Genomic DNA, 72,089 nt, shown 5'->3' with positions numbered 1-72,089 from the left:
TCTTTGGATACACCAGCGCACTCACACTGGGGAAAGGCCATTCCCCTGCTCAGTGTGTGAAAAGGGATTCACCACTTCAACTCACCTGCTGCGACACCAGCGAGTTGACACTGATGAGAGGCCGTTCTCCTGCTCAGAGTGCGGGAAAGGATTCACACGTTCCGACTCTCTGCGGGATCACCAGCTGGTTCACACTGACGAGAGGCTGTTTAAATGTTCCGACTGCGACAAGAGTTTCAAATGCTCCAAGATCCTGGAGATGCATCGACGCAACCACACCGGGGAGAGGCCGTTCAGCTGCTCTCACTGCGGGAAGAAGTTTACGCGCTCATCTGATCTTCTGAAACACCAGCGCACCCACACCGGGAAGAAGCCGTTTCCCTGCTCAGTCTGTGAAAAGGGATTCACCAGTTCATCTCACCTGCTGAGACACCAGCGAGTTCACACCTGAGCGCACTGGTCCCATTCTGCTGTCAATCACATGAAGGACTGTTCTGTGTTAATAATGGCAATTACGGGGGGGGTGGGGGCGGGGAGCGGTTTGAAGATGCTGATAACCCCAGTAACTAGGCTGGAGTTTAAGAGGGGTCAGCCTCGGCTCAGTGGGCGACACTCTCACCTCTAGAGTCAGAAGGTCGTGGGTTTAAGTCGCACTCTGGAGACTTGAGCACGTAATCTAGGCTGACACTCCAGGGCAGTACTGAGGGAGAGCTGCTCTGTCAGAGGTGCCATCTTTCAGATGTGACGTTAAACCGCTGCCCCGTCTGCCCTCTCAGGTGGGTGTAAAAGATCCCGTGGCCGCTATTTTGAAAAACGGAAGGGAGAAAGGATCTCGACTTGGAAGATCAGGAAGTAGATGTGAAACTGTAATGTCGCTTGAAATGATTGTGAGACTGAATTTAACTGTGACTGTAATACAGGTAGACTATCCTTTTTCCGAAAACCTCGGGATGAGCCGTGTTTTGGTTTTCGGAAAATTTCGGATTTCAGAAGGTATTTTATAAGACTGGGAAATTTGTCGGGGGTGGGTCGGCGGGGGTCGGGGTCGGCGGGGGGGGTCAGGTGGGGGTCCGCGGGGGGGGTCGGGTGGGGGTTGGCGGGGGTGTCGGGGGTGGGGGTCGGCGGGGGGGTTGGGGGTGGGGGTCGGCGGGGGGGTCGGCGGAGGTCGGCGGCGGGGGTCGGGGTCGTGCGCCACTCTGGTCATGTCGTGCGCACGACTTACGCTGAACGAAAAAACCTTCGGTTTTTAGAGGGTTTCGGTTTTCGGAAGTTCGGATAAAAGGTAGTCTACCTGTAATTGTGTTTTGTAGGTAACAGAGCGTGGGAAAAACCAGTACGAATCCAGTATGAGGTGATTTTGGTGGTGCCTCCTGTGGCACTACCACCACAACTACCATGCTTTACGGGTCTAACAGGACCTGTCCCATCAACCAACACGTTTTTAAGTACGAGCTGCACAGTTATGTGGCACAATTCAGACCCGACATTCCCCTATTGTTTGAGGGTTTCAGTGAGCTCATGATACGACTGAACTCTTCCCTAAAGCATTTTTTATGTTTTAGAGCAAGACAACTGGAGAATAGATATTGAAATTGAAAGCAGAAGGGACAACACACACTGGTGGGATATTGGGCTTAATACATCAGCATGCCCTTAGGCTCCTATTATTTCACACGGTCTGGTTGTTCTCCAACTTGTAATCATTTTGTATTTGAGATATGTAACCCATGTAGTAAAACTTTGAACTATGTAAGTTCAGAAGTTTGTTTAAGATCTACCCAGTTAAACACAAATGTCACAAGGTAGGGAGTCAAAAACTGTTAGGACTAATAAGACAACATAGGGACAAACATGGAAATTCCTCATTGGATTAGGATAATTTCCCATGTACTGGTCATATCCCAACTTGTAGTAATGATGTGCTTACTATTCTACATCTGCTACCTGAAATACCTAAAGTCCAATGCCCAATCACATTTAAATATGATCACAGCCCAGAACATGTTAGAGTTACATAAATGGAAGAAAAATAATCCATATGTAAGATTTTAGTTTTGAGGGGTCGGCAAATGCCTCACCCTCAAGGCAGGGATATGTAGGATAGGGTGTACCTGTAGGATTTAGTAAACATTATTAAGATTCGATAACCATTCTAATATAACTATAATATGTGAAATTGTATGTTAAGATGCTAAAAGCCTGGAAAAATGGAGAATGGCTGAGAGCAAAGCAGGATGGGATTATGCCAACCTGACTAAAAACCTGTTTAAAATTACTGAAGTAATGGAATGTTGTGCTAAGTTTATGGAGACGAGGAATTCAGCAATATTATGCTTAGAGATAAAAACTACAGAGATAGATAAGAGTTGGAGACGTTCTTCATTGGTCCAGCTATCGGATGGACAGACTGTTTTGTCAACATTCTAGGAAGTGTTCTGTGAAAAGTGAAGATCTGAGATAAGGGTACTTTGTAATGCAGAGAGAAAAAGTCAGAAGGATCAAACAAGGTCATAAGCTGGCTAACGATGGAGCAAGACTTTTTACCAGGTGTTAGAGGGTTAATTACTGCCACGTAGGCAAAACGAGAGGGAAAAGGGGTATAAAGATACAGGTTTTGAACATCGAAAGCAGTGCACCGTGTAACCAGAGATTGATAGGAGCTTCGGTCAACAGAACACAGCAAGATTCCAAGAAAGCGCGCATGGGTCAACGGAACACAGCAAGATACATCAGGAGACTTGCGCTGCAGACACTCGGAAGGAACGCCGGGGTTTGAACGAACAGACTGTGACTATCTTCTTAAGTACTACTTCTTTGTACCGGATGTTTAATGTTTAATAAACCTGTTTTACTGATACACAATATACCTGTACCCAGAGAGGTTTGTGTAGTCATGGACACATTATTATAACAGCTTTTGAAAGCTACATCAGTCATCGGGAAAATGCTGGAATCCTTTGTTAAGGAAGTAGTATCAAGTCACTTAGAAAATCATAACATGATTAGGCAGAGTCAACATGGTTTTATGAAAAGGAAATCGTGTTTGACATTAAGAGTTTTTTGAGGATGTAACTAGCAGGGTAGATAGAGGGGAACCAGTGGATGTAGTACATTTGGATTTCCAAAAGGCATTCGATAAGGTGCCACATAAAAGGTTATTACACAAGATTAGGGCTCACGGGGTTGGGGGTAATATAGTAGCATGGATAGAGGATTGGTTAATGGACTGAAAACAGAGCAGGGATAAACAGATCTTTTTCAGGTTGGCAGGCTATATCTAGTGGGGTGCCGTGTGGATCAGTGTTGGGGCCTCAGCTATTTACAATCTATATTAATGACCGAGATGAAGGGACCGCGTGTAATGTAACCAAGTTTGCTGATGATACAAAGCCAGGTGGGACAGTAAGCTGTGAGGAGCCTTTGGACCTTCTGACAATCACCTTAAATCTGTGCCCTCTGGTTCTCGAGCCTTCCGCCAATGGGAACAGTTTCCCTCATTCTACTCTGTCCAGACCACCCTCACGATTTTGAACACCTCCATCAAATCTCCTCTCAACCTTCAGTGCTCTATGGAGAACAACCCCAGCTTCTCCAGCCTCTCCACATAACTGAAGTCCCTCATCCCTGGTACTATTCTGGTCAATCTCCCCTTAACCTTCTCTGCTCTAAGCAGAACAATCCCAGCTTCTCCAGTGTTCTCACTCAGGCCAACATCCCCAGCATCGAAGCTTTGACCACGCTTGATCAGCTCCGGTGGACGGGTCACATTGTCCACATGCCCGATACAAGACTCCCAAAACAAGTGCTCTACTCGGAGCTCCAGCACGGCAAGAGAGCCCCAGGTGGGCCGAGGAAACGCTTCAAGGACACCCTCAAAGCCTCCTTGAAAAGGTGCAACATCCCCACCGACACCTGGGAACCCCTGGCCCAAGACCACACAAAGAGGAGGAGAAGCATCCGGGAAGGCACCGAACACCTCGAGTCTCTTCACCGGGAGTAAGCGGAAGCCAAGCGCAAAGAGTGTACGTCAACCCAAGCACCCCACCCACCCGCCCCTTCAACCACCATCTGCCCCACCTGTGTGGACTCATCAGTCACCTGAGAACTCGTTTTTAACATGTAAGCAAGTCATCCTCTGTTCCGAGGGACTGCCTAAGAAGATATAATTGGAGTAAGACTTCTTTACTCCTGTACTCAAATCCTCTTGTAATGAAGGCCAGCATACCATTTGCCGCCTTAACCGCCTTTCATGACCACCAGATGTCCCAAAGCGCTTTACAGCCAATTAAGTACTTTTGAAGTGTAGTCACTGTTGTAATGTGGGAAACAAACAGCAATGTGATAATGACCAGATAATCTGTTTTTTCATCATGTTGATTGAGGGATAAATATTGGGCTCAAAACACCGGGGATAACTTCTTCGAAGTTACATTTGTCCACCCCAGTCCAACACCAGCATCTCCACATCATGGCTACTATCGACACCACAAACTGCCAGCTCAAAGTGGATCATCGGGTAAGCATTCTCCAAGGCAGCCTTAGAGACACACAACAACGCAAAATCGTCGAGCAGAAACTGATGGCCAAGTTCCGCACTCATGAGGACGGCCTCAACCGGGATCTTGGGTTCATGTCACGCTTCATGTAACCCCACCTGACGTAAAGTCATCCAGACTCGAGTCGTCATTGGCTTGATGCTCTACACAGATGCGGCCGGACCTTCTGTGATTTCCAGCAAAAAAATAGATTTTTGTTTGTTTTTTGTTTTTCATACAGGCCCCAGCATCTGCAACATTTGACCCCTTGTGACCCCACCTCATTGTGCATTGATGTAATGTTTTTCGACTGACCTGTTTGGACACCATTCACACCTGTGATTGCTGTGATTATCTCTCTGCCGAGGTGTGATAAAGGGCAGTTAGAAAGATTACCTGTAAACATCTGACATTATTCTCTGACTATATATGCTGTGCTTATATGCAACTCTTCACTTCACCTGATGAAGGAGCGGCGCTCCGAAAGCTTGTGGTTTCAAATAAAGCCGTTGGACTATAACCTGGTGTTGTGTGACTTCTTACATTTGTCCACACCAGTCCAACATCGGCATCTCCACATCATAGAATTTCTAAATTTGCCGATGACACCAAACTTGGGAGTGTGGCAAACAGTGAGGGTGATACCAATCGACTGCAACAGGACATGGAAAGGCGAGCAGAATGGGCAGACAGGTGGCAGAGGGAATTTAATACAGAGAAACATAGAAAAATGGAGCAGGAGTCGGCCATTCGGCCCCTCGAGCCTGCTCCGCCATTCATTGAGATCATGGCTGATCATCCAAACTCAGTACCCTGTCCCTACTTTCTCCCCATATCCCTTGATCCCTTTAGCCTTGAGAAATATATTCAACTCTTTCCTGAATATATTTAATGAACTGGCCTCAACTGCCTTCTGTGGTAGAGAATTCCACAGGCTCACCACTCTCTGGGTGAAGAAATTCCTCCTCATCTCTGTCCTAAATGGCTTACCACTTATCCTTAGACTGTGACCCCTGGTTTTGGACACCCCGACCATCGGGAACATCCTTCCTGCATCTAGTCTGTCTAGTCCTGTTAGAATTTTATAAGTTTCAATGAGATCCCCTCTCATTCTTCTAAACTCCAGCGAGTATAAGCCCAATTGACCCAATCGAAGTGTGTGGTGATGCATTTTGGCAGAAGGAACAGGGAGAGGCAATATACACTTAATGGCACAGTTTTAAACAGTGTGCAGGAACAAAGGGATCACATACAAATTAGCAGCAGGAGTAGGCCACTCGGCCACAGTCGGAGGGGCAGTACTGAGGGAGCTCCGCACTGTCAGAGGGGCAGTACTGAGGAAGCACTGCACTGTCGGTGGGGCTGTACTGAGGGAGCGCTGCACTGCCAGAGGGGCAGTGCTCAGAGTGCTGCTCCATCGCAGGGGGCAGTACTGCGGGAGCGCCGCACTGTCGGGGAAGCAATGCTGTGGGAGTACCGCATTGTCGGAGGGGCAGTAATGAAGGAGCTCCGCACTGTTGGAGGGGCTGTACTTAGGGAGCGCCGCACTGTCGGAGGGGCTGTACTGTGCGAGTGCCGCACTGTCGGAGGGGCAGTACTGAGGGAGCGCTGCACGGTCGGAGGGGCAGTACTGAGGGAGCTCCGCACTGTCAGAGGGGCAGTACTGAGGGAGCACCGCACTGTCGGAGAGACAGTACTGAGGGAGCGCCGCACTGTCGGAGGAGCAGTACTGAGGGAGCGCTGCACTGTTGGGGGGCAGTACTGAGGGAGCACCGCACTGTCAGGGGGCAGTACTGAGGGAGTGCCACACTGTCGGAGGGGCAGTGCTGAGGGAGCGCCGCACTGTCGGAGGGCCAGTACTGAGGGAACGCTGTACTGTCGGAGGGGCAGTACTGAGGGAGCGTCGCACTGTCGGAGGGGCAGTACTGAGGGAGCGTCACACTGTTGGAGGGGCAGTACTGAGGGGGCGCCGCACTGTCGGAGGTGCAGTACTGAGGGAGTGCCGCACTGTCGGCGGGACAGCACTGAGGGAGCGCCGCACTATCGGAGGGGCAGTACGGAGGGAGCGCTGCACTGTGGGAGGGGCAGTACTGAGGGAGCGCTGCACTGTGGGAGGGGCAGTACTGAGGGAGCGCTGCACTGTCGGAGGGGCAGTACTGAGGGAGCTCCGCACTGTCGGAGGGGCAGTACTGAGGGAGCTCCACACTGTCGGAGGGGCAGTACTGAGGGAGCTCCGCACAGTCGGAGGGGCAGTACTGAGGGAGCGCTGCACTGTCGGAGGGGCAGTACTGAGGGAGCTCCGCACTGTCGGAGGGGCAGTATTGAGGGAGTGCTGCACTGTCGGAGGGGCTGTACTGAGGGAGCGCTGCACTGCCAGAGGGGCAGTGCTCGGAGTGCTGCTCCATCAGAAGGGGCAGTACTGCGGGAGTGCCGCACTGTCGGGGAAGCAATGCTGTGGGATTGCCGCATTGTCGGAGGGGCAGTAATAAAGGAGCTCCGCACAGTCAGAGGGGCAGTACTGAGGAAGCGCTGCACTGTCGTAGGGGCTGTACTGAGGGAGCACTGCACTGACAGAGGGGCAGTGCTCGGACTGCTGCTCCATCGGAGGGGCAGTACTGAGGGAGTGCTGCACTGTCGGAGGGGCAGTGCTGCAGGAGAGCCGCATTGTCGGAGGGGCAGTAATGAAGGAGCGCTGCAGTGTCGGAGGTGCTGTCTTATGGATGAGATGTTAAACCGAGGCCCCCGTCTGCCCCCTCAGGTGGACGTAAAAGATCCCGTGGTACTATTTTGAAGAAGTAATCCCCAGTGTTTTGAGCCCAATATTTATCCCTCAATCAACAGGATGAAAAAACAGATTATCTGGCCATTATCACATTGCTGTTTGTGGGAGCTTGCTGTGCGCAATTTGGCTGCAGCGTTTCCCACATTACAACAGTGATTGCACTTCAAAAGTACTTCATTGGCTGTAAAGTGCTTTGGGATGTCCGGTGGTCATGAAAGGCGGTTAAGAAGGCAAATGCTATGCTGGCCTTCATTACAAGAGGATTTGAGTACAGGAGTAAAGAAGTCTTACTCCAATTATATCTTCTTCTTAGGCAGTCCCTCGGAACCGAGGATGACTTGCTTACACATTAAAAATGAGTTCTCAGGTGACTGATGAGTCCAATGCGGGACCTACAGTCTCTGTCACATGTGGGCAGACGGTGGTTAAAGGGGTGGGTGGTTGAGGTGCTTGGGTTGATGTGCGCTCCTTGCGCTTGGCTTCCGCTTGCTCCCGGCGAAGAGACTCGAGATGTTCGGCGCCTTCCCGGATGCTTCTTCAGTATATTCAAAACAGTGATCGATAGATTTCTGACGAGTAAGGGCATCAAGGGAAATGACGATAGGGCCAGTGAATGGAGTTGAGGCAGAAGATCAGCCATGATCTCATTGAATGACGGGGCCGGCTCGATGGGCCGAATGGCCGACTCCTGCTCCTATGTTCTTATGTTCTTATAAATACAAGTCTTTCTTTCTTTCTTATTGTGTCCAATTCTGGGCACCGCACTTTAGGAAGGATGTGAAGGCCTTAGAGAGGCTGCAGAAAAGATTTACCAGAATGGTACCAGGGATGAGGGACTTCAGTTATGTGGAGAGACTGGAGAAGCTGGGGTTGTTCTCCTTAGAGCAGAGCAGGTTAAGGGGACATTAACTAGAATGGTACCAGGGATGAGGGACTTCAGTTATGTGGAGAGACTGGAGAAGCTGGGGTTGTTCTCCTTAGAGCAGAGAAGGTTAAGGGGAGATTGACCAGAATGGTTTCAGGAATGAGGGACTTCAGTTACATGGAGAGACTGGAGAAGCTGGGGTTGTTCTCCTTAGAGCAGAGAAGGTTGAGAGGAGATTTGATGGAGCTGTTCAAAATCGTGAGGGGGTCTGGACAGAGTAGGTAGAGAGAAACTGTTCCCATTGGCGGGAGGCTCGAGAACCAGAGGACACAGATTTAAGGTCATTGTCAGAAGGTCCAAAGGCTCCTCACAGCTTACTGTCCCACCTAGCTTTGTATCATCAGCAAACTTGGATACATTACACTCGGTCCCTTCATCTAGGTCATTAATATAGATTGTAAATAGCTGAGGCCCCAACACTGATCCATGCGGCACCCCACTAGATACAGCCTGCCAACCTGAAAAAGATCTGTTTATCCCTGCTCTGTTTTCAGTCCATTAATCAATCCTCTATCCATGCTACTATATTACCCCCAACCGCATGAGCCCTAATCTTGTATAATAACCTTTTATGTGGCACCTTATCGAATGCCTTTTGGAAATCCAAATATACCACATCCACTGGTTCCCCTCTATCTGCCCTGCTAGTTATATCCTCAAAAAACTCTAATAAATTTGTCAAACACAATTTCCTTTTCATAAAACCATGTTGACTCTGTCTAATCATGTTATGATTTTCTAAGTGACTTGATACCACTTCCTTAACAATGGATTCCAGCATTTTCCCGATGACTGATGTAGCTTTCAAAAGCTCTTATAATAATGTGTCTGTGACTACACAAACCACTCTGGGTCCAGGTATATTGTGTATCAGTAAAATAGTCCGTGACTACACAAACCACTCTCAGTCCAGGTATATTGTGTATCAGTAAAACAGTCCATGACTACACAAACCACTCTGGGTACAGGTATATTGTGTATCAGTAAAACAGTCCGTGACTACACAAACCACTCTGGGTACAGGTATATTGTGTATCAGTAAAACAGTCCGTGACTACACAAACCGCTCTGGGTACAGGTATATTGTGTATCAGTAAAATAGTCCGTGACTACACAAACCACACTGGGTACAGGTATATTGTGTATCAGTAAAACAGTCCGTGACTACACAAACCACTCTGGGTCCAGGTATATTGTGTATCAGTAAAACAGTCCATGATGACCCAAACCACTCTGGGTACAGGTATATTGTGTATCAGTAAAACAGTCCGTGACTACACAAACCACTCTGGGTCCAGGTATATTGTGTATCAGTAAAACAGTCCATGATGACCCAAACCACTCTGGGTACAGGTATATTCTGTATCAGTAAAACAGTCCATGACGACACAAACCACTCTGGGTACAGGTATGTTGTGTATCAGTAAAACAGTCCGTGACTACACAAACCGCTCTGGGTACAGGTATATTGTGTATCAGTAAAACAGTCCGTGACTACACAAACCGCTCTGTGTACAGGTATATTGTGTATCAGTAAAAAAGTCCGTGACTACACAAACCACTCTGAGTCCAGGTATATTGTGTATCAGTAAAACAGTCCGTGACTACACAAACCGCTCCGGGTCCAGGTATATTGTGCATCAGTAAAACAGTCCATGACTACACAAACCACTCTGGGTCCAGGTATATTGTGTATCAGTAAAACAGTCCGTGACTACACAAATTGCTCCGGGTCCAGGTATATTGTGTATCAGTAAAATAGTCCGTGACTACAAAAACCACTCTGGGTACAGGTATATTGTGTATCAGTAAAACAGCCCGTGACTACACAAACCACTCTGGGTCCAGGTATATTGTGTATCAGTAAAACAGTCCGTGATGACACAAACCACTCTGGGTACAGGTATGTTGTGTATCTGTAAAACAGTCCGTGACGACACAAACAACTCTGGGTACAGGTATATTGTGTATCAGTAAAACAGTCCGTGACTACACAAACCGCTCTGTGTACAGGTATATTTTGTATCAGTAAAACAGTCCATGACTACACAAACCACTCTGGGTCCAGGTATATTGTGTATCAGTAAAACAGTCCGTGATGACACAAACCACACTGGGTCCAGGTATATTGTGTATCAGTAAAACAGTCCGTGACTACACAAACCACTCTGTGTACAGGTATATTGTGTATCAGTAAAACAGTCCGTGATGACACAAACCACTCCGTGTACAGGTATATTGTGTATCAGTAAAACTGTCCATGATGACACAAACCACTCTGGGTCCAGGTATATTGTGTATCAGTAAAACAGTCCGTGATGAGACAAACCAATCTGAGTCCAGGTATATTGTGTATCAGTAAAACAGTTCATGACTACACAAATCGCTTCGGGTCCAGGTATATTGTGTATCAGTAAAACAGTCCGTGACTACACAAATCGCTCCGGGTCCAGGTATATTGTGTATCAGTAAAATAGTCCGTGACTACACAAACCACTCTGGGTACAGGTATATTGTGTATCAGTAAAACAGTCCATGACTACACAAACCGCTCTGGGTACAGGTATGTTGTGTATCAGTAAAACAGTCCGTGACTACACAAACCGCTCTGTGTACAGGTACATTGTGTATCAGTAAAACAGTCCGTGACTACACAAACCACTCTGTGTCCAGGTATATTGTGTATCAGTAAAACAGTCCGTGATGACACAAACCACTCTGGGTCCAGGTATATTGTGTATCAGTAAAACAGTCCGTGAGGACACAAACCACACTGGGTCCACGTATATTGTGTATCAGTAAAACAGTCCATGACTACACAAACCACTCTGTGTACAGGTATATTGTGTATCAGCAAAACAGTCCATGATGACACAAACCACTCTGTGTACAGTTATATTGTGTATCAGTGAAACAGTCCGTGACGACACAAACCACTCTGGGTCCAGGTATATTGTGTATCAGTAAAACAGTCCGTGACGAGACAAACCACTCTGAGTCCAGGTATATTGTGTATCAGTAAAACAGTCCGTGACTACACAAACCACTCTGGGTCCAGGTATATTGTGTATCAGTAAAACAGTCCGTGACTACACAAACCACTCTGAGTCCAGGTATATTGTGTATCAGTAAAACAGTCCGTGACTACACAAACCACTCTGGGTCCAGGTATATTGTGTATCAGTAAAACAGTCCGTGACTACACAAACCACTCTGAGTCCAGATATATTGTGTATCAGTAAAACAGTCCGTGATGACACAAACCACTCTGGGTACAGGTATATTGTGTATCAGTAAAACTGTCCGTGACTACACAAACCGCTCTGGGTACAGGTATACTGTGTATCAGTAAAACAGTCCGTGACTACACAAACCACTCTGGGTCCAGGTATATTGTGTATCAGTAAAACAGTCCGTGACTACACAAACCACTCTGGGTCCAGGTATATTGTGTATCAGTAAAACAGTCCGTGACTACACAAACCGCTCTGGGTACAGGTATATTGTGTATCAGTAAAACAGTCCGTGACTACACAAACCACTCTGGGTCCAGGTATATTGTGTATCAGTAAAACAGTCCGTGACTACACAAATTGCTCCGGGTCCAGGTATATTGTGTATCAGTAAAATAGTCCGTGACTACAAAAACCACTCTGGGTACAGGTATATTGTGTATCAGTAAAACAGCCCGTGACTACACAAACCACTCTGGGTCCAGGTATATTGTGTATCAGTAAAACAGTCCGTGATGACACAAACCACTCTGGGTACAGGTATGTTGTGTATCTGTAAAACAGTCCGTGACGACACAAACAACTCTGGGTACAGGTATATTGTGTATCAGTAAAACAGTCCGTGACTACACAAACCGCTCTGTGTACAGGTATATTTTGTATCAGTAAAACAGTCCATGACTACACAAACCACTCTGGGTCCAGGTATATTGTGTATCAGTAAAACAGTCCGTGATGACACAAACCACACTGGGTCCAGGTATATTGTGTATCAGTAAAACAGTCCGTGACTACACAAACCACTCTGTGTACAGGTATATTGTGTATCAGTAAAACAGTCCGTGATGACACAAACCACTCCGTGTACAGGTATATTGTGTATCAGTAAAACTGTCCATGATGACACAAACCACTCTGGGTCCAGGTATATTGTGTATCAGTAAAACAGTCCGTGATGAGACAAACCAATCTGAGTCCAGGTATATTGTGTATCAGTAAAACAGTTCATGACTACACAAATCGCTTCGGGTCCAGGTATATTGTGTATCAGTAAAACAGTCCGTGACTACACAAATCGCTCCGGGTCCAGGTATATTGTGTATCAGTAAAATAGTCCGTGACTACACAAACCACTCTGGGTACAGGTATATTGTGTATCAGTAAAACAGTCCATGACTACACAAACCGCTCTGGGTACAGGTATGTTGTGTATCAGTAAAACAGTCCGTGACTACACAAACCGCTCTGTGTACAGGTACATTGTGTATCAGTAAAACAGTCCGTGACTACACAAACCACTCTGTGTCCAGGTATATTGTGTATCAGTAAAACAGTCCGTGATGACACAAACCACTCTGGGTCCAGGTATATTGTGTATCAGTAAAACAGTCCGTGAGGACACAAACCACACTGGGTCCACGTATATTGTGTATCAGTAAAACAGTCCATGACTACACAAACCACTCTGTGTACAGGTATATTGTGTATCAGCAAAACAGTCCATGATGACACAAACCACTCTGTGTACAGTTATATTGTGTATCAGTGAAACAGTCCGTGACGACACAAACCACTCTGGGTCCAGGTATATTGTGTATCAGTAAAACAGTCCGTGACGAGACAAACCACTCTGAGTCCAGGTATATTGTGTATCAGTAAAACAGTCCGTGACTACACAAACCACTCTGGGTCCAGGTATATTGTGTATCAGTAAAACAGTCCGTGACTACACAAACCACTCTGAGTCCAGGTATATTGTGTATCAGTAAAACAGTCCGTGACTACACAAACCACTCTGGGTCCAGGTATATTGTGTATCAGTAAAACAGTCCGTGACTACACAAACCACTCTGAGTCCAGATATATTGTGTATCAGTAAAACAGTCCGTGATGACACAAACCACTCTGGGTACAGGTATATTGTGTATCAGTAAAACTGTCCGTGACTACACAAACCGCTCTGGGTACAGGTATACTGTGTATCAGTAAAACAGTCCGTGACTACACAAACCACTCTGGGTCCAGGTATATTGTGTATCAGTAAAACAGTCCGTGACTACACAAACCACTCTGGGTCCAGGTATATTGTGTATCAGTAAAACAGTCCGTGACTACACAAACCGCTCTGGGTACAGGTATATTGTGTATCAGTAAAACAGTCCGTGACTACACAAACCACTCTGGGTCCAGGTATATTGTGTATCAGTAAAACAGTCCGTGACTACACAAACCACTCTGGGTCCAGGTATATTGTGTATCAGTAAAACAGTCCATGACTGCACAAACCGCTCTGGGTACAGGTATATTGTGTATCAGTAAAACAGTCCGTGACTACACAAACCACTCTGGGTACAGGTATATTGTGTATCAGTAAAACAGTCCGTGACTACACAAACCACTCTGGGTACAGGTATATTGTGTATCAGTAAAACAGTCCGTGACTGCAGGTATATTGTGTATCAGTAAAACAGTCCGTGACTACACAAACCGCCAGGACAGGGCCAAGACCTGTTCCCAAACAGGGGGCCGGCTGGATGTCCGGCTGGCTGGAAGCGGAAGTTGCTGTGTGCTTGCTGGCCTCAGTGTGCCAGTGCCCGAGGTGAGGGCCGGCGCCCGAGGAGAAGGCCGGCGCCCGAGGAGAAGGCCGGTGCCCGAGAAGAGGGCCGGCGCCCGAGGAGAAGGCCGGCGCCCGAGGAGAGAGCCGGCACCCGAGGAGAAGGCTGGCACCCGAGGAGATGGCCAGCGTCCGAGGAGAGGGCCGGCACCCGAGGAGAAGGCCGGCGCCCGAGGAGAAGGCCGGCGCCCGAGGAGTGGGCCGGCGCCCGAGGAGAGGGCCGGCGCCCAAGGAGAAGGCCGGCGCCCGAGGAGAAGGCCGGCGCCCGAGGAGAAGGCCGGCGCCCGAGGAGAGGGCCGGCGCCCGAGGAGAAGGCCGGCGCCCGAGGAGAAGGCCGGCGCCCGAGGAGAAAGATCCAGTGGTAAAGTAACCCTGGCTTATTGTTTTTGGAGAAAGTGGACTTATTCTATTTGAAAGTCAAATGTTTTCAGATTTTGCCAGACGTGAACCTTTTTTCCCCGTTTGCTAAAATAAAACAGAGCTAAGTGCTGTTTTCATAGACCAATCTTGTGATTGTGCTTGTGTTCTCCTGTTCCCGCATCAACACACCCTTCGGTCTAGGGGGTGGTTGATCGCACTACACAAACCACTCTGGGGCCAGGTATATTGTGTATCAGTAAAACAGTCAGTGACTACACAAACCACTCTGGGTGCAGGTATATTGTGTATCAGTAAAACAGTCCGTGACTACACAAACCACTCTGAGTCCAGGTATATTGTGTATCAGTAAAACAGTCCGTGACTACACAAAGCACTCTATGTACAGATATATTGTGTGTCAGTAAAACAGTCCGTGACTACACAAACCACTCTGGGTCCAGGTATATTGTGTATCAGTAAAACAGTCCGTGACTACACAAACCACTCTGTGTACAGATATATTGTGTGTCAGTCAAACAGTCCGTGACTACACAAACCGCTCTGGGTACAGGTATACTGTGTATCAGTAAAACAGTCCGTGACTACACAAACCACTCTGGGTCCAGGTATATTGTGTATCAGTAAAACAGGTTTATTAAGCATTAAACATCCGGTACAAAGAAGTAGTACTTAACAAGAAGATAGTCACAGTCTGTTCTTTCAAACCCCGGCGTTGCTTCCGAGTGTCCGTGGCGCAAGTCTCCTGATGTATCTTGCTGTGTTCCGTTGACCCATGCACGCTTCTTTGGGATCTTGCTGTGTTCTGTTGACCGAAGCTCCTATCAATCTCTGGTTACACAGTGCGCTGCTTTCGATGTTCAAAACCTGTATCTTTATACCCTTTTCCCTCTCGTTTTGCCTACGTGGCAGTAATTAACCCTCTAACACCTGGTAAAAAGTCTTGCTCCCTCGTTACCCATCTTATGACCTTGTTTGATCCTTCTGACTTTTTCTCTCTGCATAACAAAGTACCCTTATCTCAGATCTTCACTTTTCACAGAACACTTCCTAGAATGTTGACAAAACAGTCGGTCCATCCTATAGCTGGACCAATGAAGGACGTCTCCAACTCTTATCTATCTCTCTAGTTTTTATCTCTTTAAGCATAATATTGCTGAATTCCTCGTCTCCATAAACTTAGCACAACATTCCATTACGTCAGTAATTTTAAACAGAGGTTTTTAGTCAGGTTGGCATAATCCCATCCTGCTTTGCTCTCAGCCATTCTCCATTTTATACAGGCTTTTAGGATCTTAACATACAATTTCACATATTATAGTTATATTAGAATGGTTATCGAATCTTAATAATGTTTACTAAATCCTACAGGTACACGCTATCCTACACTGATGTCACACTAACTGGCCTGTAGTTCCCTGTTTTTCCTCTCCCACCTTCTTTGAATAACGGTGTTACATTTGCGACCTTCCAAACCGCTGGGACCATTCTACAATCTAGGGAATTTTGGAAGATCAAAACCAATGCATCCACTATCTCTTCAGCCACATCTTTTACAACCCTAGGATGTAGGCCGTCAGGTCCAGGGGATTTGTTGGCTTTTAGTCCCATTAGTTTTCCTCGTACCTTTTCTCTACTTATATTAATTACGTTAAGTTCCTCACCCTCATTATACCCTTGGTACCCCACCATTGTTGCTGTGCTTTTTGTGTCTTCTACTGTGAAGACATATTTTTTTAACTTTTCTGCTATTTTCTTATTCCCCATAATAATTTCTCCTGCCTCAGCCTCTACGGGACCAATGTTTACTTTTGCTACTCTTTTCCTTTTTACATACTTGTAGAAACTCTTACAATCTGCTTTTATATTTCTTGCTATTTTTCTCTCATTCTATTTTTTCTCTTATCATCAATTTTTGGTCAACCTTTACTGTTTTCTGAAACTCTCCCAATCCTCAGCCTTACTATTATTCTTTGCAACATTATAAGCTTCTTCTTTCAATCTAATGCTATCCTTAACTTCTTTAGTTAGCCACGGTTGGATCACTTTTCCCGTGGAGTTTTTGTTTCTCAATGGAATGTATTTTTGTTGAGAATTATGAAATATTTCTTTAAATGCTAGCCACTGCTTATCTACCGCTATACCTTTTAATCTATTTTTCCAATCTACCTTAGCCAACTCGCCCCTCATACCTATGCAATAGGCTTTATTTAAATTTAAGACTCTAGTTTTGGACTGAGGCAAGTCACTCTCAAAATTAACATAAAATTCTATCATATTATGATCACTCTGCCCCAGAGGATCCTTTACTATGAGATTGCTAATTAACCCTGTCTCATTACACAACACATGATCTAAAATAGCCTGTTCCCTGGTTGGTTCCATAACATATTGTTCTAGGAAACTGTCCCAAATGCATCCCATGAACTCATCCTCCAGACTACCTTTGCCAATTTGATTTGTCCAGTCTATATGAAGATTAATGTCCCCCAAGATTATTGCATTACCTTTGTTGCAAGCTCCAACTATTTCTTGATTAATATTCTGTCTAACAGTTTAGCTACGGTTAGGGGGCCTTTATACTACTCCAACCAGTGTTTTCTGCCCCTTGTTATTCCTTCACTCCTTATTCTACTTCCTGATCTTCCGAGTTGAGATCCTTTCTCGATTCCATTTTTTGAAATAGCGGCCACAGGATCTTTTACACCCACCTGAGAGGGCAGACGGGGCCTTGGTTTAACGTTGCATCTGAAAGGTGGCACCTCTGACAGAGCAGCTCTCCCTCAGTACTGCCATGGAGTGTCAGCCTAGATTATGTGCTCAAGTCTCCAGAGTGGGACTCAAACCCACGACCTTCTGACTCTAGAGGTGAGAGTGTCACCCACTGAGCCGAGGCTGACCCCTCTTAAACTCCAGCCTAGTTACTGGGGTTATTATCAGCATCTTCAAACAGCCCGCCACCCCCGCCCCCCAGCCCGACCCGGTAGTTGCCATTATTAACACAGAATAGTCCTTCATGTGATTGAAAGCAGAATGGGACCAATGCGCTCAGGTGTGAACTCGCTGGTGTCTCAGCAGGTGAGATGGACTGGTGAATCCCTTGTCACACACTGAGCATGGGAACGGCCTCTTCCCGGCGTGGGTGAACTGGTGTTTCCGAAGATTGGATGAGTGCGTAAACCTCTTCCCGCAGTGAGAGCAGCTGAATGGCCTCTCCCCGGTGTGGTTGCGTCGATGCTTCTTCAGGCCCTTGGAGCATTTGAAACTCTTGTCACATTCGGAACATTTAAACGGCCTCTCGTCAGTATGAACCAGCTGGTGTTCCCGCAGATAGGTGAGACGAGTGAATCCTTTCCCGCACTCGGAGCAGGAGAACGGCCTCTCGTCAGTGTGAAGCAGCTGGTGTTCCCGCAGAGTGGAGGGACAATTGAATCCTTTCCTGCACTCGGAGCAGGTGAACGGCCTCTCGTCAGTGTGAACCAGCTGGTGCATCAGCAGGGCGGAGGAGAAAGTGAACCCCTTCCCACACACGGAGCAGGTGAATGCCCACTCCCCGGTGTGAACTTGCTGGTGCCGTATCAGATTGCTGGATCTTCTGAAGCCCTTCTCACAGTCGGAGCACTGAAAAGGGCTCTCATCAGCGTGAACACGCTCGTGTATCAACAGGTTGCAAGACTGGTTAAACCTCTTCTCACAGTGAGAGCAGGCGAACGGCTTCTCCCCGGTGTGAACTCGCCGGTGTCTCAGCAGGGCGAATTGTTGAGTGAATCCCTTCCCACACACTGAGCAGGTGAACGGCCTCTCCCCGGTGTGAACTCGCTGGTGTGTCAGCATGTTGGATTGTTGAGTGAATCCCTTCCCGCAGTCGGAGCAGGTAAACGGCCTCTCCCCAGTGTGAACTCGCTGGTGTGCCCGCAGGGTGCTTGAATGAGTGAATCCCTTCCCACACACAATGCAGGTGAATGGCCATTTCACAGAGTGACTGCGTTGATGAGTCTCCAGCTCAGAAAGGCAACTGAATTCCTTCCCGCATTCCCGACATTTGCACAGACTCTCCTTGCTTTGGTTACACTTGTGCCTCCCCAGGCTGCACCTTTGGTTGAATCCACGTCCACACACAAGACACGTGTGCAGTTTGCCCGCATTCTGATTGCTGCTTTCTGCTTCCATATGTCGATGATATTCAGGTCCTGATGAATCGAGTAATTCTGTCAGATCTTCGTGTGAAGTTTGCGTTAAGCTGCCCGTCTGCAATTCCTCCCCTTGCAAGAGACAGTAAAAGAGATTTATATAAGTAATTAATGTAAATACAGGAGAGAAAATAAAAAAAGACTGGCCTTTATACAGCGCCTTTCACGACCAACGGTTTTACAGCCAATGAAGTACTTTTTGAAGTGCAGTCGCTGTTGTAATGTGGGAAACACTGCAGCCAATTTGCATGATAAATAATGGCCAGGACACCGGAGATAACTCTCCTGCCCTTCTGCGAAATAATGGGATCTTTTATGTCCACCTGAACGTCTCTTCCGAAAGACAGCCCTCCAACAGTGCGGCGCTCCCTCAGTACTGCCCCTCCAACAGTGCGGTGCTACCTCAGTACTGCCCCTCCGACACTGCAGCACTCCCTCAGTACTGACCTTCCGACAGTGCAGCGCTCCCTCAGTACTGCCCCTCCGACAGTGCGGTGCTCCCTCAGTACTGTCCCTCCGACAGTGCGGCGCTCCCTCTGTACTGCCCCTCTGACAGTGTGGTGCTTCCTCAGTACTGCCCCTCTGACAGTGGGGCGCTCCCTCAGTACTACCCCTCCGACAGTGCGGCACTCCCTCAGTACCGCCCCTCCGACAGTGCAGCACTCCCTCAGTACTGCCCCTCCGGCAGTGCGGCGCTCCCTCAGTACTGACCCTCCCACAGTGTGGCGCTCATTCAGTACTGCCCATCTGACAGGGCACCGCCCCTCCGACAGTGGGGGGCCGCACATGCTCATTCGGCCCTACCATAACACCAGAGCATCAGCCTTGGTTTATGTGCTCGAGTCCCTGGAGTGGGGACTTTGAACCCACAACTTTCTGACTGAGAGACGAGGGTGCTCCCAACTGAGCCACTGGCTGGCTCTCAAGGTCTTTCACATACTTGCTAAAGTGCGGTGGCTGGGGGAATTGTCACAGCCCCTTTAATCAGAAGAACACACAAGAGGGGGGGTGGGTGTCCCGTTAAATGTGGGGGTCCCTTTAAATGTGGAGAGGAGGGGCCGCGCATGCTCATTTGGCCCCACCATAACACCAGGCTGCCAGTGCGCCTGCGCGGGGCCTCCGGGGAGCAGACGGAAGGCCGGGCCCGGATAAGAGGCGGAATCAGCGGCCGAGGTAAAGTAAAGTGTTGGGGAACCGATTTAAATCAAGGTGAGGGGGGAGCGGAGAGCGAGATTATAAAGAAAAATACGAGAAAACCCAAACCTGAGAGTCAGGCGGGACCTCCGCGGACACCGAACGGAGCGGATTGAACCGCGCGGGGTGGAGGAGTGAGCCGGAGCAATGTGATTCTGACTGACGGGAGCGCTGACCAATAGGAAGAGGGCTGAAATAACAACAGAAAATGCTGGAAAAACTCAGCAGGTCAGGCAACATCCGTGGAGAGAAATTTGAGTTGACATTTCGGGTTGGACCCTTCTTCAAAACTTCTTCAAAATTTCTCTCCACGGATGTTGCCTGACCTTCTGAGTTTTTCCAGCATTTTCTGTTGTTATTTCGGATTTCCAACATCTGCAGTATTTTGCTATCGTACCAGGAAGAGGGCTGAGCTGGGAGGACTAAACAGGGGGGTCTGGTCCTTCAACCAGTGGCGGCGCGCCTAGGGGGCGGGGCCTTCCTCCCCGGCGCTCAGGCTGGGGCCCGATTGTGATGTCATCACAGGAAGAGGACATTCAGGGATGGAGGCCGGCCCGGCCTGTGACTGACGGGAGCTCTGACCAATAAGATGAGGGCTGCAGTGGGAGGACTGAACTGGGCGGCCTGGTCGTCCAAGCAATGGCAGCGCGGCAAGGGGGCAGGGCCTCCTCTCCAGCTCAGGTGCGCTGGGGCCAATTGTGACGCACTGTCCCCAGGTGAGAGCAGCTCAGTCAGCACAGAGCTGGGGCTGGAATCTGGGAGAGGGGCCGCAGGCAGCAGGCCTGGCAAAGGGGCACAAGCTTCACAATACAAGCTGCTTTCAAATGCACAATTGTTTCCTACAGACAGCCTTGGTCACTCTGCAAAACAAACTGTTTAACAATTCATCATAACTCCCCTGTTTTAGGAGAGGCGTAGAGTGCAAAAGCAAGGAAGTTATGATGAAACTGTAAAAGACTGGAGTCAGCTGTGGCTCAGTGGATAGCAGAGTCAGAAGGTTGTGGGTTCAAATCCCGCTCCAGGGACTTGAGCATATAAAGCGAAGCTGACACTCCCATGCGGTGCTGAGGGAGCACCGAACTGTCGGAGGGGCAGTACTGAGGGAGCGCCGCACTGTTGGATGGGCAGTACTGAGGGAGCGCCGCACTGTTGGAGGGGCAGTGCTGAGGGAGCACCGCACTGTCGGAGGGGCAGTGCTGAGGGGGTGCTGCACTGTCGGAGGGGCAGTACTGAGGGAGCGCTGCTCCATCGGAGGGGCTGTACTGCGGGAGCGCCGCACTGTCTGAGGGGCAGTACTGAGGGAGCGTCGCACTGTCGGAGGGGCAGTACTGCGGGAGCGTCGCACTGTCGGGGGAAGCAATGCTGCGGGAGAGCCGCATTGTCGGAGGGGCAATAATGAAGGAGCGCTGCAGTATCGGAGGTGCCATCCTACAGATGCGACGTTAAACCGAGGCCCCCGTCTGCCCCCTCAGGTGGACATAAAAGATCACATGGTGCTACTTGGAAGACGTTATCCCCGGTGTTTTGAGCCCAATATTTATCCCTCAATCAAAATGAAGAAAAAACAGATTATCTAACCATTTTCACATTGCTGTTTGTGGGAGCTTGCTGTGTGCAAATTGGCTGCCGCATTTCTCACATTACAACAGTGACTATACTTCAAAAGTACTTCATTGGCTGTAAAGCACTTTGGGACGTCTGGTGGTCATGAAAGGCAGTTAAGAAGGCAAATGGTATGCTGGCCTTCATTACAAGAGGATTTGAGTACAGGAGTAAAGAAGTCTTACTCCATTATATCTTCTTAGGCAGTCCCTTGGAACCGAGGATAACTTGCTTACACGTTAAAAATGAGTTCTCAGGTGACTGATGAGTTCACACAGGTGGGGCAGACGGTGGTTGAAGGGGTGGGTGGGTGGGGTGCTTGGGTTGACGTGCGCTCCTTGCGCTTGGCTTCCGCTTACTCCTGGTGAAGAGACTCGAGGTGTTCGGCGCCTTCCCGGATGCTTCTCCACTTTGTGCGGTCTTGGGCCAGGGATTCCCAGGTGTCGGTGGGGATGTTGCACTTTTTCAAGGAGGCTTTGAGGGTGTCCTTGAAGCATTTCCTCTGTCCACCTGGGACTCTCTTGCCTTGCCGGAGCTCTGAGTAGAGCGCTTGTTTTGGGAGTCTCGTGTCGGGCATGCGGACAATGTGACCCATCCATCGGAGCTGATCGTGTGTGGTCAAAGCTTCGATGCTGGGGATGTTGGCCTGAGCGAGAACACTGACGTTGGTGCGTCTATCCTGCCAATGAATGTGCAGGATCTTGCGGAGGCAGCATTGGTGGTACCTCTCCAGTGCACCTCAAATCACTGGAGAGGTAGCACCAACGCTGCCTCCAATTATAAAGGGCCTTGGTGAGACCACACCTGGAGTACTGTGTACAATTTTGGTCTCCTTACCTAAGGAAGGATATACTTGCCATAGAGGGAGTGCAACAAAGGTTCACGAGATTGATTCCTGGGATGGCGGGACTGTCGTATTAGAAGAGATTGAGTAAACTAGACCTGTATTCTCTTGAATTCAGAAGAATGAGAGGAGATCTCATTGAAGCATACAAAATTATACATTAATTTGGGCTAACCAAATTAGTAACAATATTGTGGAGGAGGAATTCCTGGAGTGTTTACGGGATGGTTTCCTGGACCAATATGTCGAGGAACCAACCAGAGATCAGGCCATCTTAGACTGGTTATTATGTAACGAAAAAGGATTAATTAACAGTCTTGTTGTACGAGGCCCCTTGGGTCAGATCGATCATAATATGATAGAATTCTTCATTAAGATGGAGAATTAAGTTGTTGAATCAGAGACTAGGGTCCTGAATTTAAATAAAGGAAACTACGATGGTCTGAGGCGCGTGTTGGGTAGGATTGATTGGGGAATGTCACTCAAAGGGTTAACGGTGGATAGGCAATGGCAAACATTCAAAGACCGCATGGATGAACCACAAAATTTGTTCATCCCAGTTTGGCATAAAAATAAAACAAAAAAGGTGACTCAACCATGGCTAACAAGGGAAATTAGGGATAGCATAAGATCCAAGGAGAGGACATATAAATTGGCCAGAAAAAGCAGTAAACCTGAGGATTGGGAGCAGTTTAGGATTCAACAAAGGAGGACAAAGGGATTAATTAAGAAGGGGAAAATAGAATATGAGAGTAAGCTAGCAGGTAACATTAAAAACTGACTGTAAAAGCTTTTATAGATATGTGAAGAGAATAAGAACATAAGAACTAGCAGCAGAAGTAGGCCATACGGCCCCTCGGGCCTGCTCCGCCATTCAATAGGATCATGGCTGATCTGAAACTAGACTCACGTCCACTTCCCTGCCCGCTCCCCAGAACCCCTAATTCCCTTATCAGTTAGGAAACTGTCGATCTCTGTTTTAAATTTATTTAATGTCGCAGCTTCCACAGCTATCTGAGGTAGCAAATTCCATAGATTTACTACCCTCTGAGTGAAGAAGTTTCTCATCTCAGCTTTGAAACGGCAGCCCCTCATTCTAAGATTATGCCCCCTAGTTCTAGTCTCACCCATCAGTGGAAACATCCTCACCACATCCACCCGATCAAGCCCCCTCACAATCTTATATGTTTCGATAAGATCGCGCCTCATTCTTCTGAATTCCAATGAGTAGAGGCCCAACCTACTCAACCTTTCCTCATAAGTCAACCCCCTCATCTCCGGAATCAACTGAGTGAACCTTCTCTGAACTGCCTCGAGAGCAAGTATATTTTTTCTTAAATATGGAAACCAAAACTGTACGCAATATTCCAGGTGTGGCCTCACCAGTACCCTGCATAACTGAAGCAAGACTTCCCTGCTTTTATACTCCATCCCCCTTGCAATAAAAGCCAAGATTCCATTGGCCTTCCTGATCACCTGCTGTAACTGCATACTAACCTTCTGTGTTTCATGCACCAGGACCCCCAGATCCCTTTGTACTGTAGCACTTTGCAGTTTCTCTCCATTTAGATAATAACTTGCTCTTTGATTTTTTCTGCCAAAGTGCATAACCTCACACTTTCCAACATTATATTCCATCTGCCAAATTTCTGCCCACTCACTTAGCCTGTCTATGTCCTTTTGCAGGTTTTTTATGTCCTCCTCACTCACTGCTTTCCCTCCCATCTTTGTATTGTCGGCAAACTTGGATATGTTGCACTCGGTCCCCTCCTCCAAATCATTAATATAGATTGTGAAGAGTTGGGGTCCCAGCACTGACCCCTGCGGAACACCACTAGTTACTGATTGCCAACCCGAGAATGAACCATTTATCCCAACTCTCTGTTTTCTGTTAGATAGCCAATCTTCCACCCATGCCAGTGTATTACCACCAATCCCGTGATTTTTTATCTTGTGCAGTAATCTTTCGTGTGGCACCTTGTCAAATGCCTTTTGGAAGTCCAAATACACCACATCCACTGGTTCCCCTTTATCCACCCTGTTTGTTACATCCTCAAAGAATTCGAGCAAATTTGTCAAACATGACTTCCCCTTTATAAAACCATGCTGACTCTGTCCGATTAAATTATGCTTATCCAAATGTCCTGTTACTGCTTCCTTAATAATGGACTCCAGCATTTTACCAACTACAGATGTTAGGCTAACTGGTCTATAGTTTCCAGCCTTTTGTCTACCTCCCTTTTTAAATAAGGGCGTTACATTAGCAGTTTTCCAACCTGCTGGGACCTTGCCTGAATCCAGGGAGTTTTGGAAAATTACCACCAATGCATCCGCAATCCCCACCGCTACCTCTCTCAAGACCCGAGGATGTAAGCCATCAGGTCATGGGGATTTATCTGCCTTAAGTCCCATTGTCTTACCGAGTACCATCTCCTTAGTGATTTTAATCGTGTTTAGCTCCTCCCCCCCTATAGGCCCCTGTTTGTCCAGTGTTGGGATATTGCTAGTGTCCTCTACTGTAAAGACTGATACAAAATATTTGTTCAGCGTTTTTGCCATCTCCATGTTCCCCACTACTAATTTCCCGTTCTCGTCCTCTAAGGGACCAACATTCACTTTAGCCACCCTTTCTCTTTTTATATAACTGTGGAAACTCTTGCTATCTGTTTTTATATTTTTTGCTTGTTTACGTTCATAATCTATCTTCCCTTTCTTAATTAATCTTTTAGTTATTCTTTGCTGGCTTTTAAATGCTTCCCAATCTTCTATCCTCCCACTAGATTTGGCTACTTTATATGCCCTTGTTTTCAGTCGGATACTATCCTTTATTACTTTACTTAGCCACGGATGGCTGTCTTTTCTTTTATGCCCCCTTTTCCTCAGTGGAATATATTTTTCTTGAAAGTTGTGAAATATCTCCTTGAATGTACACCACTGCTCATGTACCGTCTTACACCTTAATCTATTTTCCCAGTCCACTTTAGTCAACTCTGCTCTCATACCTACATAGTCTCCTTTATTTAAGCTTAGTACGCTCGTTTGAGATCCAACTCTCTCACCCTCCAACTGAATTTGGAATTCAACCATGTTATGGTCACTCATTCCAAGGGGATCTTTTACTAGGACATTTTTTATTAATCCTGTCTCATTACACAGAACCAGATCTAAGATTGCCTGCCCCCTGGTTGGTTCAGTAACATACTGCTCAAGGAACCCGTCCCTAATGCGCTCTATGAACTCTTCCTCAAGGCTGCCCTGCCCAATTTGATATGTCCAGTCAATATGAAAGTTAAAATCTCCCATGATTATAGCTGTTCCCTTATTACAAGCCCCAACTATTTCCTGATTTATACTCCGACCAACAGAGTTGCGACTGTTAGGAGGCCGATAGACTATGCCCACTAGTGACTTTTTCCCCTTATTATTCCTTATCTCCACCCAAACCGTTTCACTATCCTGATCCTTTGACCCAATATCATTTCTCACTATTGCAGTGATTCCATCCTTTATTAACACAGCCACCCCACCTCCTTTTCCTTCCTGTCTGTCCTTCCTAATAGTCAAATACCCCTGGATGTTTAGTTCCCAGTCATGGTCACCCTGCAGCCATGTCTCCGCAATGGCCACCAGATCATACCCATGTGCAGTTATTTGTACCATCAACTCATCTATTTTGTTACGAATGCTGCGTGCATTCAGATAAAGAACTTTTAAATATGTTTTGTGACAATTTATTCCTGCTTTTACCCCCTTTACTATTTTACCTTTATCTTTATATATTCTGTCCCTTCCTGACACACTCTGGTTTTTAATTCCCCCACTGCTACCTTGCTCTATTGCCTTCTCCACTGACATTTATATTTTTTGCTCTCTTGAAACCTCCCCCCCACTAATTAGTTTAAAGCCCTCTCTACAGCCCTAGTTATTCGATTCACCAGGGTTCTACTCCCAGCACTGGCCAAGTGAAGCCCATCCCAATGGAACAACTCTCTCCTGTCCCAGTACTGGTGCAAGTGTCCCAAGAAGCAAAACCCATTTCTCCCACACCAGTGTTTGAGCCACGCATTTAACCCTCTTATTTTATTTACCCTAGCCAAATTTGCTCGTGAGGGCAGGTACAGCACAGGTTAGATACAGAGTAAAGCTCCCTCTACACTGTCCCATCAAACACTCCCAGGGCAGGTACAGCACGGGTTAGATACAGAGTAAATCTCCCTCTACACTATCCCATCAAACACTCCCAGGGCAGGTACAGCACGGGTTAGATACAGAGTAAAACTCCCTCTACACTGTCCCATCAAACACTCCCAGGGCAGGTACAGCACAGGTTAGATACAGAGTAAAGCTCACTCTACACTGTCCCATCAAACACTCCCAGGGCAGGTACAGCACAGGTTAGATACAGAGTAAAGCTCACTCTACACTATCCCATCAAGCACTCCCAGGGCAGGTACAGCATGGGTTAGATACAGAGCAAAACTCCCTCTACACTGTCCCATCAAACACTCCCAGGGCAGGTGTGGTGTATGTAACCTGTTCCACCTTAAGAGAACTACCTTAAGAGATGTACTACTTTCTCTTGGCTGCTGTATACTGTAATACCGGTGGTGACCACACCGGTATATAAGTGTTGTGTAGGGATTTGCTGGGCAGTTCAGCCCTGACCTCCGAATAGTAAAGACCTGTTAAAGTTATTCTTGTGGTCTGTGTCCAGTGATTTATAATAAGCTTAACTGGGACACACAGACTTAACAGTGGCGACGAGGCCGATCTTACCCTGCAGCAGTTTTACATCCAATGCAGCTTCGTCCTCAGAACGGGCGTCGAGAAGAGGCATCCGCCCTCATCATTCTGCTGAGCACCATCACACGGGAGGCATCGAGAACCCGGGTTAAAAAGAAAATTCTGACCATGAAGCCCTCCATCAGCGACAGGCAGTGATCATCCCTTCTACCATGGTGGTGGGTAAGCCGATCAGCGACATGAGCAGAAAGTCGGCCGCGTTGACTGTGAGTGGGGGAGGGAAAATGGAGAAAAAAGGGCGGAGAACTCGACCACGGCCGGTAAAAAGGGCCGGGCTGCAATCGAGGCCGAGAGGCGCAGCGACTGGGGCAGCTTAAGGCACGAGAGCCACGGAGAACTCAAACGCAGCCGGTGTAAAGGACCGGGCTGCAAGTGGGGCTGCGAGGCAAAGCAGCGTCGGGGAATTGAGAACCGCTGGGGAGGCGAGAATGGCAGCAGCACGGCAATCGCCATTGCAGCCAGCGGGGGAAGAAGGCAAATGCGGGAATCCGCCATTGTAGTCGGTGGGGGAAGAAGACGAGTGCGGGAAAGACCGCCAAGCGTGGGAAGCCGCCATTTTAGTAGGCGGGGGAAAGAGACAAGCGCGGGAAGCCGCCATTTTGAGAAAAAGAAAAATTTTAAAAACTTGCAAGGATGCCTAAACATGGGAACATTAATACCTTTGATAGCGATATCGAAGATTGGACCACGTATGTAGAACGCATGGAAGTTTATTGTAAAGCAAATAAGGTACCAGATGATGAGAAAGCACTAACCTTATTAAGCTCAATGGGTGCGAAGACATACGGGCTATTGAAGCACCTTCTATCACCAAATGAACCGGTGGATCAGACTTTCGCGAATATTGTTACTGTCCTGAAAAATCATTTAAACCCCACACCACTGATGATAGCGGAACGATTTAAATTTTACAGAAGAACGCAGCTGAAAGACGAAAGCAACGCTGAATTTTTAATTGAACTGCGTAAGCTAGCAAAGCACTGTCAGTTTGGAACAGGGCTAGCAGATGCGCTGAGAGATAAATTTGTGTGTGGATTGTTAAAAGAAGGAACACAAAAGCGACTGCTTGAGGAGAATGATCTTACGCTTGATAAAGCTGTCACTATTGCAGCATCGCATGAAGCCGCAGCGAGAGGCACGGCGGAAATGCAGCTATGGTCACCGGAACTCAGCACCAATCAAATGGTCTTGGGTACAGTAAAATGTTATCGTTGTGGAAAGACAACGCACGATCAGAACCAGTGCGGGTTCAAAAATCAGGAATGCAGAAAATGTGGCAGGCTTGGTCACATAGCTAAAGTATGCCGGTCAGGAAAGAAGACCAGCAACAGAAAGTCACCGCAGGAAAAGTACAGAAAGGTACACAAGGTGACAGAGAACAGTTCGAACAAACAGAAGTCAGATTCAGACTCCAGCAGTAATGAACTGGGTAGTCTAAGAGTACACAATGTTGGTAAGGAAGCAGACCTCCAAACAATTTGGGTCACACTTCAGATAGCAGGAGTCCAAGTGAAGATGGAATTGGACACTGGATCGGCATTGACGGTCATGAATAAGCAAGATTACGAAAGGTTATTCCCACATATTCCCCTACGGGATACGGAGATTGTATTGAAAACATACACGGGGCAAAGAGTATACCCCATCGGGAAGATAGAGGTAAAGGTGGTCCACAAGGGCAAAGAAAGCCGAGGAATGGACTTATATGTGCTACCTGAGGGAGGTCCACCACTACTGGGACGGGAGTGGATTAGGAAAATAAATATGGACTGGCATTCCTTAAAAGCACTAACGGTAGATTCCGGTAAAAAAGATGTCAAACCTAAACGATTGTCCAGAATATTGGATGATGCTAAAGAGGTGTTCCAACAGGGACTGGGAACACTGAGAGGAATTACGGCAAACATCAAGGTTGAAGAACATGCAAACCCGAAATTTTTCAAAGCCAGACCGGTACCTTATGCGATACGACCTGCTGTGGAAGCTGAGCTGGAAGGGCTCGAACGTTCAGGAGTACTGTCTAAGGTAGACTGGAGTGAGTGGGCCACGCCCATTGTTCCCGTCATGAAGCGTTCATCGAGCAACAAGCCGGGGGAACCGGGGAAGGTTCGCATCTGTGGAGATTTCAAGATCACTGTTAATCCGGTGCTTCACACGGTGCAGTATCCGCTTCCGCGGATTGAGGCTATCTTCGCTTCATTGTCTGGCGGGAAACACTTCACCAAGATAGACCTGGTGCAGGCGTACTTACAGATGGAAGTTGAGGAAGAGTCACGCCAGTATCTCACGATCAACACGCATAGAGGCTTGTACCGGTATAATAGACTGGTTTTTGGAGTGGCATCGGCTCCAGCAATTTGGCAGAGGGCCATGGAGCAGGTATTACAGGGAATTCCAGGCACACAATGTTACCTGGATGATATTTTGATTACAGGAGATGATGACGAGGAACACCTTGCAAATTTGGAACTGGTGCTCACCAGATTGAAAGAATATGGACTTCGAGTTAATCGCCAGAAATGTGAGTTCTTTCAGAAGCGGATCTCGTACTGTGGTCATGTCATTGACCAGGAGGGGCTTCATAAGTCTCCTGACAAGATCGAAGCTGTTGTGAAGGCTCCCGCTCCGGATAATGTATCCCAGTTGAGGTCGTTCCGAGGGTTGATTAACTATTACCATAAGTTTCTGCCAAATTTATCCACGGTGCTGCACCCGTTGAACGCTCTTTTGCAGAAGGGAGTACCATGGAAGTGGAGCGAGGACTGTAAGAGGGCCTTTTGCAAAAGCAAGGCATTGATCACCTCAGAGGAAGTGTTGGCACACTTCAACCCAACGCTGCCTATTCGTTTGGCTTGTGATGCTTCTCCATATGGTATTGGGGCAGTACTCTCACACAAGTTGCCAAATGGCCTGGAGAGGCCAGTCGCGTTCACATCCAGATCATTGACCTCCGCTGAGCGCAACTATGCTCAGATAGATAGGGAGGCTCTCAGCCTTGTGTGGGGAGTAAAGAAGTTTAATCATTACCTGCAGGGCCAAAAGTTTACGCTTCTGACAGACCACCAGCCGTTGGTATCCATTTTTAACCCTAAGAAGGGTGTTTCGGTGATGACAGCACAGAGACTCCAGAGATGGTCCCTTTTCCTAGGACCACATCAATATCAGATCGAATTCAAAGGTACAAAGCAGCATGGTAATGCTGATGGGCTGTCGCGCTTGCCACTACCTACAGAGGAGGAGGCACCGACGGTTGACCCTGTTGAGTTATTTCACTCGACCATCATCGAATGTTTACCAGTCACCAATGCAAGTATTGAAAGAGAAACCAGGAACGACCCGACACTGTCCCGGGTCTACGAAGTGACAGTGAAGGGATGGCCAGCACATGGTGATCCACTGTTACCGGCATTCTCAGCAAGACGAGACCAGCTGTCCGTCTGTCAAGGAACATTGATGTATGGAACAAGGGTGATTATTCCTCCTAAGTTAAGAGAGAGAGTTCTAAAGGAACTGCATGAAGGTCATCTGGGGGGAGTCAAGATGAAAAGCCTTGCTAGGGCTTATGTGTGGTGGCCGGGTATCGACCAACAGATAGAGGATCTGACGAAAAGCTGCTCAGGGTGCCAAAAAGTGCAAAATGCACCTCCGATTGTACCGCTGCATCCATGGGAATGGCCTTCAACCCCATGGCAACGTGTACATATTGACTTTGCTGGTCCATTCATGGACTCCATGTTTTTAATTGCGGTGGACGCACATTATAAATGGCCAGAAGTGATTAAGATGACTACCACTACCTCAGAAAAGACGATCGCGGTGCTAAGAACGATATTTGCAAGAAATGGATTGCCAGAACAAATATGTTCAGACAACGGACCGCAGTTCGTGTCAGAAGAATTCCAGAAATTCATGAAGAATGGGGTGAAACATCATACCTCTGCCCTATATCATCCGGCTACAAACGGGTTGGCCGAGAGATTTGTACAAACGTTCAAAAAAGCAATAAAGGCCATGAGCGAAGATCAGATCCCACTACAACACAAGGTGGACAAATTCCTACTGGCATATCGAAACGCCACTCATGCAGTGACAAACCAAAGTCCTGCCATGATGTTCTATAACAGGAGGTTGCGGTCCAGGTTGGACTTGTTAAAACCAAATGTGCGGAGGGAAGTTGAAGACAAACAGTTCCAGCATATAAATAACAAGACCACTCGGAGTTTTGAAATAGGACAACCAGTGTTAGCCCGGGACTATAAAAACGAGAAATGGCAATCTGGAACAATTCGGGCCAGACAAGGACCCCTGATGTACACGGTAGATATTGGTGAAAATGTAATACGGCGTCATGCTGACCAACTGGTAGAATCGAGAACAAGGGTCGAACCTATGGTTACGGCAGAGACAACCATGGAAGAAGTTAGTGAACCTGAAGCATCTACCTCAGAAGTGAATGTACCTGATGATGATGTCCAATCCATAAGAGACCAACTAGATGAGTCAACCCAGCAACGAGAATCAGAGACCCCTGAAAGGCATTATCCAACTCGAATCAGGAGGCCTGCTCAGAGACTGAATCTTTGAACTGTTTTGCATGAAGTTGTATATATATATGTTATTGTTATGTTAAATGGGGATATAACTGTTAAGCTAAAAAGGGAGGATTGTGGTGTATGTAACCTGTTCCACCTTAAGAGAACTACCTTAAGAGATGTACTACTTTCTCTTGGCTGCTGTATACTGTAATACCGGTGGTGACCACACCGGTATATAAGTGTTGTGTAGGGATTTGCTGGGCAGTTCAGCCCTGACCTCCGAATAGTAAAGACCTGTTAAAGTTATTCTTGTGGTCTGTGTCCAGTGATTTATAATAAGCTTAACTGGGACACACAGACTTAACAGCAGGTACAGCACAGGTTAGATACAGAGTAAAGCTCACGCTACACTGTCCCATCAAACACTCCCAGGGCAGGTACAGCACGGGTTAGATACAGAGTGTCAGCCGTGGCTCAGGCGGTAGCACTCTCTCCTCTGAGTCAGAAGGTTGTGGGTTGAAGTCCCACTCCAGAGACTCAAGTCTAAAACTCTCTGCTGCCCCTCCAGTGCAGTGCTGAGGGAGTAAAGCCCAGTGCAGAGTAAAGTTCCCTCTGCACTGCTCCACTAACAGGCCTGAGCCCCAAACTCAGAAGAGTGCCCTCTGCTGCATTCCACTTCTCTCAGCAGCGGAAGAAGCAGGCGGCAGAAGTCCCATCCCTCGGGCACCCCGATTGGTTGGAGGACCCGCCACCACCTCAGTCCTCCAAGCTCTGCCCACTCTCTCCCTATTGGTCGGAGCTCCCATCAGTCACCGCCGTGGAGTTGATTACGTGCCCCAGTCCGGCTCCCTGCAGAAGAGAAGGGGCTGCGGCCGCTCAATCCGCTCCGCTCGGTGCCGGGAGGGCGCTGGAACGGTGCGGTTTGTATTTTCTTTTTATTTATCTCCCCGCCCGCGCTTCTCTCCGCTATATATAAAAAAACCCTCATAAAACTCACTTTCCGCCGGTGACCCGGACTCTCGCGGTTGCCCGGGCTGACCCAGAATGCGAGGCCCTGCGCAGGCGCGGTAGCGGCTCATCCTCGGTAGCAGGGCCCGGCGGCGCATGCAGAGTAGGGGGAGGGGGTGGGGCCTGTTAGGAGCCCGCGCTCACCTTGGAGCGATGCATGCGGAGTAGGGGGAGGGGGCGGGGCCTGTTCAGAGCCCGCGCTCACCTTGGAGCGGCGCATGCGGAGTAGGGGGAGGGGCCTGGGCCTGTTCACAGTCTGCGCTCACCATGGAGCGGCGCATGCGGAGTAGGGGGAGGGGGCGGGGCCTGTTCAGAGCCCGCGCTCACCATGGAGCGGGGCATGCGGAGTAGGGGGAGGGGGCGGGGCCTGTTCAGAGCCCGCGCTCACCTTGGAGCGGTGCATGCGGAGTAGGGGGAGGGGGCGGGGCCTGTTCAGAGCCCGCGCTCACCTTGGAGCGGCGTATGCGGAGTAGGGGGAGGGGCCTGGGCCTGTTCACAGTCTGCGCTCACCTTGGAGCGGAGCATGCAGAGTAGGGGGAGGGGGCGGGGCCTGTTCAGAGCTCACCTCCAACAATGAGAACAACAACAACTTGTATTTCTTTTGCGCCTTTAACGTAGGAAAACGTCCCAAGGCGCTGCACAGGAGTATTGTAAGACATTGAAAAATGTGACCCCGAGCCACAAAAGGAGAAATTAGGGCAGATGGCCAAAAGCTTGGTCACAGAAGTGGGTTTTGATCATTGAATGGCGGAGCAGGCTTGAGGGGCCGAATGGCCGACTCCTGCTCCTATTTTCTATGAAAGAGAGGCGGAGAGGTTCAGGGAGGGAATTCCAGAGCTTAGGGCCGAGGCAACAGAAGACACGGCCACTGATGGTGCAGCGATTATAATCAGGGATGCTCAAGAGGGCAGAATTGGAGGAACGCAGATGTCTCGGGGGGGGGCCGGGAGGAGGTTGTTTTCTTTGGAACCGAGGAGGCTGAGGGGAGACCTGATTGAGGTGTATAAAATTCTGAGGGACCAAGATAGGAAGGACCTATTTCCCTTGGCAGAGGGGTCCACAACCAGGGGGCGTAGATTTAAATAAATTGGTCGGAAGTTTAGAGGGGAGTTGAGGAGAAGTGTTTTCACCCAGAGGGTGGTGGGGGTCTGGAACTCACTGCCTGACAGGGTGGTAGAGGCAGAGACTCTCATCACATTTTAAAAAGTACTTGGATATGCACTTGAAGTGCCGTAACCTACAAGGCCACGGACCAAGTGCTGGAAAGTGGGATTAGTATGGATAGCACTTAATCGGCCGGCACGGACAAGATGGGCCGAATGGCCTCCTTCCGTGTCATTATTTTTCTGTGATTCTATCGCGGGGGGTGGGTGGTTGTGAGGCTGAAGGGAATAACTAAGATAGGGAGGGGCGAGGCCGTGGAGGGATTTGAAAACAAGGATGAGAATTTTGAAATCAAAGCATTGCTTAACCGGGAACCAATGTAGGTCAGCGAGCACAGGGGTGATGGGTGAATGGGACTTGGCGTTGAGTTATGACACGGGTAGTTTTGGATGACCTCAAGTTTACGTGGGGCGGAATGTGGGAGGCCAGCCAGGAGTGCGTTGGAATAGTCGAGTCTAGAGGTAAGAAAGGCCCGGGTGAGGGTTTCAGCAGTGGATGAGCTGAGGCAGGGGTGGAGACAGGCGATGGAACCGAGGTGGAAATAGGCGGTCTTTGTTATGCTGTGGATATGCTGTCGGAAGCTCATTTCAGGGTCAGATATGACACCGAGGTTGTGAACAGTGTGGTTCACCCTCAGAGAGATGTTAGCGAGAGGGATTGAGTCAGTGGCTAGGGAACGGAGTTTGTGGCAGGGACTGAACACAATTGCTTTAGTCTTCCCAATATTTAATTGGACAAAATTTCTGCTCACCCAGAACTGGATTAGAGATCGTGGAGGGGTCGAGAGAAGTGGTGGTGAGGTAGAGCTGGGTGTCGTCAGCGTACATGTGGAAACTGATGCTGTGTTTTCAGATGTCACCAAGGGGCAGCATTTAGATGAGAAATAGGAGGGGCCCAAAGATAGATCCTTGGGGGACACCAGAGGTAACGATGCGGGAGCGGGAAGAGAAGCCATTGCAGGTGATTCTGTGGCTACGATTAGACAGATAAGAATGGAACCAGGCGAGTGCAGTCCCGCCCAGCTGGACAACGGTGGAGAGGTGTTGGGAGAAGGATGGAGTCATCAACCGTGTCAAAGGCTACAGACAAGTCAAGAAGGACGAGGAGAGATAGTTTACCTTTGTCACAGTCACAAAGGATGTCATTTTTGTCTTTGAAACTTGATTTGACTTCAGGGCCAAGTCAGTGAGGTGGATTGGGCTGTTTCTGGCCCACTGGTTATTGTGGGCACGGCTGGACACCAATGGGACCGGCTCTGCCCTGTTTGGGCTTTGAGGCAAAATAAGCCAAAAAAGTTCCTGCTTCCCCCCTTACCCTTTCTACACTCCTTTTACAGGGTTTTAGAAGTGGAGCATTTACAGACAGGAAGCTCAAACCAAACATCACCTCAAGATCTGAGGGTTAGACGATTCCTCAGGACCTGATTCAGTCGCTCCTCCAATCTGCTGGCACCCCCGTGAGTTCACACTGATGAGAAACCTTTTAAATGTTCTGAAAGAGCTTCAAAATCTACAAATACCTGATGCAACACCAGTGGCCACACACTGGGGGAAACCCGGGCCCCGTGTGTGGGAAGGGATTGACTCAGCCATCCGCTCTGATGATACACCAGCAAGTTCACACTAGGGAGAGACCTTTAACCCACTCCGTGTGTGGCAGGGATTAATTGTACCCTCTGTGCTGCTGAGACACCAGCTTGTCCACACCGATGAGAGACCGTTGACCTGCTCCGTGTTTTTGAAGTGATTCTTTCATTCTGCCACCCTCCTGAGACACCAGCTTGTTAATAGTGATGAGAGACTGATTAAATGTTCTGACTGTGGGAAGAGATTTAAAAGGTCCCAGGACCTGAAGAGACACCAGCTGGAGAGAGCAGGAGAGATTCTGTTCACCTGCTCCGTGTGTGGGAAGAGATTCACTCGGTCCTCGAATCTGCTGGCACACCAGCGCGTTCACACTGGGGAGAGGCCGGTGAAACATTCCGACTGGGGGATGAAAGGGTTAAAAGCAAATCCTCTCAGTGTTTAAAATGCAGAGCAAACAAATTACTTTAGACAAAGGAAAGAGAAAGGGGTTATGTGCGAAATCACTAAGAGTTGAGGAGAAGCCAGGTGGCTAGATAAAATGTCTGCCCTGCTCAAGGGCTTTAAACAATGGAGCCTTACAAGAATAAGATAAGGCATAGCCACCAAGCTACACACAGCTAATGCTGAAGTGTGAGAAAGATTTAATAAACTTAAACTAGTAACATAAAGAAACAAAATGGCTTGCGTAGATTATTAAAGAAACCTCAGCCTAGCAACTGTAGAACCAAACGTCATAATCCAGGTGGCAGAGATAAGAAACAGAACAGAAAGAATGGGCTCAGTTACAAACGAGTTGTTGATACTGTAACCTATGACCTGCAGCCCAGTGTTGCAGACCAAGAAGGGTCACGAGGGCCTAACCGCCAGAATCATTGCAGGGGAGGATTAATTAGCTATTGTATTGAAGGGGTTAAATTGAACCCTCTCAGAATTCGGACAGCCGAGGTGCCCACTACTTAAGTGATGCCAGCAAAATTAAACTCAGAACAAAGGAGTGGGGTCATGTGAAAGTGAATAAGATAAGAAATATCACAATAAAAATTGACTTACGTAAAGAGGTGAAACTAAACAAAGAACAATGTGAGAAGCTTCGAAAAACCAAGATAGGACGCAGTTGTGGGACCAGACAGAATATGTGCGTTTTGCGTAAGTGATGAGGAATATGCTGCTTTAGCTAAAAATTGTAGACACAGCAGAATATAGGGGTCATGGGAATTTGACCTGTGACCAAAGGCATAGTAAGATGTAACTAACCTTTACTAATACTGAAAAGAATCCATATGTGATCAGGTGATTATTGTAATACAATGTGATCAGGTGATTATTGTAATACAATGTGATTGGATGAAAATAGAATAAAAAGCTGTACCAACCAAGAGAGAATGAGAAGGTGCTCGCACAGACCGCGGGGTCTGAGACTCTTCTCCCAGAGCTCTGATAATAAACTGCATCTTTTTACTTTTACACTGTTTAGATGTGAATTTATTTTCACCACAACAAATTGGCGCTGTGAGCAGGGTACTTCGGAGCTGGAAGACCGCCTGTACCAGTGAACGGGGCGAGTAGTCAAATCTTGACCGTCCAGAAATTGGATCACTCGGAAGGGCGGTGTGACAGCGACGCAGTACCAAAAGAATCTGGTATCCGTGACGGGTGAGAGATGCAGTTCAAATAGTGGATAAGTTTAAATAGTGGATAAGCCTAAATAAGTGGTTAAGTTGATTGAAATCTGATGTGTTATTTCGGAATGTAAATGTCTCGAGGACCCATACTGAGCTGGAATTAAGAGGGCAATTGGGCCCCACGTGAAGGCCAGAGTTAGTTGGGAATCCGAGACAGACTAAAAGTCTCTCTGTTGTATTGCATGACGCGATGCATGGTAATAATGTATTAACGACTACAAGTGAAATAATCACCTCTGACAGCGAGATAGTTACAAGTCAGGACCGCCATCACTAGTGGTGGATGATAGGTAGACCTCTGAGAATGAGTTACTAGGGAGGACCGGAACGCGGTAGACTAGTATCAAAAATAATACATTATGACAGAAGGCGGAGGCCCAGATTGGGGACCGCTGGGATCATTGAGTTGGCTCTATGCTGACGATCAGAAAGGTTTGATAGATAAGATGAAAAAGGATGGATGGGATCCGTCTAAGGTACCAGTGTACCAACGAGAATGGTGGGAGACACAGAAGGGAAGTAAGACAAAGAAAGCGGGAGTTATATTGGTTCACCAATTAGTAACGGTCATTCAAAAGACCGAGGAAATTAAAACGAAAATCTACAGGAGCAGGTGACAAAATTAGAGAAACAAAATGGGCATAACTAAAGGATAAACAAGGAGAAAGAAGATAGTGACACCGATGGAAAAAGAGAAACTTAAAGTTTTACTGACATGGAAGTTATTAACATTTGTGCTGAGACAAATAAAACACAAGATTTTCTGAGTGAAAGGACCCTTAAAAAATGCTGGAATTTCAGTTTGTGTGAAAGTTTTCCTGACTATGAATGTTTAAGAAGTTACAGTAATTCTTTTGTCTGATTAGATGTTCTTTAAAAGAAAGATTCTGTTATGTGTGGTTTAGCTCCACCCACTTCTCTGTGTTAAAAGCGTTTAAATCTTTTGTCTTGTCTTGGATTTTGGAAGTTTTAAGAATGTGCGAATAAGATTGTGCCCCAAGAATTGAAAAAAAAACCTTTGAACTAATTTAAGTTAAGTTGGTGTGTAAAAACTGAGAAGAGCAACAAAAAGTTTGTATAACAAAAGATTAAGTTTCAGTCTAAGATTTAACCTTGGAGTCGCGGTTGCTATGGGGAAATCTTCTGAAGCAGTTTGATTTGATAAGAAAATATGACGTAATTTACTGTTTTCTGCAAGAATGTGCTATTTTGTTTTGTTTGTTCATAGTTTTACAAAAGATAAGCTTCTGCCTTAAAGTTACAGTTGCCAATGTGCTTGGAAGAAAATTAATTTGAATGTTTACAAGATCTGGATTAAATTGGAGTTATGAGGTTAATTAACCTATTAAAACCAGACTTTCATTGTGACCACAGTGAAATTTTGGTTGGTGTAAATTTGTGTAGACCGCATTGAATAAGAGAACTCCGCTCCGCAAGAACATCCGATAGTTGCAGAGTTCCTTACAAAGACTTACTTAGCTTGTGAACTTTGCTCAATCCCGTCTTTCTTCACTGTCCATATTACCTCCGTGTTCGTGTTTAGTTAAAGTGTGAAAACACAACTGGCCTAGAAATTCACTTGGGCGCGGGCAGCTCGCTCGTGCCCAAAAGTTAGCGCTGGGCGGGGAGGCATTAGCGCACACTGTATATTCGTCTTCTGCGCCCCAATTCGGAAGCGGGCGCTATACCAGGGTGTGCCCGCCTCTGTTTGGGGCGCTGCAACTGAATATCGGCGCGCTAGTTGCTGCAGCGCCACCCGATGCGGTGCGGCAGGCTGCGGTACTGCAGGCCTCCTCCTTCTCTTAAGGGGGAGGTGCCTGCAACGGCCGGAGCCCCGATCGCGAGTGCCGGCAAAAGAGCCCGGCACAACGGAGAAGTGCCGGGCTCCACGGAAACCAGCCGGCAATGCCGCGGGGGGGTGGGTGGAGGAGGCCGGGGAAGGAGGTGCGGGCAGGTGGCCGCCGAAAAAGCGGCCGGCCACACCTTCAGCTTTAAAGTGCCCCACTATGGCAGCAGGACGGCCCCGTTTTCTGTTCGCTGTTTGCGCCCGCTTCGGAGGAGGCGGGCGCAAATAAATATGGGGATCGGCGCGGTTTCGGGGCGTTATGGGCCAGCGCGCACACCGATGACGTCATCGGTCCCAGCGCAGCACTAACGGCTACCGCCGCCAATACCGCTGCACTCAATTTCCGCGCTACCACCCCGCCGGCGCAAAAGACCTCTTTAGGCGCTAAGTGGGCGCAAGGCCCACTGAATTTCTAGGCCAACTGTCTTTCGATCAGGAAAGTTCTTTTTTTTGATTTACGTGAATTGACACAGTTGCGTGCATTTGATAATGTTTTGCTCCACCTTCTTAAAAACCTGCAAAGGAGTTAACCCTTTCCACTGACAGCTGTTTAAGTTCACCAAGCAACAACTTTAGTATGAAATCTAAAGATATTGGACATTATTAAATTTAAGTTTCTTAATGTTAAGTTATTATTTCACCACAGCGACAGAGGGAAAATTAAGATTTGATAAATTAACCCCTTGGGCTTCACAATGGATTCTCTTCTTTCTTTTGTTATATGGAAGTTACCTTGTAAACTAATTGCAGCACTGCTGTCTCTAATGTTAAAAACAATGTGTAAGCTACCTAGCCTGAGAATCACTTGTTTCTGAAATTGGAAATGGAAGATAAATTGATAGAGATGAAATTGAACATTGACAAAACCTGTCAGTTCAACTGTACTGCTATTTGGATTTTGGGATAATTTTGAAATGACAAGATGGACTCAGGCACTATATATTTGGTTACTTTTTGGAAAATAAAAGATCCTCTAAAAATAATGATAATAAAATGTGTTAATAACGTGGATCAAGTGAGAACGTTTGATCTATGTTTTCTATCTTAAATATTGTACTGGATATAAAGTTTTTCCAGGACTCATGAATGAGATATGAATGGTAATTAAAGGAAAGTGATTGAGAGTGTAAGATTGAAACAGGAGAATTACACTCCTGAATGGGAATTTTCAAAACTTTCTAGTGAAAGTCAGGAAAGTGTAGTTAAGAATAATAAATTGATAGCTTTCTCTTGGAGACATTTGTGTCCCAGCCTTTAATGAACTTTTAAGAAACTGAATTTGATAGTCTGGCCACTACCCAAGGCATCGGGACCATGCAGAGGAAGATGAGCAAAGATCTCCAGGTGACTACAATCTTTTGATAAGATACCTGAAAGCCCGAGAAAGGCTTGTATCGAATGGCATGTGTGGCATGATATTGAGATACCGGTATGAGTGTGCAAATGTGATTTGTTACATATGAGGTCATTGCCATCCAGGAATGTGTGGTGAATTTACACTGAAGAACGGGTCTCAGACATGCTCAGTTACTTGACAACAGCAAAACATGAAATGGTTAATGTGGCTCAGGAGAGCGAGACAACTTTTAAAGCATTGACACATACTCCATCGAGAAACTATCTAATTAATGAAACAATCAGAATAGAGTTAAACACACGGGTACCTGTTAGAGAGATTAAAGTTGAAGTGGAGAGTTGCATGGGATCTGGATTGGTACAATCGAGGGCTGAGGAGAAATCATGTTTAGTAAGAATTATCCACAAGATGGATACGAGCAAAAGAGAGATCTGGAGAATCTTTTAAATCCATGATTTGTTGATTAGATGTTGAACTGTAATGTATTTGATATGATTGTAAGACTGAATTTAACTGTGACTGTAATAATTGTGTTTTGTAGGTAACAGAGCGTGGGAAAAACCAGTACCAATCCAGTATGAGGTGATTTTAGTGGTGCCTCCTGTGTCACTACTACTGCAATTACCATGCTTTACGGGTCTAACAGGACCTGTCCCATCAACCAACACGTTTTTAAGTATGAGCTACACAATTATGTGGCACAATTCGGATACTCGGATATGACATTCCCCTGTTGTTTGTGGGTTTCAGTGAGCTCATGATGCAACTGAACTCCTCCCTAAAGCATTTTTATGTTTTGGAGCAAGACAACTCGAGAATAGATATTGAAATTGACAGCATAGGGGACAACTCACATTGATGGGATATTGGGCTTAATACATCAGCACACCCTTAGGTTCGTATTATTTCACATGCTCTGGTAGTTATCCAACTTGTAATGATAGTGTATTTGATATATGTAACGTGTGTAGTAAGACTTTGATATATAAGCCAATTGGGTACTCATGCCCATGACTGACAAGCACTAACAAATTAATTGAGCACACCAAAAGAGAAGATCCGAAGCAATGTAGAGGAGACCCCAGGCAGGGTAAGATCAGGAAAGATAGAAGAAACAGAGGATATCCCAGGCAGGACAGAATTGGAACACCGGAACAGTGAATTGAATTCGAGTAAGGGGTCAGAGGTTGCTCCTTCTCCTCAAAGGAATGGACTGTAAGGAAGGGAGAAATCTTCAAGATTCCCTACTAACTAACGCCCAAGTTGAGAGAGCAATAGGAGCTAGCTAGATTAGTCAAGAGTCGATTGTGAGAAGTCAATAAAGAAATAGCTATTAGATTCAAAGATGGGTTTTAATTCTTAGACCAGGGACTGACAACAGGCAAGCAGAAAAAGATAGCATAAATGCCAGCAAGGTCGAATATCAAGACAAATAGAAATGATAAGGACTTATAATTGTCATTATAGTTGTAGTATTATTTTGTGTTATGATGACGGTTCTGAAAGCATGCTGTAGGGCAGCTGCGTCCCGAATAGTGCCGGTTGCTATAGTTGATATAATCGATATTGAGCCAGAAACCGAACAGTTATTGCGGGATAATGAACTGATAGAGATAGGAACATACATGTAATGTTCTTTGTTCATTTTCACAGACTACCACGCCTAGCACAAGATAGACAGAGGGGAAAGACGGACTTAGGTACTAAGTTTAAGCCATCAGTATAGGAGTAATCCCGGGGAAGATAAAAGTGGAAGAGAAGTTGGTATCCCTAGCCAAAATCTAAATTTGGTGCGAGACCAACAGGGGGGATTGAAAGGGTTAAAAGCAAATCCTCTCAGTGTTTAAAGTCAGAACAAAGGAGTGGGGTCATGTGAAAGTGACTAAAAGTGTAGTAACCTGGGAGGTTATGTGTAACCTGATCCACCAGGTGGTGCTGTGGCAATTGCCCTCCTGAGTTAAGTCTGATCTGTACTGGTTGTACTCTTTGTTTTTGCTGCCTCATGGCAGAAGCTTTTATGTGCAAGTCTTGATTAAACCATGTTACAGAGTTAACCTGTGTCTGTCTCCATCTATGGCCAGCTCAAGATACCACATATGGCGAAGAGAATAAAGGATGGAAAAGTTTTGGATTATTCGGAAGAGGTGCTCGGGTTGGTTAGCAAACTAGTCAGAAAAGCACGAGGCTAGGCCGCGGGAGTCGAAATGGAGTTTGATTTTTTGGCTGAAGTGACCGGACTCCAAGGATGGCAGGAACGGTAGGCTCCGTGGCACCTTTTGACAGCAAGTCGCAGTCTTGGGAGGAGTATATTGAAATACTGAGCCATTTCTTTATGGCAAACGAGGTGGACAGTGCTGAAAAGAAAAGGGCCATTTTACTGAGTTGTGTGGGTGCGCAAACCTATACATGGATGAGGAATCTGCTGAGCCCAGAGCGGCCAGGAGAAAAGTCTTTTGACGAGTTGGTGAGTCTACTAAAGAATCATTTCAATCCGAAACCTAGTGAAATAGCACAGAGGTGGAAATTCAATTCGAGGATTAGGAGGCTGGAGAAAGCTTCGGAAGCTCGCACAGGACTGTAATTTTGGAAATACGCTCACAGTCATGTTAAGGGACAGACTAGTATGCGGAGCTAACGATGACAGTATACAGCAAGGGTTGCTGTCAGAAGAAGGATTAATGTTTGAGACGGCACTTAAAAAAGCACAAGCCATGGAGGTGGCTAACAAGGACATTAAGGACTTAAACATTATGAGCAAGGAGAAATGGAGTAAACCAGTGGGAGGAGCTGTTTTCAAGATGGAAGCTGGCGCGAAAAGTCCACCAGTCGGGGTTGGGGATTGCTACCGATGTGGCGGGATGAGTCATTATGCAAAGGACTGCAGGTTTGCAAAGGCAAAGTGCCACAATTGTGGAAAAATAGGGCACTTAAAGAAAGTCTGTAAAAGGGCAGTGAGTGAGAGAAGCAGTGCTAAAGGGCAAAGCATGCAAAAGGGGGGAGGGAGAAGTACACAAAGCAGGCAAATTACATACAAGAGGAGGAAGAGTCTAGTGAGTCTAGTGAGGAGGTTTTCACTGTATACAGTATAGACACTTCAAGGCCCAACGTACCCCTCTCACTCAGTATTTGATAGTGAACGGAGGTCAAGTAAAGTTTGAGATTGACACTGGATGTAGTGTAACCATAATGTCGCAGACTGAGTACGCCAAGCTATGGGGGGAAGCAAAAGTACCAGAGCTAGGTACATGCCCCATTAGTCTCAAAACCTACACAGGGCAGAAGGTGGACATTTTGGGGGCGGCCGAAGTACAAGTGGAACACAAAGGAGTCACCAAAGAGCTTACGGTGGTAGTGGTAGCAGGGTCAGGGCCAAACCTGTTAGGGCGAGGGTGGATCAGTGAGTTGAGTGTGTACTGGCAGGCAATGAATAAAATGGAGGACAGTACAGAGGCACTGCAAGAAGTGCTAATGAAGCATGAGTTAGTGTTCAAGGACGAACTGGGCACCTTAAGGGGAGCCACAGCCAAGATTCATGTAGCCAGTGATGCCACGCCTCGTTTCTTTAAACCAAGGTCGGTACCTTTTGCAATGAAAACCAAGGTTGAGGCGGAACTAGATCGCCTGCTAAGGGACAAAGTAATAGAACCAGTGAAATTTTCAGACTGGGCGGCACCAATAGTCCCGGTATTGAAGCCCGACGGTAACATAAGGGTGTGTGGTGACTATAAGTTAACAGTGAACAGAGTATCATCACTGGAACAGTACCCCATTCTGAGAATGGAGGACATGTTAACATCGCTCGCTGGGGGAGAAAGATTCAGCAAACTGGACATGAGTCATGCGTATCAGCAGATATTGCTAGATGAAGAATCAAAAAGTTTGTCACGGTGAACACGCACAAGGGGCTGTTCACGTATGCCAGGTTAACATTTGGTGTCAGTTCTAGCCCAGTAATATTCCAACGGACTATGGAGGGCATTCTGCAGGGCATTCCAAAGGTGGCCGTGTACTTGGATGATATTCTGCTAACAGGAAGTGACGATCAGGATCACTTAAAAACACTGGACAAAGTGCTACAGTGGCTGGAAGAGGCGGGGCTACGCCTGAAACGGAGTAAGTGTAGTTTCATGGAGAAGGAAGTTATATTCCTGGGACATCGGGAGGATGCCACAGGCCTCCATCCATTACCAGGGAAAGTGCGGGCAGTGCAGGATGCACCTGCACCCACCTCAGTGACTGAACTGAAAGCCTATCTAGGGCTCCTGAATTATTATAACAGGTTTCTTCCAAACTTATCGATGCTGCTGGGACCCCTGCACAAACTGTTGAGAAAAGAGGAGCCATGGCGTTGGGGGCCAGAGCAAGCGAAAGCGTTTCAGCAGTCAAAGGAGCTACTTCAGTCCAGCAGGGTGTTGGTGCATTATGACGAGAAGAAGGAGCTGATAATGTCCTGCGACTCATCACCCTATGGAGTGGGGGCAGTGTTGGCCCACCGCATGCCAGATGGAGCAGAAAGGCCCATCGGGTTTGTTTCACGCACGCTCACAGCTGCGGAAAAGAACTATTCACAGCTTGATAAAGAGGGGTTGGCCATTATATTTGGAGTAAAGAAATTCCATAAGTACATATATGGGAGGAAGTTTGTAATCAGTACTGACCACAAGCCTCTTATTAGCTTACTGAATGAGATGAAAGCGGTGCCTCAAATGGCATCACAGAGAATAATGAGATGGGCAGTAATACTAAGAGCCTATGAATATGTGATCACGTACAGAGCCGGCAAGGAAAACGGGAACGCGGATGCTCTCAGCCGCCTGCCCCTCTCAAAATCTCCTCGCAGTACTTCCCCTGAGGAGCACGTCCTGATGCTGGATCAGGAGATCAGTCCCCTGATGACTTCAGTGCAAATCCAGGGCTGGACAGCCAAGGACCCCGTTCTGTCAAGGGTCCGTGAGTATGTGTTGAAAGGCTGGCCAGATCACCGTGAGGGACCGGAGTTCGCGCCATACAGACAGAGACAGCACGAGCTCAGTGTCCAAGATGGATGTGTGCTATGGGGAGCACGCATCATAGTCCCAGAGTGGGGACGCTCTACTTTGATGGAATAGTTGCATCAATCACACCCAGGAATGACTAGAATGAAAGGACTGGCTAGGAGCTACCTGTGGTGGCCTAACTTGAATGCTGAAATTGAGTCAAAGGTAAAGTCATGCACTATATGTCAGGAACAGAGGAAAGCACCTGCCGGGGCACCACTCCATCCCTGGGAGTGGCTTAGCAAACCCTGGAGGAGAATTCACATAGACTATGCGGGACCTTTTATGGGCAAAATGTTTTTGGTGCTGGTTGACGCTCACTCAAAGTGGATCGACGTTTATCCAGTGAGCTCTGCAACAACTGATGCCACACTGAATTGTCTCAGGAACAGCTTCAGCACGCATGGTATTCCAGAAATGATTGTATCCGACAATGCACGGTGTTTTGTTAGTGAAGGGAGCAAAGAATTCATGGTAAGGAATGGAATCACACATGTCACCTCGGCTCCATATCACCCAGCCTCAAATGGGTTAGCCGAGCGAGCCATGCAGACTTTTAAGGAGCTCATGAGGAAGAGCTCAGGTGACACCCTGGAGACCAAGCTCAATAGAGCCTTGTTTAGTTATCGTATAACACCCCAAGCTACCATGGGGCTTTCTCCGGCTGAGTTGATGATGGGGAGAAAGTTGCGGTGCACATTAGACCTGATACAACCAGACCTCAAAAGCAAGGTTGAGACAAAACAAACAAACCAAAAAGCGTACCATGACAAACATACTAAAGCTCGCCATTTCGCCATAGGGGACTCTGTGTACACCTGGAACTTCGGTTATGGACCTAAATGGATTCCAGGACTAATCCAGGACATTACAGGACCTGTGTCGTACTCCGTGTTACTAGGGGATGGTCGAGGGGTTTGTCGGCATGTGGATCAGCTTTTCAGCCGGCAGCAGGGGGAACTGCCTCAGAGGGAACAAAGGGCAGTAGAGGAGGCTGTTCCAGGACCCAACACGGCTTATAAGGTGCCAGTGGACACTGGCACTGCCAGGCCACAGCGGGACAGAGTAAAACCAACATCAGAGACTACTCCAATATCAAGTGCAAATGAATCTGAGAATCCACCACAAGTGGAATTAAGACGTTCACAAAGGATTCGCAAGCAACCAGAAAGACTTATACAAACCTGTTAAATTAGTCAGGGGTTAACCATGGTTAGAGCATACTGGTTAATTAAAACATAGTGCCTAGTAAGGGTTATTGTTTAAGAATTGCATACGGCAATCTTAAGGGGGGAGGAGTGTAGTAACCTGGGAGGTTATGAGTAACCTGATCCACCAGGTGGTACTGTGGCAATTGCTCTCCTGAGTTAAGTCTGATCTGTGCTGTTGTACTCTTTGTTTTTGCTGCCTCATGGCAGAAGCTTTTATGTGCAAGTCTTGATTAAACCATGTTACGGAGTTAACCTGTGTCTGTCTCCATCTATGGTCAGCTCAAGATACCACATTCTGGAAGGTTCCATATCATTTTATGTTGCCAAACTAGTATCCTGTGAGGACCGGGGAGTTGTTGCTGGGGGAACGAGATTGGTTGAAGACACCTGTGTGTAATATTTTGCTATAATGTATAAAAGAAGTTTCAATACCTTGTTGCTAAGGGAACGTGATTGGGTGAGGACAAGAGAATTGTTGCTGGGGGAGAATGTTGTCAATTTCTGTCCTGGACTCTCAGTGATGGCTTTTGGAAACTCATTTCACAGGCTGTGAGAAGGGCAGGATTGACAGACGGGGAAACTCAATCCAAACTTCACATCAAGATCTCAGAGAGTCACTCCATTCACCAGGACCTGAAATTCATCGGCCTTTTGAGTGCGGAAGGAGAAATGTTTGGGAGGTAAGTAGCACGGAGTCCAGTTCTACGGAGTACTGCTTCTACAGAGTACTTAACTCGGGAATTGGGTGAGTGAGCGAATTCGGTGAGGTGGGGGTAAGAGGTGCTGCTTGATACGTGAAAAAATATAAACAACTAGGGTTTAATTAGGACTGTGGGCTAAGTTACAGTAAAGATCTAAAGCATATAGCTAAATGTAATAAATTAAACAAGGTTATTACCGAGATTAAAAACTATTAATAGATAATTGAGTATTTCGAAACTTGAAAACCTAATTAGTTAAAAAAAATACAATAGAGATGGCGGGGCAGGTGATGTGTTGCAGCTGTAGCATGTGGGAGCTGGTGGACCCCAGTGTGAGCCACAGCAACCACATAGAGTCATAGAGGCACAGAAGGAGGCCATTCGGCCCATCGAGTCCATGCCGGCTCTCTGTAGAGCAATCCAGTCAGTCCCATTCCCCGCTCTATCCCCGTAGCCCTGCAAGTTTATTTCCCTCAAGTGCCTATCCAGTCTCCCCTTGAAAACATTGAGTGTCTCCGCTTCCACCACTTCCGTCGGCAGCGAGTTCCAGGTCCTCACCACTCGCTGCGTAAAAAAGATTTCCTCACATCCCCCCTGTATCTCTTGCCCAAAACCTTAAATCTGTGTCCCCTAGACCTTGTACCATCAACTAGTGGGAACAGCCTTTCCCCGTCTAGCCTATCCAAACCGGTCATAATCCTGTACACCTCTATCAAATCACAGCTCAACCTCCTTTGCCCTAATGAAAACAAATCTAGCTTCTCCAACCTGTCCTTGGAGCTAAGATCCCCCATCCTCGGAACCATTCTGGTAAATCTCCTCTGCACCCTCTCAAGGGCCTTCACATCCTTCCTAAAGTGTGGCGACCAGAAGTGTCTGCAACTCGAGGAACTTCGGCTCAGAGTTAGAGTCATAGAGTTATACAGCACAGAAAGAGGCCCTTCGGCCCATCGTGTCTGCGCTGGCCATCAAGCCCTGTCTATTCTAATCCCATTTTACAGCACTGGGTCCGTAGCCTTGTATGCTTTGGCGGTTCAAGTGCTCATCTAAATGCTTCTTGAATGTTGTGAGGGTTCCTGCCTCTACCACCCTTTCAGGCAGTGAGTTCCAGATTCCAACCACCCTCTGGGTGAAAAAGCTTTTCCTCCAATCCCCTCTAAGCCGCCTGCCCCTTACTTTGAAACTATGCCCCCTGGTTATTGACCCCTCTACAAAGGGGAAAAGTTCCTTTCTATCTACCCTATCTATGCCCCTCATAATTTTGTACACCTCAATCAGGTCCCCCCTCAGCCTTCTCTGCTCTAACAAAAACAACCCCAGCCTGTCCAGTCTTTCTTCATAGCTGAAGCGCCCCAGCCCAGGTAACATCCTGGTGAATCTCCTGTGCACCCTCTCCAATGCAATCGCATCCTTCCTATATTGTGGCTACCAGAACTGCACCCAGTATTCCAGCTGTGGCCTAACTAGCATTTTGTACAGCTCCATCATAACCTCCCTGCTCTTATATTCTATGCCTCGGCTATTGAAACCAAGTATCCCATATGCCTTTTTAACCACCTTATCTATTTGTCCTGCTGCCTTCAGGGATCTATGTACATGCACACCAAGGTCCCTCTGATCCTCTGTCCTTCCTATGGTCCTACCATTCATTGTGTATTCCCTTGCCTTGTTAGTCCTCCCAAAATGCATCACCTCACACATTTCAGGGTTAAATTCCATTTGCCACTGTTCTGCCCATCTGACCAATCCATCTATATCGTCCTGTAGCCTGAGGCTTCCCTCCTCACTATTTACCACTCCACCAATTTTCATGTCACCTGCCAACTTACTGATCATACCTCCTACATTCATATCTAAATCATTAATGTATACTACGAACAGCAAAGGACCCAGCACCGATCCCTGTGGTACACCACTGGACACAGGCTTCCAGTCACAAAAACAACCTTCGACCATCACCCTCTACCTCCTGCCACAAAGCCAATTTTGGATCCAATGTGCCAAATTGCCCTGGATCCCATGGGTTCTTACCTTCTTGACCAATCTCCCATGTGGGACTTTGTCAAAAGCCTTACTGAAGTCCATGTAGACTAGCACGGTGGCATAGTGGTTAGCACTGTTGCCTCACAGCGCCAGGGACCCAGGTTCGAATCCGGCCTCGGGTGACTGTCTGTGTGGTGTTTGCACATTCTCCCTGTGTTTGCGTGGGTTTCCTCTGGGTGCTCCGGTTTCCTCCCACAGTCCAAAGATGTGCGGGTTAGGTTGATTGGCTATGATAAATTGACCCTCAGTGTTAGGGGGATTAAATACGTGGGGTTATGGGGATAGGGTGGGATATGTGTTGGTGTAGGGGTTACAGGGATCGGGTGGGATATGTGTCGGTGCAGGCTCGATGGGCCGAAATGGCCTCTATCTGCACTGTGGGGATTCTGTGATACATCAACTGCACTACCCTCATCCACACACCTAGTCACCCCCTCTCAAAATTCAATCAAATTGGTTAGGCATGATCTGCCCCTGACAAAGCCATGCTGACTATCCTTGTATTAATCCTTGCCTCTCCAAGTGGAGACTAATTCTGTCCCTCAGAATTTTTTCCAATAATTTCCCGACCACTGATGTTTGGCTCACTGGCCTGTAATTCCCTGGTTAATCCCAGCTACTACCCTTGTTGAATAATGGTACTACATTAGCTGTCCTCCAGTCCTCTGGCACCTCCCCTGTGGCCAGAGAGGTTCTGAAAATTTGTGTCAGAGCCCCTGCAATCTCCTCCCTTGCCTCACCCAGCAGCCTGGGATACATCCCGTCAGGGCCTGGGGATTTATCCACTTTTAAGCCCGCTAAAACCACTAGTACCTCCTCCCTCTCAATACTAATTTGTTCAAGAATATCACAATCCCCCTGCCTGATTTCTATGCCTACATCGTCCTTCTCTATAGTGAACACAGATGCAAAATATTAATTTAAAACCTCACCCACATCTTCCGGCTCTACACACAGATTGCCACTTTGGTCCCTAATGGGCCCTATTCTTTCCCTGGTTATCCTCTTGCCCTTAATATACTTATAAAACACCTTGGGATTTTCCTTTATTTTGCCCACCAGTGTTATTTCATGCCCCCTCTTTGCTCTCTGAATTTTTTTTTTAATATCCCCCTGCACTTTTTATACTCCTCTAGGGCTTCCACTGTTTTTAATGCTTTGTATCTGCCAAAAGCCTCCCTTTTTTTCCTAATCCATTCTGTATATCCCTTGACATCCAGGGTTCCCTGGGCTTGTTGGTCCCACCCTTGACCTTTATGGGAACATGTTGCCATTGTACTCTCTCAATTTCCTTTCTGAAAGATTCCCATTGCTCCGATGTGGATTTTCCTACAAGTAGCTGATCCCAGTCCACTTTGGCCAGATCCTGCCGTATCATATTAAAATCGGCCTTCCCCCAATTTCGAACCTTTATTTCCGGTCCATCTCTGTCCTTTTCCATGTCTACCTTAAATCTCACCGAATTATGGTCACTGTCACCAAAATGCTCTCCTACTAACACTTCTACCACTTGCCCGGCCACATTCCCTAGAATTAGGCCCAGTACCGCCCCCTCTCTTGTAGGACTTTCTACATGCTGGCTCAAAAAGCTCTCGTGGATGCACGTTAAGAATTCTGCACCCTCTGAGCCTTTCACACAGATGAATGCTGGAGGAGGGGTGTGTCTGAAGTAAAAAGGCGAAGGTTGTGAATATTTATTTTATATTTAATCATATTTTCTAAAGTATTGTCTTATTTTAAATTAAATTGAAAAGGGTTTATTTTTTGCTTTGAGGTGCCTGCTGTACATGGTCCATGTCTCTGAGGCATACAGGAGGGCGGGTATCACTACTGCTCTGTAGACCATGAGCTTGGTGCCGGGTTTGAGGTCCTGGTCTTCAAACACTCTCTTCCTCAGGCGACTGAAGGCTGCACTGGCACACTGAAGGTGGTGTTGGACTTTGTCGTCGAAGTCTGCCCTTGTTGACAGTAGGCTCCCGAGGTATGGAAAGTGGTCCACGTTGTCCAAGGCCTTGTCGTGGATTTTGATAATCGGGGGGCAGCACTGCGTGGTGGGGGCAGGTTGGTAGAGGACCTTTGTCTTACGGGTGCCCTCCGCCAAATTGAAGAAGCTCCACTCGGGGCCCGGATCCGTGGGCTCTCAGGTTTGGATTCCCCTTTATTCTCTCCCCTCCTCTGATCTCAATCGGATCTGGGGGAAAACTCACTTTCCCTCATTGATTGCGGCTCTTCACCAACACCGACTTTACAAAGAAAGCCCCGCGCGGCAGCCTGGAGCTCAGGGGCCCAGCGCGCAGGTGCGGGGAGGATGATTGACAGGGGTACAGGGTGTGTGCTGAGCATGTGGAGTGAGAGCCGGGTGCCTGTGCAGCAGGAGAGGGTGGGGCCATGGGGCGCATGCGCGGGTTCAGCCACAACTGAGCGCGGCAGCCGGAGCGCTTTCTGGAGCGCGGGGGCTTGTGGGGATTGCAGCTGCCATTACTGTTGATCCTTTCAACCAACCTGTGCAGCAGCTGGGGCCTGAAAATCAGCTTCACTGCCCCTGGGCTGAGAAAAGGGGGACATGAGTACAGGTACCATACCATAGTGGTTATGTTACTGGACTAGTTATCCAGAGGCCTGGACTAGTGATCTGGAGAAGTGAGTTCAAGTGAGAACTATATCTAACTCCTTCTTGAAAATATTTAACAATTCATTAAATATATTCAAGAAGGACTTAGATATATTTCTTAAGGCTAAAGGGATCATTGGATATGGGGAGAAGGCAGGGACAGGGTACTGAATTTGGATGATCAGCCATGATCTCATTGAATGGCGGAGCAGGCTCAAGGGGCTGAATGGCCTACCCCAGCTCCTACCTTCTATGTTTCTATGTAATCCCAGCACGGCAGCTGCAGAACTTGAATTCAGTTAATTAAATAAATCTGGAATTAAAAGGCTCGTAATGGTGACCATGAAACCGTCGTTAAAAACCCATCTGGTTCACTAATTTGACTGGCTTATATGTGACTTCAGACTCACATCAATGTGGTTGTCTCTTCACTGCCCTCTGAAGTGGCCTAGCAAGCCCCTCAGTTATGCCAAACCACTGCAAAGAAGTGTAACCGCACTGTGGGAGCACCTTCACCACACGGACTGCAGCGGTTCAAGGCGACGGCCCGCCACCACCTTCTCAATGGTAACTAGAGATGGGCAATAAATGCTGGTGTTGCCGGCGACGCCCACATCCCGTGAAGGCTAAAGGGATCAATTGAATGGCGGAGCAGGCTCGAGGGGCAGAATGGCCTACTCCTGCTCCTATCTTCTATGTTTCTATGAATGATTATATTAAAAAAATTGAGACAACATTCTCCCTCTTACCCCTTTCTACACTCCTTTCACAGGGTTTTGAAGTTGAGCCTTTACGGACAGGAAGCTCAGACCGAACATCACCTCAAGATCTGACAGAGTCGCTCAATTCCTCAGGACCTGATGCAATCGGTCCTCCAATCTGCTGCCACATCGGTGAACCAGAGATTTCACACTGATGAGAGACCTTTTAAATGTTCTGAGTGTGGGAAGAGCTTCAAGATCTACAAGCACCTGAAGCGACACCAGTGGCTACATATTGGGGAGAGCCCGTTCACCGGCCCCGTGTTCCAGAAGGGATTCACTCAGTCATCCGCTCCGATGATACACCAGCAAGATCACACGAGGGAGAGACCTTTAACCCACTCCATGTGTGGGAAGGGATTAATTGCACCCTCCGTGCTGCTGAGACACCAGCTTGTCCACACCGATGAGAGACCGTTGACCTGCTCCGTGTTTTGAAGCGATTCTCTCATTCTGCCACCCTCCTGAGACACCAGCTTGTTCACATTAAATGTTCTGACTGTGGGAAGAGATTTAAAAGGTCCCAGGATCTGAAGAGCCACCAGCTGGAGAGAGCAGGAGAGATTCTGTTCATCTGCTCCATGTGTGGGAAGAGATTCACTCGGTCCTCGAATCTGCTGGCACACCAGCCAGTTCACACTGGGGAGAGACCGGTGAAACATTCTGACTGTGGGGAAAGCTTTAAAAGGTCCCAGGAGCTGAAGGGACACCAGCTGGAGAGAGCAGGAAAGAGGCCGTTCACCTGCTCCGTGTGTTTGAAGAGATTCACTCAGTCATTCAACCTGCTGACACACCAGCGAGTTCACACTGATGAGAGACCATTTACATGTCCTGTGTGTGGGAAGAGCTTTAAAAGCTCTGCGGAACTGAAGTTACACCGGCGAGTTCACACTGATGAGAGACCATTTAAATGTTCTGACTGTGGGAAGAGCTTTAAAACCTCTGGGGATCTGAAGCAACACCATCGCGTTCACTCCGATCAGAGACCATTTACATGTACCGTCTGTGGGAAGAGCTTTAAAAGCTCCAGGAATCTGAATGGACACCAGCGAGTTCACACTCCGAAGAGGCCATTCACCTGCTCCGTGTGTGGGAAGGGATTCACTCAGTCATCCAACCTGTTGAAACACCAGCAAGTTCACACTGATGAGAGACCATTTAACTGTTCTGTCTGTGGGAAGAGCTTTAAAACCTCTGGGGATCTGAAGGGACACCAGCGAGTTCACGCCGATCAGAGACCATTTAACTGTTCTGACTGTGGGAACAGCTTTAAAACCTCTGGGGATCTGAAGGGACACCAGCGAGTTCACTCTGATCAGAGACCATTTAACTGTTCTGTCTGTGGGAAGAGCTTTAAAACCTCTGCAGATCTGAAGGGACACCAGCGAGTTCACTCCGATCAGAGACCATTTACATGTTCTGACTGTGGGAAGAGTTTTAAAAGCTCCGGGAATCTGAAGGGACACCAGCGAGTTCACACTGGGGAGAGATCGTTCACCTGCTCTGTGTGTGGGAAGGGATTCACTCTGTCCTCGAATCTGCTGAGACACCAGCGAGTTCACTCTGTTCTGTAGCACAGGGCCCTGCAGAAAGCTGGGGTGACATGAACGTGGAATGGATGAATGTTTTATAAATCTTGTACTGTTGTTTAATCTTTAAGATTGTTGTGCTGATGATTCTCTTCGATTGACTGTTGATGGTGTTACATAGAATGTACAGCACAGAAACAGGCCATTCGGCCCAACTGGTCCATCCATTATGTGCTCCTCACCCACCCTACTTCAATTAACCCGATCAACATCTCCTCCCATTCCTTTATCCCTCATGTGGCTTCCCCATAAATGCATCTATGCTGTTCACCTCAACTACTCCCTGTGGTAGTGAGTTCCCCATTCTACCACTCTCTGGGTAAAGAAGTTTCTCCTGAATTCACAACTGGATTAATTAGTAACAGTTTTATATTTATGGCCCCATAACTATGATGAGATTCTGTTAAGCTGCCCAGTATGTTGTTGTACTTTGTCTTTTTCTGATGAATGAAACATTACTGAGCCCCTGTACCCATGTTATGGGATGAAGTGCCAGACAAGTAAAGGCACAACGTCTGGGTGTGAATCTAATAATAATCTCACGGACCGTATAGGTGTGATAACCAGACGGGCTTGTGGTTATAGTCTGGTCACAGATGGACTAAATTCCCTGAATTAGCAGGAGTTCAGGAGGCGGTCAACAGACGGGTCCAAACAATCCCATTTCCTGAGCGGTAACCAAGCTTGTGTATAAGAACAGGCCACTTAAGCCATTGTCAGTTGGAACAGACTCGAGAAGGTCGTGCGCATGAACCCACTGTACTTCTATTCTCCAGATTGAGGGAATTATCACCCGACCTGTGTTATGCAGCGCTCTTAATAAAGCCTGGAGAGACAATTTGTGTTCTTGTGAGCTTGATTATCTGGTATCCGAAACCCTAGGACTCCCGATCATTGGAGTCAACCTCAGTGTGTGGAAAGGGATTCCCTGGTGTATCCCACCCGCTGACACACCAGAGTGTCCACGGTGTGACTGCGGTGGGTCGATTCCACTGTTTCTGATGCCTTTAATCACATCCAGGACTGAACCATGTTAATTCAGGCAACTGGGGCTTGTTAATGTTAAAATCCCAATAAATGGGCTGGATTTTAATATTCGGTATCAATAAATCAGTTTCGTTAGAAACCCACAGTCGATTGAGTCCTTGTTTCTAAGATAAGTCGAGAGCCAATTGATGACTTGTTACAGACATTCCCTGTCCTCTCAATAACTGTGTCCAGGAGAGAAGCTGAGGGGCTTCTGCTACTTTCGTGGGGTGAATTTTTGTGCTCATTGAGATTCTGGATGTCGTTATAGGGAAAGGAACATTTTAACATTCTCAGCACCTGGTGTCAACATCAAACACTCCGAGGGCAGGTACAGCACAGGTTAGATACAGAGTAAAGCACCCTCTACACTGTCCCATCAAACACTCCCAGGGCAGGTACAGCACGGGTTAGATACAGAGTAAAGCTCCCTCTACACTGTCCCATCAAACACTCCCAGGGCAGGTACAGCACAGGTTAGATACAGAGTAAAGCTCCCTCTACACTGTCCCATCAAACACTCCCAGGGCAGGTACAGCACGGGTTAGATACAGAGTAAAGCTCCCTCTACACTGTCCCATCAAACACGCCCAGGGCAGGTACAGCACAGGTTAGATACAGAGTAAAGCTCCCTCTACACTGTCCCATCAAACACTCCCAGGGCAGGTACAGCATGGGTTAGATACAGAGTAAAGCTCCCTCTACACTGTCCCATTAAACACTCCCAGGGCAGGTACAGCACGGGTTAGATACAGAGTAAAGCTCCCTCTACACTGTCCCATCAAACACTCCCAGGGCAGGTACAGCACAGGTTAGATACAGAGTAAAGCTCCCTCTACACTGTCCCATCAAACACTCCCAGGGCAGGTACAGCACGGGTTAGATACAGAGTAAAGCTCCCTCTACACTGTCCCATCAAACACGCCCAGGGCAGGTACAGCACAGGTTAGATACAGAGTAAAGCTCCCTCTACACTGTCCCATCAAACACTCCCAGGGCAGGTACAGCACGGGTTAGATACAGAGTAAAGCTCCCTCTACACTGTCCCATCAAACACGCCCAGGGCAGGTACAGCACAGGTTAGATACAGAGTAAAGCTCCCTCTACACTGTCCCATCAAACACTCCCAGGGCAGGTACAGCATGGGTTAGATACAGAGTAAAGCTCCCTCTACACTGTCCCATTAAACACTCCCAGGGCAGGTACAGCACGGGTTAGATACAGAGTAAAGCTCCCTCTACACTGTCCCATCAAACACTCCCAGGGCAGGTACAGCACGGGTTAGATACAGATTAAAGCTCCCTCTACACTGTCCCATTAAACTCTCCCAGGGCAGGTACAGCACGGGTTAGATACAGAGTAAAGCTCCCTCTACACTGTCCCATTAAACACTCCCAGGGCAGGTACAGCATGGGTTAGATACAGAGTAAAGCTCCCTCTACACTCTCCCATCAAACAGTCCCAGGGCAGGTACAGCATGGGTTAGATACAGAGTAAAGCTCCCTCTACATGCTTTTTGCATTGAGTGCTGCTGGAGTTTTGGTAAGTGGGAGAAAAATCATTTAAGTGTATTTTGTGAATTTTAGTGTGTTAAGAAGCCAATTATTTGAAGTAAGTTTAATTTTTTAAGGGTATATTAAACTATTGGGCAGTTTAAACCAGAAGTAGAATCCGGGTATAAAAGGGGAGGGGCTAGTGCTGTGCACGGAGTACTTTGCGCATTGAGTGCTGCTGGAGTTTTGGTAAGTGGGAGAGTTCGGGTAAGTGGGAGGTGAGTGTGTGTTTTTTGCTCTGTTTTTCCCCCCACTCCCAGGCTTAGACAGCACTGCGGAGGCAGAGCAGCGAGACGAGTCAACCAAACAGGCCCCACAGACAGTATTCAAGGAGGAGGTTGGTGATCAGCTGGTTGGTTGGTTTTCTTCCTTCTCTTCTCTATTATACCTTTAAGTTGGTAAGTCCTATTGAATAGTGGTCTGATATTATCATCTATATCCGGGCAGGGTCTTCATAACTAATAATAAGAAATATAATTAATTATATAGAATGGAGCAGGTGATGTGTTACTGTTGCGAGACGTGGGAGCCGGTGGACCCCATTGAGGCTCACGGTGATTACATCTGTGATAAGTGTTTGCTGCTAGAGGAACTCAAGTTCCATGTTATGGAGCTTGAGACCGAGCTTCAGACACTGTGACACATCGGGGAGGGGGAGAAGTTCCTGGACTCTATGTTTCAGGAGATGGTCACACCTATGAAGTTAATTACTGCAGATGTAGTCCGTGGTCAGGGACAGGACGGTGTGACTATGAGTGAGGAAGGTACAGGGATCCAGGATGTAGTGTTGAAGGAGATGCAGTCCTTGCTCTTGTCCAGCAGGATCGAGGTTCTTACTCCCAATGAGGGCGGGAGCGGGGACTGCAGGGAGGATGAGCAACCTGGCCACAGCACCGTGGTACAGGGGGCCATTCAAGTGGAGGGAGTAAAAAGAAATGTTGTAGTGGTAGGGGATAGTATCATTAGGGGGATAGATAGGGTTCTCTGCAGTCAAGAGCGGGAGTCCCGAAGGCTGTGTTGCCTGCCCGGTGCCAGGGTTAAGGACATCTCTTCTGGGCTGGAAAGAAACTTGGAGTGGGAAGGGAAGGATCCAGTTGTCGTGGTCCATGTTGGTACAAACGACGTAGATAGCACAAGGAAGACGGTTCTGTTAAAGGAGTATGAGCAGCTAGGGGTCAAATTAAAAAACAGAACCTCAAGGGTAATAATCTCTGGGTTATTACCTGAGCCACGAGTGAATTTGGCTAGGATAAATAAAATTAAAGAGTTAAATGCGTGGCTCAAAGACTGGTGTGGGAGAAATGGGTTTTGCTTCTTGGGACACTGGCACCAGTACTGGGACAGGAGGGAACTGTTCCGTTGGGACAGACTCCACTTGGCCAGTGCTGGGACTAGAGTCCTGGCGAATCATATAACTAGGGCTGTAGAGAGGGCTTTAAACTAATTAGTGGGGGGGAGGTTTCTAGAGAGCAAATAATAGATATGACAACAGAGAAGGTCATAGACTTAGGTAGCAGTGGGGGAATTAAAAAACAGAACGTGTCAGGAAGGGACAGAAGGTATGGAGTAAAAAGTAAAGTACTAAAAAGGGAAAAAACAGGAACTAAGTGTTACAAAACATATTTGAAAGTTCTTTATCTGAATGCACGTAGCATTCGTAACAAAATGAATGAGTTAATGGCACAATTAACAACATATGGGCATGATCTTGTGGCCATTACAGAAACATGGCTGCAGGGTGACCATGACTGGGAATTAAACATACCAGGTTATTTAACAATCAGGAAGGACAGGCAGGAAGGGAGAGGAGGTGGGGTGGCTATGTTAATAAAGGAAGGAACCACTATAATACAGAGAAATGATATTGGGTCAAAGGAGCAGGATAGTGAAACAGTTTGGGTGGAGATAAGGAATAAGGGGGAAAAAACATTAGTGGGTGTAGTCTATAGGCCTCCGAACAGTTGCAACTCTGTTGGACGGAGTATTAATCAGGAAATAGTTGAGGCTTGTAATAAGGGAACATCTATAATTATGGGGGATTTTAATTATCATATTAACTGGACAAATCAAATTGGGCAGAGCAGCCTTGAGGATGAGTTCATTGATTGTATTAGGGATGGGTTTCTTGAGCAGTATGTAACTGAGCCGACCAGGGGGCAAGCAACCTTAGATTTGGTCCTGTGTAATGAGACAGGATTAATTAAATATGTCCTAGTAAAGGATCCCCTTGGAATGAGTGACCATAACATGGTTGAATTCCATATTCAATTAGAGGGTGAGAAGGTTGGATCTCAAACAAGCGTGCTGAGCTTGAATAAAGGAGACTATGAAGGTATGAGAGCGGAATTGATTAGAGTGGACTGGGAAAATAGATTAAAGGGTAAGACGGTACATGATCAGTGGTGCACATCTAAGGAGTTATTTTACAACTTCCAAAAAATATATATTCCACTGAGGAAAAAAGGGTGTAAAAGAAAAGATAGCCATCCGTGGCTAAGTAAAGTAATTAAGGATAGTATCCGACTAAAAACAAGGGCATATAGGTTAGCCAAATCTAGTGGGAGGATGGAAGATTGGGAAGTCTTTAAAAGACAGCAAAAAATAACTAAAAGATTGATTAAGAAAGGGAAGATAGATTATGAAAGTAAATTAGCAAAAAATATAAAAACAGACAGCAAAAGTTTCTATAGTTATATAAAAAGAAAAAGGGTGGCTAAAGTAAATGTTGGTCCCTTAGAGGATGAGACCAGGAAATTAATGGTGGGAAACATGGAGATGGCAAAAACACTGAACAATTATTTTGTATCAGTCTTTACAGTAGAGGACACTAAGAATATCCCAACACTGGACAAACAGGGGGCTCTAGAGGGGGGAGGAACTAAATACGATTAAAATCACTAAGGAAGTGGTACTTGGTAAAATAATGGGACTCAAGGCGGATAAATCCCCTGGACCTGATGGCTTGCATCCCAGGGTCTTGAGGGAAGTGGCGGTAGGGATTGTGGATGCATTGGTAATAATTTTCCAAAACTCACTGGACTCAGCAAAGGTCCCGGCCGATTGGAAAACTGCTAATGTAACACCCTTATTTAAAAAGGGTAGTAGGCAGAAGGCTGGAAACTATAGACCTGTTAGCCTAACATCTGTGGTTGGTAAAATGTTAGAGTCCATTATTAAGGAGACAGTAATGGGACATTTGGATAAACATAATTTAACAGGACAAACTCAGCATGGTTTCATGAAGGGGAAGTCATGTTTGACAAATTTGCTTGAGTTTTTTGAGGATGTAACATACAGGGTGGATAAAGGGGAACCAGTAGACGTAGTGTATTTAGACTTCCAAAAGGCATTTGACAAGGTGCCACACAAAAGATTATTGCTCAAGATAAAAAATCACGGGATTGGGGGTAATATTCTGGTGTGGGTGGAGGATTGGCTCTCTAACAGAAAGCAGAGAGTTGGGTTAAATGGTTCGTTCTCAGATTGGCAACCAGTAACTAGTGGTGTTCCGCAGGGGTCAGTGCTGGGTCCCCAACTCTTTACAATCTATATTAACGATTTGGAGGAGGGGACCGAGTGTAACATATGTAACCCCTTCACGGTTCTCTAGATATATGTGAGATGTGGTCTCTGTTGTAGACAGTGTTCTATAGTCCAGTAAGGAGATCACTACTACAATGGCTTAATTCTAATTATCTTACTTTATAGTTTTAACATCAGACAGTATAAGAAGATTACAGGTCAATGAACTAAATTAGACATTTGCATGCATTAGAATGAATCTAGACATAATAAACATACATTCTCCATTTACATGGATTCAAAGGAGAATCTGTCCCTGTGTCCAAATTCGAGTGCACTCTTTCGTTGGTGCGCTTAAGTTGGAGCTCATGGTATGTATAATGTCTGCAAGACTTACGACTCCAAACCCCTTCGTTGAATTCTCTTCACAATCACTGAATCCCACTTTGAGTTCTGGATGCAGAGCTCACAGCAGCAGCTGGAGTTGGTGACTCTCTCTCTCTCTCTCTCTGCAGCTTTTCCAAGTAGATCCCCATCAGCACGAGGCAAGCAGCTCTCCCCAGACCTCTGCCTAGCAGATCTGGGTTCAGACGACGATCCCCCGGTACTGGTGACTTGCAGCCAGCCAGTTCAGGATGCAGTGCTACTAATACGAAGGGCAGCGGCCGATTTTGGAAGCCCGGGACGGGATGCGGCAGCCATTTGCCTCCTGAGCCCTCTTTTCAGAGCTCCTGCCCTCTTCTCTTCCAGTCGCTCTCTTTTTTCCCGCTTGAAAAACCCGACTCCACCCCTTCCTCCTGGGGTTTCTGCCTGGAAACTGCGCAGCCTCACTGTCTGCAACAGTTGATACTGGTGCAGAATTATGGAAAGTATGCTCTTAGTCACATTGTGTCCTTAAAAGTTCTTGCCGTACCTTCACATGGGCAACTTTAACCCAGGGATTTATAACAATGATAATACAGTGTCTAAGTTATAGATTGATAACCATACTTAGCGTACATAACATTTCCAGTGGGTATTACACTCCCCCCTACCAAATATAGGCATGTCCCCATGACTAATGAACTTTACACATAAGTGGTTGCATGCTTCCCAACCATGTATAAAGGGAGGTAACATATCGAACCGTAGGGGTTATCATTACACTTGGCACTCCTAGTGTACTGTATGTCAATCTTTCAGGAACCTTCTTAGCTCGCTGTGAGCTCCTTATTTTGGATACCCGGTCTTCAGTTCCTTCAACTACGTTGGAGGCGTTGGTTCCTTTGTTATCATGCCTTTCAGTCTCTTTTATCTCCTTCTCGGAAGCATCTGGTTCTTCCCAGACCATGTCCAAGTCTGAGCTAAATGGTTCAGACAATTCATCCAGATTCTGTCTTATGCGTCTTTCTGGGAGGTCGTACCATAGATCCCATTCTTCACCTTCCGACTCATCAGGTTCCTCATGATCCACACACTGTGTCATGGGTTTTCTGTCTTCTGGAACAAAGTTTTCCTGGTTTCTCGTTTTTTTCCTTCTTCTTCTCTGCAGGGTTCTCCTACAAGGTGTCGGCTCATTATCCGCTGGCGGATCCAGACGCACTTGCTGTCCCAATGGCAGGATATGATTCCGGTGCAGTATTTTTATGGGTCCATTCCCACCTGCAGGTTTTAGCCGAAACACAGGTAGTTGTGACATTTGACTTTCAACAATGTAAGGTGTAGAAGCCCAGCGGTCTGCTAACTTATGTTTCCCTTGAAGTCCTAGGTTCCGTATGAGAACTCGGTCACCAGGCATGAGTTGGGAAAAACGGATCTTCTGGTCATACCTCTGCTTATTTCCTTTATTCTGTTTGGCAGAAACAGACTCAGCAAGTTCATCAGCAGCTTGCAATTCCTTTCTCATGTCAGATACATACTTGAGGTAAGTTCTCTGTGATGTGCCATCACTGGATACTCCGAAACACAAATCCACCGGCATCCTCGCTTCACGTCCAAACATGAGGTAGTACGGTGAAAAACCAGTAGCGTCATTTCGGGTACAATTATAAGAATGAACAAGATGTCCAATGTGCCGACTCCACTTGTTCTTTCGCTTTGAATCCAGCGTTCCAAGCATGTCTAACAAAGTACGGTTAAACCGCTCAGGTTGAGGATCTCCCTGAGGATGGTATGGAGTTGTTCTTGACTTCTCAATCCCGAGCATGGACAACAACTCATGTATAAGTCTACTTTCAAAAGTCTCTACCTTGATCACTGTGTATTCGCTTTGGCAGTCCATAGTGGATGAAGTATTTCTCCCACAACACTATGGCAACGGTGGATGCTTTCTGATCCTTTGTGGGAAAAGCTTGGGCGTAGTGAGTATAATGATCTGTAATGACCAAGACATTTGCGGTATTGCTGGAATCAGGTTCGATGGACAGAAAATCCATACAGACAAGGTCTAGAGGTCCATCACTTTGCATGTGAAACAGAGGAGCAACTCTTTTAGGTAAAGTCTTTCTCTGGACACAGCGTGCACAGGACTTGCAGAACTCCTCAACCGCAGACTTCATACGCGGCCAATAGAATCTGTCCTTGACCAACCCATAGGTCTTATCTACTCCCAGATGACCTGCGTCATCATGCAAAGACTTCATCACTATTTCCCTGTACTTTTCAGGCAGGACCAACTGTGAATGACATGGTTTAGTGGGTGGGTGAGTGATTCTACACAACACTCCCTCTTTAATTTCCAAGTGGTCCCATTCTCTTAGGAGCAGACGATAGTCAGGATGTTTTGATTTGTCGATCTGTGTAATATCACCCAGACAAAGAGCTGAAAACACCTAATGAATACAGGGATCCTCCTGTTGTGCTTTGGATATTTCAGATGAACACAACATGGGTAAGTTTTGTACATCCAAACTGGAAAGGTTGCAAAATGCCTGGGGAATAGCATGCATTGACGTTCCCAAGTGGTCAATCTCTCGGGCATGAAATGAATTCTTTGGTCCAGATACCACAGACATCTGACACATTACTTTCACATCTGCTGAAGCAACATCTTCCCACTCTGGTTTCACAGAATCACAGAAACCCCACAGTGCAGATAGAGGCCATTTCGGCCCATCAAGCCTGCACCGACACATATCTCACCCGATCCCCATAACCCCTACACCAACACATATCCCACCCTATCCCCGTAACCCCACATATTTAATCCCCCTAACACTAAGGGTCAATTTATCATAGCCAATCAACCTAACCTGCACATCTTTTGGACTGTGGGAGGAAACCGGAGCACCCGGAGTAAACCCACGCAAACACGGGGAGAATGTGCAAACTCCACACAGACAGTCGCCTGAGGCCGGATTCGAACCCAGGTCCCTGGCACTGTGAGGCAACAGTGCTAACCACTATGCCACCATGCTGGTAGTGTGGGTGATGAGACAGAGCATCTGCGTCAATGTTCTGGTTCCCAGGTTTGTACCTGAGACTAAAGTCGTAAGCAACTAGTGCAGCAAGCCAGCGGTGGCCAGTGGCATCAAGTTTTGCCGAAGTCAACACATAGGTTAATGGATTATTGTCTGTCCTCACTTCAAACTTCGCTCCATACAGCTAATCCTGCAGCTTATCCACCACCCCCCACTTCAACGCCAAGAATTCTTGCTTATGAGCTGGGTAGTTATGCTCTGATGGCGTAAGACTGCGACTGATGAATGCTACGGGTCTCAGCCCGGCTCCTTGGTCCTGATACAACACACCACCAATCCCTTCTTGACTGGCATCCATGTGTAGCACATATGGCAGCTGTGGGTTTGCAAAAGCCAACACGGGGGCTTGAGTAAGACTTTGCTTTAAGGTGTGGAAGGCCTCTTCGCATTTCTCATCCCATCTAACACCAAAAGGCTCAGAGGGTTTGAAGTAGTCCTTGTTCTCTTTACCTTTAGCCTTTTTCTTCCTCTCGGCTGGTGGGAGGTAACCAGCCAGCAGCTGATTCAGAGGATGGGCCACTTTGGAGTAATCCTGCACAAAGCGCCTGTAATATCCGCAGAACCCAAGAAATGACCGCAAGGCAGTCACTGTGTTCGGTTTGGGCCATGTGGTAACAGCTTCGATCTTGGATGGATCTGTGGCTACTCCATCCTGTGATACAATATGCCCCACATAGGACACGGATGTTTGGCAAAACTGACACTTGTCCAATGATAGCTTGAGACCTTCATCCTCCAGGCGACCAAGCATTTTCAGCAACCGAGCATCGTGTTCTTCAAGGGTTGCCCCAAACACAATGATATTGTCCAAGTACACCAATACTTCGAGTAAGTTCATGTCCCCAACTGTTTGTTCCATTATTCTTTGAAAAGTTGCTGGAGCGCCTGAAACTCCCTGTGGCATCCTTTCAAATTGGTAGAACCCAACTGGACATATAAAGGCTGTCTTTTCTTTGTCCGATTCACTCATCGGTATTTGGTAGTATCCACTTCTGAGATCCAACACACTGAACCACTTGCTTCCATTAAGACAAGCCAGTGCATCCTCAATTCTTGGAACGGTGTATTGGTCGGGAATAGTACGTCTGTTAAGCGTCCTAAAGTCCACACACATCCGAATCTTTCCATTCTTTTTCCTCACCACCACTATAGGAGATGCATAAGGACTCCTGGACTCGGTAATGATCTCAGCTTCTTTTAACTGCGACAGGTGCTGTCTCACTGCTTCGATGTCAGCTGGTGCCAGCCATCGAGACCTCTCCCGAAAGGGTTTATCCTCGGTAATTCTGATAGAATGGCGAGTACTCTTACTACAACCAACATCAAACTCATGAGTAGAGAAAACTCCTCTCCGCTCCATCATCTTCCTGACTAATCGGTCCTTCCATTCTTTAGGAATGAATGAATCTCCAAAGTTGAAGGAGGAGGGTGTCAGATCTCCGGTTGAGTTAACTTTGGACTCTTCCTTCACATGTGACGACAGTACATTTACAGGAAACAGATGCGCAATCGGCATTCCTTTCCTCAATGTGATTCCTTTGCCTGACATATTCCTCACGGTCACTGTAACTCTCCTTGACATCACAGCTGTCGGGGTCTGCAACTCTGGTCTCACCAGGAGCTCATTTGGAAACCGTGACTCTTCTGCAGGATCATCAGGTGACTCTATCAGAATGGCTTCAGTACCTGGCATTCCAGGGAATTTTGGTATCCCAGGGATTCTAGCCACTCCTCCAGGATGCAGGGTGATAGGTTTGGCTCGAACGTACCGCACAGTTCCTCTTTTGCTATCATCTACATCGGAAGAAAGTTCAGGCAGTTTCTCAAAAGCCTTTTTGAAAACAGGGTGAATGTGTCTGGTGCTCAAGAAGTTTTCATCTCCCTGCTCTTTGCAGCTTGTCAGGAGTCATCTCACTATGGGTGTATTACTGCCAACCAGTATGGAAACCTCACCTTTCACCATGGGGTCAGGGCAAACCAACACAAGTGCATCAATGGTCTCAGTGGTCCCTACATCAGCTTCCAAGAACTCCAACCTCAGCGACAAATAGCCATCATATGGGTAATCAGCAGGACTAAGGCCCCAGATCTGCAGAAGACTGATTGGGGTTAACGGCAAATGCGTCAGGTATTGGTCATAGAAGGATCTGTACAGTATGGTAACCTGAGAACCCGTGTCGAGGATAGCTTTAGTATAAATGCCTTCAATCTGTATTGATACAGCAGAACTCGGCCCTACTAAACCTTCAGGTATGATGTCTTTCATATCCCCTCATCTATTATTGCAATTAGCGGAACGTGTCTTAACTACAGGGACAGCAGGCCATTCCGTTACTGTGCCCCTTTGTAGTTTCCCGACTTCTTGGTAAGTTTTATGAGACGGTCATTTACTTTTTTTTAGATTTTCCTCACCTCTACATTCTCGCTTGAAATGTCCATCCTTTCCACAGTTATAACAAAAGACTCCAGGTCTATCTCCTTCATGGGGATATCCTTTAGAGGAATCATTCATTTTGCTGTTAGACTTCGCAGGGTGTTCAACCTTTTGCACCCGTGTGTCATCCCTTTCTGTGTTGGGCTTAGACCGAAAATATGCCATCTCGGCTCTCATGACATTTATTTCCTTCTTCAGCTGTTCCATCTCAGGGTTGACATCACCCTTAGGAGTAGGAACTGTAACAGGAGTCACAAGCTTGGACATCACAGCACTCTTTGCTACATTCCGGGCCTGAAGCATATCCTCCTCCTCTCTGACTTCCCTTAGCAGCTCAGTGAAGGTAGGTGGATCTCGCAACTTATGGGTCATGCGTATGCGAAGAGCAGTCACATCTTCGAGCAATGCACCTCGCACAACCTGTTCAATGCAGAACCAATTCATTTCAGGCAACTCAATCCCTCTTTTTTGTAACATACTATGCAGCAGTTTGTCTATTCTCAGCAGATAACTGGACAGCTTCTCTCCCTCACACTGGAATGTGCTTCTGAATCTGACCATCAAATCTGAAATGGTTTCAGTAGTTCCAAAGGCAGTTTCTAGAGCCTGCATGTGGTCAAAGGAAGTAGCAGAGGTGTTCTGCGCCTTTAAGAATCTTACAATGTCAGCAGCAGGACCCTTAAGGCTTTCTACTATTCTCTGCCTCTTCACATTGTCACTGCACTGCCATTCCTCTAGCAGAGGCAGGGTCTGCTCAGCCCAGGCGTCGTACTCCTCTTCCCCACTGGGAGTTGGTCTCACTCCTGAGAACATACGGAGCTTACGGTATCCCTGAGCCTTGAAGGGCAGATTGGTGCATTTATCCACCAGAGAACTAATGGCACTGACCAACTGAGTGTTCATATCCAGGGCCGAAGGACCTATCAGACCTTTGACATCAGCAACAGTCTTTCCTTCTTGTCTCAAGAATGACAACAACTTGGTCTGAAACCCTTCTTCTTCCTTAGTAGTAATAGGGACAAACTGAACTGGCCAGGGACCAGCCTCTTCAGAAAGCCCAACTGCCTCAGGTAAACCATGACCTCTCAGGTTCTCTGATGTCTGGATCAACACAAGCTGCTTCTTGGTAGCTGTATCCAAGCAGCGCTCAACTATCCTAACCTTTCCAAAGGCTTTGACACAATTCAGAGCCCTTAGCAAGACATCATCAGGGTCATTGTTAGCAACACCATTCAGCACAATGGCATGGGTAGTAGCTATCTGCTTCCGTTTGCACCCAGCTTCAACCTCAATAACATCCATCTTTTATGCTCAAACAGCCCAGTAGAAACCACAAACCACTCTTTTAGCAATGAGCATTCAATACTGTTAGTTTACTGACATAAATAGACCACAATCCCGGACGAGCCCCCAAAATGTAACCCCTTCACGATTCTCTAGATATATGTGAGATGTGGTCTCTGTTGTAGACAGTATTCTATAGTCCAGTAAGGAGATCACTACTACAATGACTTAATTCTAATTATCTTACTTTATAGCTTTAACGTCAGACAGTATAAGAAGATTACGGGTCCATGACCTAAATTAGACATTTGCATACATTAGAATGAATCTAGACATAATAAACATACATTCTCCATTTACATGGGTTCAAAGGAGAATCTGTCCCTGTGTCCAAATTCGAGTGCACTCTTTCGTTGGCGCGCTTAAGTTGGAGCTCATGGTATGTATAATGTCTGCAAGACTTACGACTCCGAACCCCTTCGTTGAATTCTCTTCACGATCACTGAATCCCACTTTGAGTTCTGGATGCAGAGCTACTAATACGAAGTGCGGCGGCCGAGTTTGGAAGCCCGGGACGGGATGCGGCAGCCATTTGCCTCCTGAGCCCTCTTTTCAGAGCTCCTGCCCTCTTTTTTTCGAGTCGCTCCCTTTTCCCGCTCGAAAAACCCCGACTCCACCCCTTCCTCCTGGGGTTTCTGCCTGGAGACTGCGCAGCCTCACTGTCTGCAACAGTTGATACTGGTGCAGAATTATGGAAAGTATGCTCTTAGTCACATTGTGTCCTTAAAAGTTCTTGCCGTACCTTCACATGGGCAACTTTAACCCAGGGATTTATAACAATGATAATACAGTGTCTAAGTTAAAGAGTGATAACCATACTTAGCGTACATAACATTTCCAGTGGGTATTACACAGGTTTAGCATAACTTCACTACTTTTCAATTCTACACCTCTAGAAATCAAACCTTGTGCTTGGTTTGTTTTTTTATGGCCTTGCTAACCTGTGTCGCAACTTTTAGTGATTTGTGTATTTGTACTCCGAGATCCCTTTGTTCCTCTACATCCAGCACCTCGATCACAGCAAAAATTCACAAAACAATGGCAATATAACTTGGAGCAGACGGTTAAGTGGAGATGTGATCGAGGTGCTCAAAATTATGAGGGGTTTTGATCGAGCAAACAAGGAGAAGCTGTTGTCACTGGCAGGAGGGTCGGTAATGAGAGGACACAGATTTCAGATCATTGGCAAAAGAATCGGGAGAGGAAATGAGGAGACTTTATTTTACACAGCGAATTGTGATGATCTGGAATGCACTGCCTGAATGGGAGGTGGAAGCAGATTCAATGGTAACTTTCAAAAGGGAATTGGATATATACTAAAAGCAGAAATTTGCAGGGCTGTGGGGAAAGAGCAGGGCAGTGGGATTAATTGCATCGCTCTTTCAGAGAACCAGCAGCAGCACGATGGGCCAAAAGGCATCCTACTGTGCTCTATGATTCTATAACATCAGCTTCTCTCTGCTCACTAGTACTGAGAGAACAGGGAATAATCTTTAAATCCAGCCCAGTTATTGGGGGCTCTTAACATTAACAAGCCCCAGTTGCCTGAATTAACATGGTTCAGTCCTGGATGTGATTAAAGGCATCGGAAACAGTGGAGTCGAACCACCGCAGTCACACTGTGGACACTCTGGTGTGTCAGCGGGTGGGATACACCAGGGAATCCCTTTCCACACACTGAGGTTGACTCTAATGATCGGGAGTCCCAGGGTTTCAGGTACCAGATAATCAAGCTCACAAAAACACAAATTGTCTCTCCAGGCTTTATTAAGAGCGCTGCATAACACAGATCGGGTGATAATTCCCTCAATCTGGAGAATAGAAGTACAGTGGATTCACGCGCGATCTTCGAGTCTGTTCCAACTGACAACGGCTTAAGTGGCCTGTTCTTATACACAAGCTTGGTTACCGCTCAGGAAATGGGATTGTTTGGACCCGTCTGTTGACCGCCTCCTGAATTCCTGCTAATTCAGGGAATTTAGTCCATCTGTGACCAGACTATAACCACAAGCCCGTCTGGTTATCACACCTATACGGCCGGTGAGGTTATTATCAGATTCACACCCAGACGTTGTGCCTTTACTTGTCTGGCACTTCATCCCATAACACGGGTACAGGGGCTCAGTAATGTTTCATTCATCAGAAAAAGACAAAGTACAACAACATACTGGTCAGCTTAACAAAATCTCATCATATTTATGTGGCTATAAATATAAAAGTCACTAATAAATCCAGGAGGGAATTCAGGAGAAAATTATTTACCCAGAGAATGGTGAGAATGGAGAACTCGCTACCACAGGAAGTGGTTGAGGTGAACAGCACAGATGGATTTATGGGGAAGCCACACAAGGGAGAAAGGAATGGGAGGAGATGTTGATCGGGTTAATTGAAGTAGGGTGGGTGTGGGGCATAAACACTGACATGGACCAGTTGGGCCGAATGGCCTGTTTCTGTGCTGTACATTCTATGTAACACCATCTATGGATAAGGGGTAAGCCATTTAGGACAGACATGAGGAGGAATTTCTTCACCCAGAGAGTGGTGAACCTGTGGAATTCTCTACCACAGAAGGCAGTAGAGGCCAATTCATTAAATATATTCAAGAAGGAGTTAGATATATTTCTTAAGGCTAAAGGGATCGAGGGATATAGGGAGAAGACAGGGACAGGGTACTGAATTTGGTTGATCAGCCATGATCTCATTGAATGGCGGAACAGGCTCGAGGGGCCAAATGACCTACTCCTGCTCCTATCTTCTATGTTTCTATGAACAGTGAAACAAAGGGAATCAACAGCACAACAATCTTAAAGATTAAACAGCAGTACAAGTATTTATAAAACATTCATCCATTCCATGTTCATGTCACCCCAGTTGTCTTTAGGGCCCTGCGCTACAGAACAATGTGAACTCGCTGGTGTGTCAGTAGGTGGGATGACCGAGTGAATCCCTTCCCACACATGGAGCAGGTGAACGGCCTCTCCCCAGTGTGAACTAGCTGGTGTCCACTCAGATTCCAGGACCTTTTAAAGCTCATCCCACAGACAGAACATGTAAATGGTCTCTGATCGGAGTGAACTCGCTGGTGTCCACTCAGATTCCAGGACCTGTTAAAGCTCATCCCACAGACAGAACATGTAAACAGTCTCTGATCAGAGTGAACTCGCTGGTGTTGCTTCAGAACTTCAGAGGTTTTAATGCTCATCCCACAGGCAGAACAGTTAAATGGTCTCTCATCAGTGTGAACTCGCTGGTGTCTCAACAGGTCGGATGACTGATTGAATCCCTCCCCACACACAGAGCAGGTGAACGGCCTCTCCCCAGTGTGAACTCGCTGGTGTCCGTTCAGATTCCTGGAGCTTTTAAAGCTCTTCCCACAGACAGAACATGTAAATGGTCTCTGATCGGAGTGAACTTGCTGGTGTTGCTTCAGATCTTCAGAGGTTTTAAAGCTCTTCCCACAGACAGAACAGTTAAATGGTCTCTCCCCAGTGTGAACTTACGGTGTCTCAGTAGGTGGGATGGCCGAGTGAATCCCTTCCCACACACGGAGCAGGTGAATGGCCTCTTTCCTGCTCTCTCCAGCTGCTGTCCCTTCAGCTCCTGGGACATTTGAAATCTTTTCCCACAGTCGGAATGTTTCACCGGCCTCTCCCCAGTGTGAACTCGCTGGTGTGCCAGCAGATTCGAGGACCGAGTGAATCTCTTCCCACACACTGAGCAGGTCAACAGAATCTCTCCTGCTCTCTCCAGCTGGTGTCTCTTCAGATCCTGGGACCTTTTAAATCTCTTTCCACAGTCAGAACATTTAATCGGTCTCTCATCACTGTGAACAAACTGGTGTCTCAGGAGGGTGGCAGAATGAGAGAATCGCTTCAAAAACACGGAGCAGGTCAACGGTCTCTCATCGGTGTGGGCAAGCTGGTGTCTCAGCAGCATGGATGGTGCAATTAATCCCTTCCCACACACGGAGTGGGTTAAAGGTCTCTCCCTAGTGTGAATTTGCTGGTGTATCATTGGAGCGGATGACTGAGTGAATCCCTTCCCACACACAGGGCCGGTGAACGGGCTCTCCCCAGTGTGTAGCCACTGGTGTCTCTTTGGATACTTGTAGATTTTGAAGCTCTTCCCACATTCAGAGCATTTAAAAGGTCGCTCATCAGTGTGAACGCTCTGGGGTGCCAGCAGATTGGAGGAGCGATTGAATCAGGTCCTGATGAATCGAGCGACTCTGTCTGTTCTTGATGTGATGTTTGGTCTGAGCTTCCTGTCTGTAAATGCTCCACTTCTAAAATCCTGTAAAAGGAGTGTAGATAAAATTCAACACAGAAAAGTGTGAGCTGATACATTTTGCTTGGATGAGGAGAGAAAATATCTGCTAACTGGTACAATTTTAAAGTGGGTGCTACAGGGGAGCTTGTGCTCAATTCTTTAAAGGTGGCAGGACAGGTTAACAAAGCAGTTAATAAAGCTTATGGAATCCTGGGCTTTATAAATAGAGGCAGAGAGTACAAAAGCCAGGAAG

The 72,089-nt window shown here is 47.0% G+C and overlaps 2 protein-coding genes across 2 annotated transcripts; one reads left to right on the top strand and one right to left on the bottom strand.

The window, feature by feature from the left end:
* Nucleotides 1–17,494: 17,494 nt before the first annotated feature.
* Nucleotides 17,495–71,261, bottom strand: LOC147118277 (uncharacterized). Its single transcript, XM_085984364.1, has 2 exons — nt 70,470–71,261; nt 17,495–18,445 (listed from the first exon to the last, which is right to left on the bottom strand). Exons 1-2 carry the CDS (start codon nt 70,767–70,769, stop codon nt 17,516–17,518), a joined length of 1,230 nt encoding a protein of 409 aa, XP_085840490.1. The 5' UTR covers nt 70,770–71,261; the 3' UTR covers nt 17,495–17,515.
* Nucleotides 38,933–55,352, top strand: LOC147118278 (uncharacterized). Its single transcript, XM_085984359.1, has 3 exons — nt 38,933–42,742; nt 47,072–47,205; nt 52,653–55,352. Exon 3 carries the CDS (start codon nt 53,223–53,225, stop codon nt 54,213–54,215), a length of 993 nt encoding a protein of 330 aa, XP_085840485.1. The 5' UTR covers nt 38,933–42,742; nt 47,072–47,205; nt 52,653–53,222; the 3' UTR covers nt 54,216–55,352.
* Nucleotides 71,262–72,089: the final 828 nt, after the last annotated feature.

Source organism: Somniosus microcephalus, chromosome 4 (assembly GCF_052327205.1).
Source record: "Somniosus microcephalus isolate GS21.2 chromosome 4, FLI_Smic_1.0, whole genome shotgun sequence".
NCBI lineage: Eukaryota > Metazoa > Chordata > Chondrichthyes > Squaliformes > Somniosidae > Somniosus > Somniosus microcephalus.
This window is presented reverse-complemented; position numbering and strand designations above follow the sequence as displayed.

What these genes read in the sequence shown, in the direction of transcription:
- LOC147118278 (XM_085984359.1), top strand. Translation starts at nt 53,223, where the DNA reads ATGTGTGGGAAGAGATTCACTCGGTCCTCGAATCTGCTGGCACACCAG.
- LOC147118277 (XM_085984364.1), bottom strand. Translation starts at nt 70,769, where the DNA reads ATGAGCATTAAAACCTCTGAAGTTCTGAAGCAACACCAGCGAGTTCAC. An exon ending in TGACACACCAGCGAGTTCAC is followed by an intron (nt 18,446 to 70,469) that starts ATTGTTCTGTAG and finishes CAACGCAGTCAC; the next exon opens with TCTGTGAAATGGCCATTCAC.